This window comes from Lactuca sativa, chromosome 9, assembly GCF_002870075.4.
Source record: "Lactuca sativa cultivar Salinas chromosome 9, Lsat_Salinas_v11, whole genome shotgun sequence".
Taxonomy (NCBI): Eukaryota; Viridiplantae; Streptophyta; class Magnoliopsida; order Asterales; family Asteraceae; genus Lactuca; species Lactuca sativa.
Genome location: NC_056631.2, coordinates 219,811,312 through 219,883,400, shown reverse-complemented (window position 1 = coordinate 219,883,400; position 72,089 = coordinate 219,811,312). Strand labels below are relative to the sequence as shown.

At 39.4% G+C, this 72,089-nt stretch overlaps 2 protein-coding genes across 3 annotated transcripts; both read right to left on the bottom strand.

The window, feature by feature from the left end:
• Positions 1-20,274: 20,274 nt before the first annotated feature.
• On the bottom strand, positions 20,275-29,088 carry LOC111878985 (uncharacterized). Its single transcript, XM_023875446.2, has 20 exons — positions 28,934-29,088; positions 27,967-28,432; positions 27,811-27,888; positions 27,421-27,664; positions 26,780-26,941; positions 26,442-26,677; positions 26,135-26,338; positions 24,407-24,664; positions 24,103-24,318; positions 23,931-24,023; positions 23,738-23,854; positions 22,606-22,914; positions 22,449-22,527; positions 22,217-22,368; positions 21,767-22,137; positions 21,497-21,685; positions 21,292-21,399; positions 21,148-21,217; positions 20,974-21,072; positions 20,275-20,503 (listed from the first exon to the last, which is right to left on the bottom strand). The coding sequence occupies exons 2-20, from the start codon at positions 28,420-28,422 to the stop codon at positions 20,411-20,413; spliced, it is 3,534 nt and encodes a 1,177-aa protein (XP_023731214.1). The 5' UTR covers positions 28,423-28,432; positions 28,934-29,088; the 3' UTR covers positions 20,275-20,410.
• Positions 29,089-43,145: 14,057 nt separating this feature from the next.
• On the bottom strand, positions 43,146-47,355 carry LOC111878993 (uncharacterized). Of its 2 annotated transcripts, none has more exons than XM_023875458.3 (13): positions 47,224-47,355; positions 46,283-46,778; positions 46,128-46,205; positions 45,812-46,055; positions 45,537-45,725; positions 45,249-45,455; positions 44,910-45,154; positions 44,592-44,795; positions 44,410-44,502; positions 44,214-44,321; positions 43,810-44,130; positions 43,499-43,582; positions 43,146-43,400 (listed from the first exon to the last, which is right to left on the bottom strand). In XM_023875458.3, exons 2-13 carry the CDS (start codon positions 46,766-46,768, stop codon positions 43,374-43,376), a joined length of 2,286 nt encoding a protein of 761 aa, XP_023731226.1. In that variant the 5' UTR covers positions 46,769-46,778; positions 47,224-47,355; the 3' UTR covers positions 43,146-43,373. The 2 variants fall into 2 exon arrangements, with proteins under 2 accessions (XP_023731226.1, XP_023731227.1); XM_023875459.3 differs by having other exon boundaries at positions 45,537-45,722.
• Positions 47,356-72,089: the final 24,734 nt, after the last annotated feature.

Genomic DNA, 72,089 nt, shown 5'->3' with positions numbered 1-72,089 from the left:
AATACCAACGACTTTAAACTTCTGATCATGATCATCCAGCTTGTGCTGGAGACTGATGTGGTCGATCCTGCAAACGATATAATCTTGTCCTAGCTGCTCCTTCAAACTTTTCATTTCAGTTTGGTTTTCTGTAATCTTCGAACCACAATCACAGAAGATTGAGTGGAGAACATTGTAGTTGATGTCTTCACCAGAATTTATAGAGTTGGGTGAAGGTGGTGGAGCCGACATTGTTGCTTTTTAAGGGTTCTTCCACAAGATTGTTTGCCCGAAAATGGTAAACAAGTTTCAGATTTGTTTTACTTCAAACCCCACATGCGTATGTCCCCTTATAATTCGAGACTTGTGTCTGGGACTCAATCAAATCGACAGCGAAAGGTTGTTGGGGGTGTTGGTGGACATTAAAGGCGATAATTACTAATCTGTATGTGCCAACTTATGTGTCATCGAGTCAACTCGGTATTGACTCAGTGAGTTACCTCATACGTATACATGGCAAGTGACGAGGCAGGTTTACCTACTAAAATGGGTAAGGTGACTTTCTCAATCGGTCATCAACAAGTTTATGCCCTTAAACTGCAAAAAAAAGTCACGAGGGGCCATTTAAACCATTATACGTAACTTTGTTGGGCTAGAGTGACAATAACCCTTATTATTATGTTGCTCACAATTAATCATTACTCATGAGAAATAATTTATTCACCCTTAGTGAATACAAACAAAAAGTTCGATAGTATATATTGTTTTGTTAGTGTGGAATTTTTATAATGATAAATGATGCTATGTTTTTTTTTGTTAATAAGCATAATATTACGAATAAGTTATTTTTACAACGAATTTACTCAGGAGATAAATAACTTGTTCACCCTTGGTATTGTTTGTCATTATGGAATCTTTATAATGAAAAATGATGCTTTTTTTTTTTGTTAATAAGCATAATATTACAAATAAGTTATTTTTATGATGGTATATTGCATTATTGTGTACAAAAAAATAGATTAAATGGGAATAAAATCAACAGTTGTTGTAGCAACCTGATATTCCAAGTCAATGTAATGCTCAAAAAGTCAAATATTATAATCTATTTTGAAATCAATAAAAATAGCGTCAAAAGTGAAATGTTCAAAAGTCAATTGGGATACATCAAATGTTATATATCGTGTCAAGGTTTTCAAAAATATAAAGAACACTCAAATCCGAGTTATAACGAAGTAGTTATGACCGATCAAAGATCCGTGACAAAACCGGTAAAACACTGTTGAGCTTAAAAAGTGAAATTTCAATAAAAGACTTTTTAGCCTTAGGTATCTAAACGAAAGTCGTAGATAATAATAAACCGTGAGCGTACATAAAAAGAACGTCTAAATATGACTTCGTATGAGGAAGTTATGATTTTTATAAGTCTCAGAACAGCAGTAGACCGCTAAAAACTCGAAATAAAGATCGAACGATTTTTAGCCGACGTAACCTAAACGAGAATTGAAGATCTCGATAATAATAGTACAACAGTAAAAAGACAGACGAAAACGGACATCAGAAGTTATGAATTTTTAACGGATTTATCCTGTCCCGGCCTGTTAAAAATATATAATTAAAATCAAAATCAAAATTTGCCGATGAATTCTAAATGAAAGTTTTAGAGTATATTCTCACCTACGCGTGGATATAAAGAACGTTAAAAACGGAGCTCGTATGCGAAAGTTACGCATTTTAGAAGATTTGGGCACACACTTCGAGGCTTATCCGAAGGGTTATGCTCCGCGTACGAGGGTACGCCCAGGGTACGCAGATGAAGGGCCTCGGATCGACCACATCGCCCCTATGCGCTCTACCCCTGTCCCATCCGAAGACTAGCGACCGATAACGTCATCGCTGGCGTACGCCCCACGTACGAGGGTACACCCACATCTCCCCTATGCGCTCTACCCCCGTCCCGAAACTATCCCGACGCCCCGGTTCCATATCCAAGTTCCAACGAAGGTCTGAAGCTCCGAGATTCCCGAGAAAACTCACTTCCTTTCCGGTTGAAGTGTTGCGCGAGAAGAATCTCGTTTTCTTCAATCACCACACTTTCCAGGTGAGTTCATACCCCTACGTTTTCCAGTTTTCTTTATTTTTCAGGGGGGAATACAAGTTAAAACACCAAAACATATTTGAAAACGTAACTGGACAGCTTACAATAGAAAAGTTGTGACCTGTTCACGAACGGTTTTACCCGACTTAAACTTAATACTTTTCCAAAACTATTTATTATGCAAATAGTTCAGGTCATACCCTTAAAATGACTATTTGCACATCTCCATACGATTTTTCTAGAAATACTCTAAAACAGTGACAGTTAAGGGTAAAACTCTCAAACACAAGTTTAAGAGTTATTCACACCTTGTAACATGTTGAGCAAGGTGTGTAAGATTTACACTTAGTAGTTTCAATGTCCTTTTTCGTTGAAATACAAGGTCATGCATATCAAGTTTTCGTTAAAACATAACACACAACTGATAAACTATAATAGGTATAGTTCGAACACCTCATTTAACAAAGTCATAGTAATACTATCGATTTACAAAACGAGTGTGTCAATACAAACAATGTGAACTTGTTAATGAATAAATTTCTGAGACATTCACCTTCGGGGTATTCTTAATTAAGTGCCACAGAAAAGTCTTGTAGTTATAATCAAACTCTTTTGGAGGGAGAGTGTGATAGTTGTGTATATATCTATATTGGGTCTGACAAACCCGCACATAAGTTGCTTGCAACAGCTAGACTGGTAGGTCTGAGGTGACAAGTGTCATAACATTTCGACGTCTGAAGAACATCGAGTACGAGGTCTTCGCATTTTAGTATGGTTATAACATCTCATATGGGGAATTAACAAAACACACAGTTCACGGGGATTTAAGGATTTTTATTTAAATATAAAATCACACACACACACACACAAGTACGACGATTTACTTACACATACTAAGTCTTGGTTCAGTTAAGGCTACTACAAACCTCTAGAAAATATTGGATTTTCTGGAAACAAACTTGTAACAAACTTAAAGGAACATCATTCATTTTTCATTCATAAATTGCTCATGAACTCATCAGCTTTATGCTGATACTCTTTCAAAAACAACTTGTATTCTCAGGTATTTAGTAATACAGGTAATCCACAAGATTTTTAAAGGCAAAACGCTAAGGCGCAAATTTCTTTTGAACTATTTTGACATCATATGTAATTTATTTGGAAACATGTATTTTTTTTGCAATGATGTAACCTTTTAAATTATATTTATGATGGTTGTTTTTACTTTCTTCACTATGGTTATGATACTGAGCATGACGTCCTCCGCCCCTGAACGTTTCCGTCGTTCCGGTTTGGGGGTGTGACAGATTGGTATCAGAGTTTTGATTATAATGAACTAAGTATATCGAACCACGTAAGATATACAAACTATAAATACAACGGGACAAAAATTCTCTGACGTAGCTTTTCAAAAGTACTTTAAAGATAAAATTTTGTATTTTTATAAAAGTACACACACATTCGCACTCATTAATTCAATATCATAATGGCAATAACATAAAAGTATCAAAAACAAGTTGGACACCATGATTCAGCTTCGGGGTATGTAGTATGATCTTGGATGAATATAGCCGGATCAACTATATTTAGCCAAGGTAGGACCAATGTATGCCAAAGAAGGATCATGATGAGCAACAAGTCTTCAACTTACCAAAAACTTCGAACATCAAACATAAAAATACTATAGGAGTATTTTAACTCAAAAACCGTAATAACCACATTATAAATTGCGATAACTAACTTATTATTACCAAAAATTTCTCGCAATATCCTTCTTATCCCTATTCTCGTACAGGCGCAATGGCAGGATTTCACTTACCGGGTGATCCCTACTTCCCTAACCAAGGGAATGTCTGTTGGATTATGGAAGACCCAGAGAAGGATTCTGAAGAGGAACCCATGGAGGATGAGGAACCCATGGAGGATGAAGAACCCATGGAAGAGGAAGAATCTGTAGACGGTGAAGAGGAAGAAGACTCAGATGGAACCGACTCTGAACCCGAAGTCTACGATCCATACCCTACCCCCATCCCTCCGCAACGCTTCCAAAACCCAACGCCCCAATGGGCCGAAAACTATACATCGATGGAGCCGAGAACAAGGTCAACGACCTCCCTATGGCATGGAACGAAGTTTCTATGATCTCAACAGAGGATGGTCAGCCGACCGAGCCCTTCCCGTCATGGTTCACCATGCCACACACCACGAAGAGAAAACAAGAGTTAACACCCGCCACCTCATGGAAGTTGGTGCAACCAGCCAAGTCAACTCCGTTCTCATTCGCCGGTTGGATGATGACCACGATCGAACTCGAGATCGCACCTAGATGCTTCGACGGGAAATGGCCACAACCCGAGCTAAAGTGCAAGAACTCCGAGAACACCGAGCCACTCTAGAAGGATGTCTGGCAGACACATAACGCCAGGCGGCTGAATCCAGAGCTGAAATGAGGAACTTCGTGATCCTTAGAGCTTCAACCCCCACAAGTAGTGTTTGCACTGCTCGCTTCAGTCTAATCTAGTTTTGCGGATAAATACTACTATTATTTTCTAGTATTTTATGTACGATCTCGCGACGTAAGTGTTTACACTTCCGGGATCTGTTAGGCGGTCAAAATTTTGCCATACATTGATGTAGCATAGACCCCTTGTAGGGTCAAATTTTCCCCAATATTGTATACTAAGTTATATCAATGAAATTGACACGCTATTTGCTTTATTACATCAAGTTCATGACATGAATTGTTTTCAGACTAAATTTACTGGTGTCTGATTTATGATTGTTTGATGTATAAATCAAAGTTATGTATAATTAAGACCATGTCGGCCTAGAAATGGTGGTTTCACCTTGGATCATGTTCCTTGTTTGGTTGTGGGCCCAGGACGAACCCATTAGATAAAAACTTAATTATATATAAATATTATACATCGAACGATTGTTGGATGGGCCTGGTATGGGTACTATCACAGACGTTTCATGTGAACCAAATCTATCAGCATTCATAAAGTCTATATTTCATTATCTATATACCTCTAGTATGAATGGATTCATACGATATCCTTACAAGTCGGAATCATGATGCATATGAAGAACTAATAATGTTTAGTCTTAACTCTCAACTTGTGATCGCTATCAAAGACTTATTGTCTTTTCATTCTTAATATGGCAAAAGAATGCCACCTCGTAGAAATCCTAGACGTGGCGGCGTCGCAGGAGCTGTGATGTGTGTAAAATGCACTCATTTTATTCCTACTTTTTATTAATAAATTTAGCACACAAAGGCAGTGAACCTGTCTTTTAATGGTATAGTTGGATAAGTAGGGTGTCGATCTCAGGGAACGGGAAAATTAAACTAATGGCTAATTTTAACTAAGCAAATAATGAAAGTAAAAAGGTTTTTTCTCTAGTTTTGCAAGACTAGAAACTTAAACACACCACAAAAACACTTACTTAACTAAGTAACTAAAGCAAACAACTAATTCACCAAATTTGATAAAGATGTTTCTATTTTGGTTCAACCAATTCACTCCTATGGTTATTTTGAATTTATGATAGATTAATTGTTATTGGCTACCAACTATAGTGGTTAGGTTCATGTTCATTACTCCTAACCCTTAGACAATTAATTAATTCAAGCGGTGATCAAGTGTTTAAACTAATTAATTCCCTAGATTAATGATTTGGATTAAATAAGATTTGTAATGGTTAATCAAATTAGTGGTTCAATTAACCTCTTGTTTGTTGGTTTCTCAAACAAGCTCACACATTAATCTACCCATTATCTTGTTAATCTTAGTTTCATATTCATTATTTCTAAGCATATGATTAGGTGTTCACATAGACATATGAGGTTAACAACTAAGAGATGTTCATGCAGCTTAATTGTCTTTCAATTAACAGAAAATAGTTGTGATTAATGCATAAGGTTCTTTAACAAACTTAATTTAATAAATCACCAATAAACAATCAATCAAAAGCTAAGAATTAAACCATAGGAGTTACTTGGTATTCCCCAAACAGAAACAAAAACGTATTTAGCTCATAGTTGCAGTAAAAACAAACACAAAAACAGGTTTAACTAAGCTAAACATACTTAATTCCTAAAGCTAAGTGGAGTGATTAACCTAGTTGCCTTGATTCTTCAAGAGATTGAAGATTAGGGTTCCTTAGCTCCTCCAAGGGTTCTCAATCGCAGATGAATCTCCAAAAAATGCTAGAAAAGTATTCCCATCGGATAAAGGCTCAGTTTTTATAACTATCTCAAAACAGGGTGTACTCGGCGAGTAGCAGACCCAACTCGCCGAGTAGGTTCTTAGTTATCCGTCTCAATTCAGGAGTCGTGACTTATCTTCTGGAATATTCTAATGGACTCACCGAGTAGGAAAGCTTTTGTCCCTCAATCTTCATTCTTTGGTCTCTAATTGCTTCCCCTTGTTCCCTTTCACTCCCAAGCATGTCTTTTGGACTGAAAACAAAATTTAAACAGTATTAAGTACCTTTTGTCCACATTATACACATAATTAGTTAAAAATGAATAAAAATGTATTCTAAATAATTAACTAATTATGCACATATCAAGCTGCACCATCACCGCCACCCCCTCAATTCGACCCAGTAATGTTCCAGGCTGCCGTGATAGCCTCACTAGCAGCCGTAATGTCCCAAATCAACACCAATAATGCGGGTGGTGTGGGTAATGGTGCCACCAATTCTAACCAAGGGGATAGCCAGGGACACTCGAGAGAGTGTGCCTACAAAGACTTTACAAATGCCAAACCCAAACCTTCAATGGAAGTGGAGGTGTCATAGCATTGTTGCAATGGTTCGAGAAAACCGAATCCATCTTCGAAATATGCGCATTCCCTGAAGCAAGCAAGGTCAAATTTGCAGCATGCACATTCTCTAAAAGGGCCCTCACCTGGCGAAATGGCCACGTCAAGGCATTAACACTTCCAGTGGCTAACTCGATAACATGGGAAGACCTGAAAACCATGTTGATGAAGGAATATTGCCCAAGGGGCGAGATACAGAAGTTGGAAGAGGAACTTTGGGGTCTCAAAATGACAGGTTCTGACATCCTGTCTTATACCTCAAGGTTTAGCTATCTAGCCATGCTGTGTCCCGGGATGGTTCCTTCGGAAAGCAAAAAGGTGGAAAGATACATATGGGGACTATCTCCCAAAATTCAAGGAAACGTATTAGCCTCAAAGACAACTACTTTTGACAGTGCCAAGGAACTGACACAACAACTTATCGACCATAAAGCCAGCCATGGCACCGTGGCAACCACGACCGAACAAGCAAAAGGGGGGGGGGGGGCAACAAAAGAAAGTTTTGGAACAAGAAGAAGGGTCAACCTGGTCAAGACCCTGCCAAAAAGCCACAAGTGGTTGCGGTGCACGCTGCCACAACCACTGCCAACCCAACTCCGATAAGGCAATACGCCGGGAACCTACCCAAGTGCAATAAGTGCAGCTTTCACCACAACGGCGCGTGCTGTGAAATGCACTGCACCAACTGTAACAAAAAGGGGCACACCGCCTGATTTTGTAAAGCTCCAGTCCAACAAAACGCACAAGCTGCCAACGCCGGAGCCAGTCGAACCTGCTATGGATGTGGAGAAGCAGGACACTTCAAGCGTAACTGCCCAAAGGCAAGAAACCCCAACCCTGGTGAAGTGGGCAGAGTGCTGGCGATAGGTCATGAGGAAGCAGTTGCAGATCGAACTGTGGTCACCGATACGTTTCTCCTCAACAATACATACGCACGCATTCTTTTTGATAGTGGCACGGAGAAAAGCTTCGTGAGCCATCAATTTAAATGCTTGCTTAAACAAAAACCACAAACACTAAAAAACACATTCACCGTAGAAATGGCTAACGCAAAACAGAGAACACAAACGACATTTACACCAATTATACACTCACCTTAAACAATCACTCTTTCCAAATCGACCTTATGTCGGTCACCATAAAAAGTTTTGATGTCATCATTGGCATGGATTGGTTGTGCCTTCACCATGCTGAAATCCTATGTCACGAAAAGGCCGTTCGCCCTAATCTGCCAAATGGCGAAACTCTCATCGTTTATGGCGACAAACCTAGCTCAAACTTTCAAATCATCTCTTGTGTCAAGGCTCAAAAGTATCTCGACAAGGAGTACCACGCCTTCCTAGCCCACGTTGTAGACAAGAAACAAGAAGCGAAAAACATCAAGGACATTCTGGAGGTCTGTAATTTCCCTGACGTATTCCCGGAAGACCTTCCAGGAGTGGAAGTGGGAGCAGATCACGATGGACTTCATTACCTAGCTGCCGAGGATGGCAAAGGGTTTGATGCTATATGGGTCATCGTAGACCGACTAACCAAGAGTGCCCATTTCCTGGCCATACGGGAGAGTTCACCGGCCGAGAAGTTGGCCGACGTGTATGTCCGCGAGATCGTCGCTTGCCACGGGGTTCCGGTCTCTATTTTTTCCAACCGGGATGTTAGATTTACCTTCCGCTTCTGGCAGAAGTTCCACGAGGAACTGGGCACGCAGCTACACTTTAGCACAACATTTCATCCACAGACCGACGGTCATAGCGAGCGGACTATTCAGACCCTCGAGGATATGTTGAGGGCATGTGTCATTGACTTCGGTGGGATCTGGGATTCCCACCTACCCCTTGCAGAGTTCACCTACAACAATATCTATCATTCCAGCATTAGTGCCCCGCCTTTTGAGATGTTGTATGGGAGGAGATGTCGCACCCCAGTTTGTTGGGTTGAGATCGGTCACAGGGTGATGGGACGGACGGAGGTAGTCTTGCAGAGAAGATCCAGCAGATTAGACAGCGACAACAGACCGCTCAGAGTTGGCAGAAGAGTTACGCCGACAGACGCCGATTTTAGTTAAAGTTTCAGGTGGGTGATATGGTAATCCTGAAGGTCTCACCCTGGAAGGGTGTGATCCGCTTCAGGAAAAGAGGGAAATTGGGTCCCCGTTACATTGGGCCATCGGGATCATTGTCAGGGTAGGCAAGGTGGCATACAGGCTTGAGCTACTAGATGAGCTTAGTCGGATCCATAACACTTTCCATGTTTTGCAATTGCGAAAGTGCATTATGTATCAGGAAGCATGTAACAACGCAAATTTTCAAACAAATTTTTCATTTTAAAAAATAAAGTATTTCCATTCAAAACAAGGCATAAATAACTTAAGTGTCATGTCAAATACAAACTGTCTAAATCCCAAGATCATAAAAACATTCTTCAGTGTGTACAGATCACGCCGGAGCCTTCCCACGGTCCTCGCTAGTACCTGAAACACATACATAACAACTGTAAGCATAAATGCTTAGTGAGTTCCCCAATATACAACTTACGCACATACGCCTTTCCAGGCCCTGACCTTCCGGTCCTCAACACAACGCCTTCCGGCCCACATAACATATATAGCTCATATAACAAATAACTTACCACATATAGCATACATATCACATATCATATCTGACCTTCCGGTCACACAGTCAAACCCTTCCGGGTACAGTATAGTGAGAAGACTCACCTCGCGAATGCTGAAAGTTAGCAAATCCTGAAATCACTCGTGCACAATCCATCGAGCTACAACCTCCCTATAACATCACATATTTACCATTAACTCTTATATCTTCTAAGTGTGACTATCCCTAAGAAGTCAGACTTAGATCAACTCTGGTCAACGGTCAACGGTCAACGGTTAACGGTCAACGGTCAACTCGACCGGACTCGGCGAGTGCCATGGCGACTCGGCGAGTCTAGACGTCCTCCAACTCTCTGAGATTCCCTATCTACTCGTCGAGTATCCTCCTTGACCCGACGAGTTACTCCTAGAAGAATCGCGGGGCCACCCCGACTCAACCCGCCGAGTCTGAAGAACAACTCGACGAGTCCCAGTTAATCTTCAAGCTACTCGCCGAGTCTGTTCATCGAACTCGGCGAGTCCATGCCATGCAACCGCTCAAACTGCATCCTAAGGTCAGAACTGCTTCGACCATTCCTAGGTCTGGCCTTCCTAGGCTGATCCATCACGTAAAGTCCTCGTTTCAGTGCTCATGATACACCATATGATTCATAATTTACATTTTGACCTAAGGCATAAGGATTCCATTCCAAAACCTTCATCAATTCCCGAAATGCACAGACATGGGACATTCTGGACCTCCAAAGGTCTCAATACAGGGTTACAATCGACATGGGGGCTAGGGTAACATTCAATCTATTCACAAAAAGGGTTCCATAAACCCTAATTCCATAATCACATCAACAAAGCAGAGTATACTCGAATTCTTACCTGGATGATGTATCCTCTGTGTCCCCAATCCTCAGAATGTGACTCCCTTGCTGCTCCTTTAGCCAATCCCTTCTCTTCTTTGCACAACCACTCTTCTATAATCAACAATGGCCTATAATCCTTGCTCCAGATGCACACAATCGATTTAGGGTTCTTCTCAGAAAGCTAAAATGAACAATGACGGTCAATGAGTCCTTTTTATACGTCCCAAACCTGAACGGTTAAGGTTTTTGCTAAACAGCGTAGACTCACCGAATCCATATCTGGACTCTTCGAGTCCAGTCGCGAACCCGCGACCAAGTCTGCGATCCTACTCGGCGAATCTAGGCTCCAACTCGCCGATTCCCCTCTTAAATCACCCCAAAAACATAATTTAACAATACCTGAGATTCCGGGCTGTTACAACTCTCCCCCACTAGGATTAGACTTCGCCCTCGAAGTCTCACTCTGAAAATAGTTCCGGATGCTGCTCCCGCATCTCACGTTCCGGCTCCCAAGTCATTTCCGATCCCTTACGGTGTTGCCACTGAACCAACACCAGAGGTACCTCCTTGTTCCTCAGAACCTTGATCTTCCGATCCCTGATGGCCACTGGTCTCTCGGCATAATTCAGGCTCGCATCCACCTGAATGTCCTCTAATGGAACCACTGCCGACTCATCGGCTATGCACTTCCTCAATTGCGACACATGGAAGGTGTCGTGGATCTGTCTCAACTCCGCTGGCAACTCCAACCGATAGGCTACCCGACCTATCCTTGCAATCACACGAAATGGCCCAATATATCGGGGCCCCAACTTGCCCCTCTTCCTGAATCGAATCACTCCTTTCCAAGGAGAGACCTTCAGGAGAACGAAGTCGCCGACTTGAAACTCAAGCTCGGATCGGCGCCTATCTGCATAACTCTTCTGTCGGCTCTGGGCGGTCAACAACCTCTGTCTAACTTGCTGAATCTGCTCTGTCGTCTGAAGCACGATCTCTGTGCTACCCATCACTCTCTGTCCCACTTCTCCCCAGCAAATGGGGGTCCGACACCTCCTACCATACAACAGCTCAAAAGGTGGCATACCAATGCTCGAATGATGGCTGTTGTTGTAGGAAAACTCTGCTAAGGGTAAATATGCATCCCAGCTACCCCCGAAGTCCAACACACGCTCGAAGCATGTCCTCCAGCGTCTGAATCGTCCGCTCGCTCTGGCCGTCTGTCTGGGGATGATATGCGGTACTAAAATGCAATTTAGTACCCAGCTCCTCATGGAATTTCTTCCAGAACCTGGAAGTGAAACGTACATCACGGTCTGAAACAATCAAGATCGGCACTCCATGTCGAGATACCACTTCTCTCACATATATCTCCGCCAACTTCTCCGCTGAAGAACTCTCGCTGATGGCAAGGAAGTGTGCACTCTTCGTCAACCTATCCACAATCACCCAAATTGCATCAACTCCCCTGGCAGTCCTCGGCAATTTGGTGATGAAATCCATAGTGATCTGTTCCCACTTCCACTCGGGGATCTCCAATGGCTGTAACTTGCCATGCGGTCTCTGGTGCTCGGCCTTAACCCTACGGTAGGTCAAGCACCTCTCAACGAACCACGCAACGTCCCTCTTCATACAGGGCCACCAGTACTCTTTCCTCAAATCCAAATACATCTTCGTAGCACCGGGATGGATCGAGAATTTCGATCTATGAGCCTCTTCCATCAAAGTAATACGCGTACCGCCCACGAACGGTACCCAAATCCGACCCTGAAACGTCATAAGCCCTCGTCCATCCTTAACGAACTCTGAAATTAACCCAACCACCCGCTCTTTCTTCTGCATCTCTGGTTGTACAGCCTCGGCCTGTGCCCCACGAATAGCATCCAATACAGGAGTCATCACAGTCAGTCTCAAGCATACATCTCGCAATGGAGTACTCTCCGCCCTGCGGCTCAATGCATTGGCTACCACATTAGCCTTGCCTGGGTGGTACAGGATCTCACAATCATAATCCTTGACCACATCCAACCACCTCCTCTGACGCATATTTAGGTTGGGCTGATCCATTAAATACTTCAAGCTCTTATGGTCCATGTATATCGTACATCGAACCCCATACAGGTAGTGATGCCAAATCTTGAGAGCGAACACTACTGCCCCCAACTCTAAATCATGCGTGGGATATCTCGCCTCATGAGGCTTCAGCTGCCTCGACGCATAAGCTATCACATGACCCCTCTGCATCAACACTGCACCCAGTCCCGAAATCGATGCGTCGCAGTATACTACAAAATCCTCCATCCCGTCCGGGAGAGCTAGTACCGGGGCTTCGCACAACCTCTGGCGAAGTGTCTCAAAGGAGGTCTGCTGCTCGGGCCCCCATGAGAATGCAACACCCTTCCGGGTCAATCTGGTGAGAGGCACTGCAATCTTGGAGAAATCCTTAATGAATCTCTGATAATACCCTGCCAACCTAAGGAAGCTCCTGATCTCAGAGGGTGACTTCGGCACCTCCCAACTCATCACCGCCTCAACCTTGGCCGGATCGACCAATATCCCTTTCTGATTAACAACATGTCCTAGAAATTGGACCTCCCGCAACCAGAAGTCACATTTGGAGAACTTTGCATAAAGCTTCTCCGACCTCAATACCTCAAGGACCTCCCTCAAATGCTCCTCATGCTGCTCTCTAGATCTCGAATACACCAGAATGTCGTCGATAAATACAATCACTGACCGATCCAACATCTGCCTGCATACCCTGTTCATGAGATCCATGAACACAGCCGGGGCATTGGTGAGCCCGAAAGGCATCACCACAAATTCATAATGCCCATATCGCGTCCTAAACGCTGTCTTCTGGACATCCTCATCCCGCACTCTCACCTGATGGTACCCTGACCTCAGATCGACCTTGGAAAACCAAGACGCTCCTTGCAACTGATCGAATAAATCATCGATCCTCGGTAACGGGTAACGGTTCTTGACCGTCAACTTGTTCAACTCCCGGTAATCAATGCACATCCGGTGTGAACCATCCTTCTTCTTGACGAACAGAATAGGTGCTCCCCACGGCGAGCTGCTCGGCCGAATGAATCCCTTCCCCAGCAACTCCTGGAGCTGCGAGGACAACTCTTGCATCTCTGGAGGTGCAAGACGATAAGGCGCCTTAGCAATAGGCGCGGCCCCCGGAACCAGATCGATACCAAACTCTACTTGCCTCACAGGAGGTACTCCCGGCAGCTCCTCGGGGAAAACATCTGGAAACTCACGCACCACAGGGACCTCCTCAACTGACTTCGGTCTCTCGGAAACCTCCCGCGTATCCATCACATACGCCACAAAACCTTTACAGCCCTGCTGTAGACACTGCCTCGCCCTAGCGGCCGAACAAAAAGATGATCCTGAACGGGTACCCTCGCCGTACACCGAAAGGACTCCCCCACTATGGTCTCGTATAGTCACCAGCTGACGCTCACAGTCGATGACAGCGCCGAATCGGCTCAACCAGTCCATGCCCACAATGACACAGACATCACCCATCGCAATAGGAATCAGATCAATAGGGAACTCAACCCCGAAAATCTCTAGCACGCACCCCCGAAGGACCTCCATGGCACAAATCACTCTCTCGTCAGCTATAGAAACTCTCAAAGGTCGGCTCAACGACTCGCGACTAACGCTGATATGCTGACTAAAGGCTAAAGATACAAAGGACCTACTCGCACCCGAGTCAAATAACACTAGAGCAGGCACAGAGTTCACAAGGAAAGTACCTACGCATATAATAACATAAGCATAACATCTCGACATTAAAATAAATACATGAATTACAGCATACCTGCCACAACATCGGGCGCAGCGCGGACCTCCTCCGCAGTCAACTGAAAGGCTCTCCCACGAGCCCTCGGGGCCTCGACCTTCACCGGTTGAGTCTCAGTAGTCCTGGCAGTAGGTGCAGATCCCTGACGAAGCTGAGGGCACTCGGCCTTCCGGTGGCCGGTCTGGTTGCAATGAAAGCAAACCATAAACCCCTTGGGACACTCCCTAGCAATGTGCCCCTCCTTGCCGCACTTGTAGCAAGCACCAGCTCGACACGCCCCATCGTGACCCTTGCCGCACTTTCCGCAAGTGCGGCCCTTCGGACCTCCCATCCTCGAATCGGCAGACTTGGTCCGCTTGGCTGCCGGCTGAGACTGAGCCGGCCGCCGGTCCACCTGCTGAGACTCGGCCTCCTCCCTGGCCTGGGTCTCCAACTCGATCTCACGCTTCCTGGCATTCGCCTGAAGCTCAGTAAAAGTATGATAGGTGGAGTTCAACACAAACTCCCGGATATCTCTCCTCAAAACTCCCAAGTACCGGCTCATCCGAGCCTGCTCCGTGGACACCAGCTCGGGGCAGAACATCGCCCTCTCATGAAACTTCCGCGTGATTGCCGCAACCGAATCAGTACCCTGCTTGAGGGTTAAGAACTCATGAACCAATCGTTCCCTCTCCACCGGGGGAACGTACTCGTCCCTGAACATAGCAGTAAACCCCTCCCATGTCACTGCTGTAATCTCTGCCAAAGTGAGGTTCGCCGTCACGAACTTCCACCAGTCCTTCGCTCCCAGACGGAGCTGGTTCAAAGCGAACCGTACCCTCAGGTGCTCCGGGCATGAACAAGTGTAGAAGCACCCCTCTATATCCGCGATCCACCTCATCGCAGCAATCGGATCCTGCGTCCCATCGAACTCTGGTGGCTTCGTGTTGTTGAACTCTCGGAATAGCAACGAGTCACCTCCCTGTGGCCTAGCAGCGGCCACAGCTGCGGTAGCTGCAGCGGTTGCAGCCTCAGTCAATGCGGCGTACCGCTCATCAAACGTCTCCATCAGGGTGGTCTTAATAGACCCAAACATCTCCGGGATCTCAGCCCGGATCGCCGCAGCTACCTCCTCGTGAATCATCTGACGAATCTCCTCGTCACTCACACCGCTCGAACTCGCTCCGTGGCGTGGTCTAACCATGATGTCTCTGAAATACAACATAAAACTATCAGAGACTCCATCGAGTATAATCGCACTCGATAACGCAACCCTACTCAGTCCCCGATATCTAGGGATTCTTACTTGGGTCTCCCACTGACCCGGTGTCTTCGGTAGTACGGGCCCAATACTACCGACCACACCGCTTCAGCATTCATCCCAAATCTTCCTCCCCAAACCCCGGATAGTGAGTACTCTACTTCTGTTATGCACTATCTACTCGCACACTAGCAAAGCATCTCATATCGGCAAACTTTCCTAGACTAAGGCATCACAAATCAGGCCACTCTAGTCTTATCATGAATACCTAGTCTTCTAGCATGCATAACAATTCATATCATATAATATTGTAAGGTATTTTGGGGATCTTTACCGTTCGGGCGCTGACTGATCGTACACACTGCTTCTTTCTTGCTTACCACAAAACCATTTACAAAAGTTTATGCCTTTATTTAAAAAGTTTTCCTCAAATCCTCGGTTTGAGTTCAGTTACTCCCGAAGGTGCACCCGAATCCCTCAAACCAAGGCTCTGATACCAATTGTAACAACGCAAATTTTCAAACAAATTTTTCATTTTAAAAAATAAAGTATTTCCATTCAAAACAAGGCATAAATAACTTAAGTGTCATGTCAAATACAAACTGTCTAAATCCCAAGATCATAAAAACATTCTTCAGTGTGTACAGATCACGCCGACGCCTTCCCACGGTCCTCGCTAGTACCTGAAACACATACATAACAACTGTAAGCATAAATGCTTAGTGAGTTCCCCAATATACAACTTACGCACATACGCCTTTCCAGGCCCTGACCTTCCGGTCCTCAACACAACGCCTTCCGGCCCATAACATATTGCCTTCCGGCCCACATAACATATATAGCTCATATAACAAATAACTTACCACATATAGCATACATATCACATATCATATCTGACCTTCCGGTCACACAGTCAAACCCTTCCGGGTACAGTATAGTGAGAAGACTCACCTCGCGAATGCTGAAAGTTAGCAAATCCTGAAATCACTCGTGCACAATCCGTCGAGCTACAACCTCCCTATAACATCACATATTTCCCATTAACTCTTATATCTTCTAAGTGTGACTATCCCTAAGAAGTCAGACTTAGATCAACTCTGGTCAACGGTCAACGGTCAACGGTCAACTCGACCGGACTCGGCGAGTGCCATGGCGACTCGGCGAGTCTAGACGTCCTCCAACTCTCTGAGATTCTCTATCTACTCGTCGAGTATCCTCCTTGACCCGACGAGTTACTCCTGGAAGAATCGTGGGGCCACCCCGACTCAGCTCGCCGAGTCTGAAGAACAACTCGACGAGTCCCAGTTAATCTTCAAGCTACTCGCCGAGTCTGTTCATCGAACTCGGCGAGTCCATGCCATGCAACCGCTCAAACTGCATCCTAAGGTCAGAACTGCTTCGACCATTCCTAGGTCTGGCCTTCCTAGGCTGATCCATCACGTAAAGTCCTCATTTCAGTGCTCATGATACACCATATGATTCATAATTTACATTTTGACCTAAAACCTTCATCAATTCCCGAAATGCACAGACATGGGACATTCTGGACCTCCAAAGGTCTCAATACAGGGTTACAATCGACATGGGGGCTAGGGTAACATTCAATCTATTCACAAAAAGGGTTCCATAAACCCTAATTCCATAATCACATCAACAAAGCAGAGTATACTCGAATTCTTACCTGGATGATGTATCCTCTGTGTCCCCAATCCTCAGAATGTGACTCCCTTGCTGCTCCTTTAGCCAATCCCTTCTCTTCTTTGCACAACCACTCTTCTATAATCAACAATGGCCTATAATCCTTGCTCCAGATGCACACAATCGATTTAGGGTTCTTCTCAGAAAGCTAAAATGAACAATGACGGCCAATGAGTCCTTTTTATACGTCCCAAACCTGAACGGTTAGGGTTTTCGCTAAACAGCGTAGACTCGCCGAGTCCATATCTGGACTCGTCGAGTCCAGTCGCGAACCAGCAACCAAGTATGCGATCCTACTCGGCGAGTCTAGGCTCCAACTCGCCGAGTCCCCTCTTAAATCACCCTAAAAACATAATTTAACAATACCTGAGATTCCGGACTGTTACAAAGCAGTGGTGTCGTTGGATGATATTCAGGTCGATGAGCGTCTGAATTACATGGAGAGGCCTGTGGCAATACTGGAAAGGAAGATAAAAGTTCTACGGAACAAGGAGATACCTTTGGTGAAGGTATAATGGGAGCATCGGAGATGATCCGAGTGGACGTGAGATCCCGAGTCCGAGATGCGAGAGCATTACCCGAATCTATTTTCCGCAGCAGACTTCGAGGGTGAAGTCTAGGTCAAGTGGGGGAGAACTGTAACATCCCGAGATTTTGCAGATATTTTCGAACCCTCTTCTATCATTACTTTGTCAATTATAGCCCTTGGGATTGAGTAGGAAGAGCCAAGATAAGTTTAAGGGCCATGTTTGCAAATTTGGGCCAAAAAGGGAGTACGTTGCGCGTACATAAGAGTACGCTAAGCGTACTAAGGTCCGCCTTAGTACGCTGGACGTACACTTGTTTACGCTGGGCGTACTAACGTTAGGATGAAACCCTAATATTTAGGGTTTGGGGCCTATATAAGCAACTTAATGAGCACCAAAACCTCCCGTACCTTAGCCTCCACATATCAAACTCGTCTTTCCTAAACCCTAGCCTTTCCTTTGTGTGTTTAAGCTTATTTGGTGTGTTCTTGAGTGCTTAAGAGGAGAGTATTTCATCAAAGAGTTGGAGAAGAAGATCAAGCTCATGGATCTGAAGTTAGTTTGTGCCCAAGAAGCTCCAGAAGGTATAAAGCTCCAAACTTTATGCATATATGATTAGATCTCACCATTTTGCTTTAAAAGACCCATTTATTGTCCCAAAAACCACAAGGCGGTGCATATTGTGTTTTGGACGAATAGGATTATCCTTCTAGACTCTTAAAGGGACCTTGAGTGATAAAAATGAGGTCCCATTAGCTGGACGTGTCTCATGCATGGAAATATAAGGTCTTAATGGATTAAGACCAAGCATTAAGAACTTATGGACGTCCAAAGTGATAAAGTTCACGACTTTATGGATCCTAGGCATGTTAGGTCTCTGGATCTGAAGTTTGGGCTTAAGTGCTTAATCCATTAAGCACTTAATAAGGTTTTAGCAAACTGTCCAGTATACCCAGCGTAAATCCATGGTGGTCAACATTTGGATGAGTACGCCCCACGTACCAGAGGAGTACGCCCCGCGTACGTCCTCTGTTGGGCCTTTGGCAAATAGGCTTCGGGTTTTAGGCTGTTTATGGACTAAATGGAATTAGGCCTTTGTTGGACTTTGTAAATAAGACATTTTGGGCCAGGTGGTGATAGTGGATCATGGGGTTAGGCCCAATTAGGTGGTTGGGCCCAATTTAGTAAATTGGGCCAATAATGGGCTTTATATTTGGACCTTCAAGTTAAGGACTTGGTATTGGGCCTTGGCCCAATAATGAGAATCGACTTAATGAGTGGTGTGGACACTTAGTCAAGAAGGTTATTGTGAGTATTAACTTAGTATTGATTATGTGACAGTTCAGGATTTCCGGTGAGACAGCAGTCAGAGATTTATAGTATTCCAGCACTATTACGAGGTGAGTTGTCCTCACTATATCAACAGGGTCTAAGATACAAATGTCGGTCCTTATCGGATTTGCATCCGGGCTTATTGCATGATATGTTGTTGATTACATCCTGGTAGTTAGGATGGTTGCTATGTTAGAGATCGGTTAGATCAGTATCCTGGTTATAGGATGGTTGCTATGTTAGTGATTGGTTAGATCGGTATCCTGGGCATAGGATGGTTGCCATGATTAGTGATTTGTTAGATCTGTATGTTTAATTGCTTATATGTATGTGCACATGTTTATTGGTTTGATGGAAAGGGTTGAGGCAAGTCCTCATGTGTGCAGTAGGCCAAGATACCTTGGGCGGACCGGGTAGACTGCAGGCTCGGGCCAGGCAAAACCTAGTCAGGCTGAAGGCCTAGCAAGCGGTCCAGAAAGGCTGAAAGCCCAAAAAGAGGATGGTCCAGACGTATCGATGGCTTGGTGGTGATGAAGATACAACATACTGGATCATGAGCACATCTGAATCCATAATATCTCAAAGGTGATGAAGATACAACATAGTGGATCATGAGGTGAGGCGGAGGCGATTTGGATCGACAATGATTTCCATAGCGTTGTTCAAAAAGATAAGTAACATGGCGTCTAGTAAACTATGTAAATTGGATGAACGTGTGCTAAGAAAAACAAGGTTTATATATATATATATATATATATATATATATATATATATATATATATATATATATATATATATATATATATATATATATATTTCTGATTTTATTATTTAAAAAATTATAAAACTAATTCCCCTCCCTCGCCCCACCATCAGATTGTCGCCTGCCTCGACCTATTATACCCACCATCGCTACCCTCTCAACCATCAAAATCACCATCTTAACCCCACCTTCATCCACCTTAAACCTACCATAAGCAATAACCTACCATAAGCAATACAACGAACACCCCATCGCACCCCTATAAAACTGAAAAAAGTTCAAAAATTATACCTTTCCTTATTAGACTTGACAAAAAAAAAAACTAACAAAGTTAGAGTTAGGACCATTCTTTAAAAGTTTTGAAACCACAAAAACAAATGTTGATGACCTGAAAAGTTAAAGGATTAAGCTCAATTCTTTTTGGAAATCATAGGAACTATTTTTAAAGATTTGTCTATTTCAAATAATAATAATACAACACCGAAAATCATTAAATACAAATTGTGCTTACAAAAGTCAAATATTGACACACAAAATGTTTGTCATAAATATTTAGTCATCAAACAATAATCCATTGTACACAATAACATCATATGTCATACTAATTAAGAAACATTTCAAATTAAGTTATCAAAAATATTGTTTGTTGATACAAAATATCAGCGGAAAATAAAATTTGACACAAAATACGCCCATTCTTCGCGAAGTTCATCAATATCAGCATCCGTGTACATATCCTTGCCGCCCCCAACCTGTAAACAAATCAAATTTGTATCGCACTATAACGAGGGAATAGAATGCAAGACTATATATATACTATTTACACTTACTTTATTTTATTATGAATAACTCGTATATTTAACAAATAAGCATAAAATGATCATTTCAATTCCTTTCTTATTAGAGCATCGTAATTTCAAATAAATGAAAGTACATTGTTGTTTCTTGCATGTATCCTAGTGTTTAGTAAGAGTAGGATGCTATATTCAACAAATAAACATAAAATGATCATTTCGATGCCTTTCTTATTAAAACATTATACTTTCAAATAAATGAAAATACATTGTTGTTTCTTACATGTAACCTATTGTTTCAATTATAGCAGTGACACATTATGATGTTATAATTAACACATCATTATTTGCATTATAGCATATGTGTAAGTAGGATGCTATAATTAACAAATCAATAATTTACTAACGATAAAAAAAAGTTTACTTACATTTTTATTGACCAACACTTTAACTCCTTCCTCAACTATCTCTTTCATGAACTTTAACATATAGAAGCCACATTCGGTGCCTCCCGGCTGACGAGGACACTACATAATTACATAATAAATGATAAGTCAAAATGAGGTCAAACCTGCAATTTCAATAATGATGTAAGTACTCACCGTAACATTGATCCAGTTGAGTTTAACCTTTTTATTGGATCCACTTTGTGTAGCGTACAAGACCATTGCACTATAATAAATTAATGATGAAATATATCAAACAATATAATATAATATAATGTTTCAATAATTTATATTACTTACGCTTCAATAATGTTCTTCAACTGCGAATTGACATTGTTGGGCCTCAGGGAATCAAGATAATAGCAAGTAGTTGTTTTCATGTCAAGTACGGCCAACACCCAATGTCTTCTATACAAACCAAAAACCAAATTAAGTCAAAAACATGTTAGTTACTAAAATAGATTGGTAACTATTATTGTATTCATAATCAAATGGAAAACCAAACCCGGGATTGTAGGGCAATAGGATGAGGTCATTGTCCTTTCTTGTAGACAACCGATCTGCAACGCTTTTACTTGCATCAGCGATGTTTTTCGATTTGTCTTTACGTGCACGTGGCGAGATTGCAGTCGGGCTCACAAAACAAATTCCATGATCGCTTTTTGGCCCATTCTTGATTTGCTCAAACAAGTACCTGTTAACGTACAAAAACAAAATTGATTAAAGTAAACTGTGTTACACGAAAAGTTATTTTAAATAAAATTTAAGCACTTACATCATATAACAAGTAATAACTACACCAGTCAGCTCATCCAATGTAAAAACCACTTCAAAATCTTCATAAGATAAGTACGTGTAACTCTCGTACCCAAATAGATCGTCCTCACACTGCACTTTTATAGACTCTGCCTTTAAAACTTGTGCATCAACCATACGTGCAGTCATTTTCAAAACACGATTATTGTCAATTCTTATCCTTGTCCTCTTTTGTGCTCTCGTCCTTCTCCTTTGCGACATCTCCCTTCCTTTCTCTGTTTCTTTTCCTTTCTCTGTTTCCTCATCTGATTCTCTTTGTCGTTTTTCTTCTTTTTTACTCTTTAATTCTTCTTTTACAGGTTTTCCTATTGGTTTCGCCATCACCTTTTCCTATATAAAGTATAAATAAATGCTTTGATGTTAGACTTAGACCCGTATAAATGCTTTTAATGAATGAAAATAATATTACCAAATCGGAGCATCGAATGACTAGATATCTCGGCCAATTCAGTATGTGCCCAACTGCATCTTTGACCTTCACAATGAACTCCTCTTCCACTGGAACTGGTAGTAAAGCCTCTCCTTGTACAGACGTTTCCATCATAACTTCAATGTTTTCATCTATTATATGAAGGTAAAAATAAGAAAATAAAACTAATAAAGCAAATGTTTTTCGTAATGTAATGTAATGTAATACATACCCGAGACACTGTCCTTCGTTATGGTTCCTTTGGCAACTATATTTGTGGCAACATCAAGCGCAAGATAACAAGAATTATCCTACAAACATATAATATGTTAGTTGCAATTAAGTCTTACTTTTAAAATATAAAGCAAACAATTTAAAAAGAAACATACAAGTGGTTGGTCTTGTAAATCTGCATTGCCCCACATTTGGCGACTTGCAGCTTCAGAAACAGGATTGACACCTCTTTTGAGTTTCTCTATCTCACCTTCAAGCTTGCTGAAGCGTTGATCCAACTTCTTGTTCTCAAGGTCCAAGTATTGCTTAACAGTTTTGGGTAATAAAAAATATTGGTGTGGTGCTACATATTTACCCATCCCACGTACACGCCCACGGTTTTCTTGAGTACCTAGTGCTTGTGTAAGCACATCATTTGTTCCATATGTAATCTCTCCACAACTTTCCGAATTCTGCAGCTCTTCCTGTAATTGTAATGTCTATATCATACTTTACAGTTTAAAACACATTCTAAAAAGAAAATTGAAAGCAATCATACACTGTACTTTTTATATATATATTTTTTGTAATATATCGTTTCCTTGGAGAAGATGCTACAATCAGATCAAGTAAACAATTTTTTTTTAATAGGATGTAACATTACATAAAGATGAAAACTATACAGGGATCAAAAATGTATTTTGCAACATAAAATCCCATTGCTAACAGGTTGGAGGGTAGAGGCATACAAAGGTCAAGTATGTTGTTATTGCCTAAACTTTTAAATTTTAATGGGACAGATTATGAACTTTTGTTGCATGTTAATTTGCTATTGTTGATGATTCTGAGCTTTTAACAGAAAATGGATAGATATTGAGTTTTACCGGAAACTTAAGTACATAGTATGGTGCTTATAAGGCTCAAACTGTTGAGTGATTCTATTTTGGCATTTTATGTTGTATAGGGCATAAAAAAAACCTAGAAATAGGGACCAAAATATTCCATCTTGCACCTAAACCAAAGAAAATCACCAACCTGACCAAACTAACAAGGTTTTTTAAAAATATTTAAATATGTTGTGTTGTGTGTGTGATGCTTATAAGTAGGATGCTATAACTTTGATCTTTGCTGTGTGGACATGGATACAGTCCCTGTACACAACAAAAATAACAGAAATGGTCCAATTGTAGTTTTACAGTTTCCTAAAACACCCTTGTGATTTTTTTCACTGTCTGGAGTAGGTGTATAAACAAATAGCATGATATATGAAGGAATTTAAAAAAAAAAATCTAAATAGAATAAACTAACCATTTTATCAACAATCTTCTTGACATCAGGGTCGTAACCTCCTTCTTTCGTTTCTCTTGCTTTTTTCCACAGCATTGTTCTATCAATCTCCTCTTCTGTCTTCCCCGTTTGTTGCATCTAAATTATCAAGAATAACATATGTGAATTAACATAAACAGATACAAGTAAACTATTCGATTAATTTAATTCATACAATCTCAACAACGAGTCTGGCATATCCTTTTCTGCTCAAACGATGATTGTATTTATGATGAGCACGGACTTTTTTAGCATCATTACTTTTTTCCTGCATTAGAAACATTAAAATTGTTTTTAAAACTCAATGAACATTGAACAAATACACACACGCAAAAAGATTAACAAACCTCCCACTTGTCTGAAAGTCTTTGTTCTACAAAAAGTTTCCAGTCTTCTTTCTTCAAGAATGGATACTTATCGGGAGGATTGAGTAAATTCACCTCAGGGTCATTTTTATATCCCTTAATGTATTTATCATATAGATAATGTTTGAAGTTTCTCCACTTTTTCCCAAGTGATTGGAGAGTGTGCTTCCGACTCTTTGGGTCAAGTACAAAACTCATCTGAAACATAAAACTTAAAACAATATTATTTTCAACAAAAAAGAAGATAATTATTACAAGTCAAGATCAGATGTTAAGTTAGACTTACCAAAACACATTGCCATAACTCTTCCTTTTTTTCCTTACTAATATCCTTCCAAGAGGCATATGTTATGGGCACCATTGTTCTTGCTATAAAGCCCTCAAAAGTAGCGAGTTTTGCTGCTTCATCTCCAATTGGGACACCTTTTTTATTGTAGGTAATTACTATTTTCTCTTTAATAGCTTTTAATTTTATCATCAGAGCTCTTTGTTTGGAGTCTTCATCATGATCCGAAGAACCTGATTCCATGTCACGAAAAGCAACCTGTTTCAACATGTGTTGATTCAAATAGCATAGTTAGTTACAGTATACTCATGCTTTACTTAAGCATATGTTTAGTTTATTTCATACATCATACACCCTTGTTCATATTCTAAAGCTTGTATTTATGTATGAACACAAGGGAAAGCGAAATATAATTAGTCATAGTTACAAAGGAATGGTGGCATTACTTTTCCAATACTCAAATAAAGATGAAGATATAATTTTCTTTTCTCTCAACATTTCAAACGGATTGGATGTCAGATGTCAGATATATTGGCTTTCATGTTGTTAGTTATATTTTATCATGTTTGTGCTATTTGAGCATTTACACCCCCTTTAATTAGTTTACAAAAAAAGATTTTAGTTATACCATCATTTGTTAGCCTTTAGCAAAGACAAAACACCTTTTTATACAGCAGGTTTTAAGCAGAGCAAGTTTTAGAAGAAAGAGTAACTGACACACAAAAGTGTTTTCTGCATATATTCTAAAATAACGACAGCTACATAGCATAAAAACATAAGTGTAAAAGGGAAACTGCTGCTACCTAGAAAACAGGAAAAGGCTATGAAAACTAATTCAACAAAGCAATTACTGAAACTTAAAGAAAATAACTGAAGGATAAAAGGAGGCCTGCACGTGACTGGTTGACCAAGTTGATATTGTTCTCTTTTAACATCATTATCAAATACATATTTTAAAACGTTTTGAATTTTCATTTGCACTTTTTCAATGTAAGTACGTATAAGGTTTTAGCTATGTCACTTTTTCTATCTTACACTTTATAGTTTCAGTATGTTTACGTAATTTATCAAAAAAATATATAACAGAAAGCATGTCTTAATTTTATTTATATATATATTTTTACAAAGAACTCATCGATATCTAGAAAGAGCGATAATAAAATAAAAGACGACATACATAAGACAACATACATAGTTGATGAAGTGTACTCAGTGTTTTTCCTTTTTTTAATATGACACTAAAACACGACATACATTATTGTATGTCATAAAACTAGTGTGTGAAATAGTTTGTGTGTCATTAAAGGCCTATTTCCTGCTACTTGACTGAATTTTATCCTAGCACAAGTAGCTTTCAATTTGGTAGAAGTATTCTGGAAAATTGGAGATAAAGTATACATCACTGGCATACTTTTACTTTCATTTATTTGTTTATGATAGCATACTTGGCTTTCATTTCTTTCTATCACAACATTTTTCTGACAAAAAAAGAAAACTACCAAATTATAGCATTGTACTTTTTTCTTTTTAGGACATCATACTTTGAAAAATCCACATGTTGCTTTGTATTTGGATGGCATAGCTATAAGTACGTAGGTTGATTTCTGAGACTACAATGTTGTAATAAGAGTAAATAAAAGCGGGATGCTATAGAAACAAATCAATGAGAGTACATTGCTATTTCTTGCAATTAACCAGATCTTTAAATTCATGGAATATGACACAAACCTGCGATTTCTTGGAGCTCCACTGAGAAACAAGGGCCGACCACTGATCAGGTGGGACCCGCTCATCACGGTCTGCAAGGCGATCTTCATCATTCTCATGAACATCATAATGATTAGCCTTAAGGTGGGACTTGAAAGTCCTCCAATTCTTCTTAATGGACAACATCACCCATCTTCGACAATCGGAGTCAATATCGAACTTGCTCTATAACATATAATAATAATAATAATAATAATATATTATTTAAAAATCACCAAAAGAGATGAGAAAAAAAATGTGAAAAGGTTTCTTTAAGATTATACCCTACCAGAACTTCCTGCCACATGTTGTCTTTGTTCTCTTGTGGGATTTTCTTCCAATCATAATAAGTAAGGGGAGCAAAGTTCACATCACATGCAATGGCACCCAACAAACTGGTTAATTGGGCTGCCCCGGGACCCACGGGCTTCCCACGTTTATTGGTTCTGATTTTTATCCGTTTGACTAATTCAGGGGAAGGGGTAGGTCCTTGAAATCGGCGCTTCTTCTTAACAATTGTAGATTCTGATTTTCAGCCAATTATAGTTATTATAAGCAAGTTACACATATGCTTTATTTATTATAAAAGATAATGAATTTTGTAGATATGTAACAAGGATTAGGTACCAGGGTTAGGCTCATCTTCTTCTGTTGAAGATGAAGATTGTGGCTGGTTGGAGTTCTGTTGGGGTTGACCAGTCTCCTTTTGCTGCAAACGAGCAGAATTATTGGCAACTGAAGTTTGTGGCTTTTCTTTCTCTTCTTCTTTGTGCCTCAAGACAGAAGACTCTGCTCATCAAAAAGTGGAACCTTGATCAAAAATGGCATCTTGCAAGTGTTTATATCATCTCAAAAAACCAAAAAGCTTACAAATTTGTAATTGGTTATATAAGGTAAACATGGTTTTGAAGTTTTCATGGTCTACAAAACTAGTTTTACCAAAAGTAATAAAGAAAAAGAAAAAGAAGTCTTGTCAAACATGTTTCAGTTGTGTTGTGAAACAAAATGAAGAAAATGTCAATAGAAAAAAGTATTATCAAACAACGGTTACAAGATCCTATGTTTGGAATATATGATCTTTTTTTGCTAATGAAAGACACCCATAAATACATAGGAAGAAATATAAAGCTATAGACTTCACTATCATGAACATGGTAACTTCTGCATTCATAAAAATATATTTAAAAAAAAAAAAAAAAAAAGTAGACAAAATCAAGCAAAGTAATATAAATACATGGAATAAAGAAGGATAACAAAGTGGCCCTTACCAACAACAGGCTGTGATTTTTTGCTTTGTAATTTGGCTGATTTCCAGTACTTCATGAAGTATGTCTTCACCCTCTTCATGAGCTCCAATATAGCATCACCCTTCTTATTATACTTGACACAATTAGACCAAATATATTCTACATCCTTAAACACATCTCCTGAATTCATGTACTTTACACCATTCTCAAGGTTGTTGCATATCGTACCAAAATCCATTGGTGTGTCGATAACATCAAAGTAATCCTGGTTCAACCTCCACCCAAATCATTATATGATAAAAGAATGCACAACAAAAACAATGATTCTATAAATACAAAAGAAGAAAACATCACTAGACACTGTTAACAAAAGCATGTATTTACAGAAAGAATTTAAAGAGAAATGCTTACAGGAATTCCAAGTGCAATGGGATCTACAGGTTTGTTAAATGGTTCAGCTGCATTCAATTTCATGGTCCTTTTGATCACCTAGTGTAGAAAAATAACATCTATATGAGTTTGTACAAAATACAACTAATGTACACTATATGATATAACAAACCATACTCTTAATGCAGCATTCAATTCTTCCTGTTTATATTCTGGATTTTGATGATGTTGGCTTTGGTTTTCCTCATGATCCATGTCAGCATGAGGTTGCTTCATCTGTCCATTGCTGACTGAGTTACCAACCAAGCTCCTTGAAAGGTTAGCTAGGCCACCAGCATCTTTGGTAATCTCTTTAATAACACTTGCAATGATTTGACTCAATGCATTTGGATGGCTTAGCATCTCCCCATAACCAGTTTTTTCTATCTCTGAATCTTCTTGTGTGCCCCTCTTGATGGTAGTACTAGTACTTGGATTTACAGTTTCCATTCGCAGTGGTGTAGCATCTTCAGGTTCTTCTGATTCAACATTCATCACATGATTTTCTGCCACTAGAGCAACAGTATTTTGGAGTGGCTTCTTTGCCACTGGCATTTTAAGTTTGTCCTTCTTAGCTGCACGTTTCCGCTTCATTGTTATGTGCCTATAAGCAAAGTTGAATAAGCAGAAATTAAATTTAATGACATTACAATAAATATGATTAGCTAAGCTACCAGACGAAGATACAAGACTAGATTTATGAGAAAACTGAAACCAATGAACACAGAGAAGATATCATGAAAAAATTCCAACTCCTTGCTGCCAATTGCCAAGAACATTACAAGAATCGAGCTCATTAGACAGATCAGCCCTACTGAGCTTCAACACACCGACTAACCCAATCTTAGGGTTTGGGGGTATTCACAACGATATAACTTCGTGTCAAAGCAATTCCCTAACATACATTCCCACTTAAAGGTAGAAAAAGGTACATGCAATTAACATTAAGCTACTGAATGTTATCTCGTATGAGAAACTAAACAAAACAAAACTTAGCAATTTGATGAAAAGGAGGCATAAACGATCGATAATGGTACAAATTGAGTAGGGGTGATGATAACCCTAGTAGATTGTAAGCTTAAGAAGTAGACAATGAAGTGTTTACCTGTTCTAGGGTTTTCTACTTGTATCGGCGACCTGGAGAGAATGTCAAGAAATGAGGAAAGTATGCAGAAACGCTGCTAAAATTATTAGCGCACTTCTTACACCTCAATTTTTGTCGAAATTAAATAATATCTACAATGAAAAACTATACAGCATTTAATATGACATACGCTTTATTAAAAGGCACATAAATGATCATATGACATTTGTCTATCACAAATTTACAACATATACATATAATTACGACTAATATTTATGACAGACATTTTGTAAGGGTCTAATTTTTTTTTTTCTTGACAAAATTGCAAATATATCTATGTGGTATATATTTTTCTGAGGCTTAGTCTAAACTTCAATTTTTTTTGTTGTTGGTCCTTTTGAGTTAGTTTATTTGCAGTTTTAGTTTTTATCCAAACTAAAAAGACTATTATATCCTTAATAAATTTAGTTTTTATTTTTCTTTCACTTTTTAAAATTATTATTATTATTAAATATAAAACTAAGCTCACGTATCCACCTTCTCTGTGTGTAAACGAACTCTTCCTTCCCCAACCTCCATCTAGCATGCCTTATCACCCCCATTTGTTAGAGAAGTCAACAATCCCAAATCAAACAATCAAGAAAACAATAAACAAAAATACCCACTTCAAAAAACCCACTAATGGATTTTCCTAGTTCAATAGATCACCACCACACCAGTAAAACCAAGCATTTAGGAGGATCTTCAATCATGCTTCCCCAACAACCATCATACATGTTAATGTAAAAGTAAGATTATGTTATTATGGTTGTAATATTTGTAGAGATTATGAAATCGGTATTTTTGATACCGATTAATATTTGTATTTTTTTTGTCAATAATTTTCAGTTACGACATGTTATTTGTTTTCAAAAGTAAATTAATTGACACGATATAGAGTCAAAACGATATATTTTGTGAAAATTAATTTTCAAAGAGCATAAATGTTCAGGTTTTGTGTTTATTATTGCGGATATTAACCGGCCCAAAGGTAGGTTGATATTTGGCCGGATAAATGCATATATGATAATAAACATGAAATAATTTTTTTAAGTTACATGTCATTAATAAGTCAATCCAAAGAGGGGTCTTTAATCGACATGATTTATTGTCAATGTTTATTGTTAAATTTTATGGTAATGTGTTTGTTAATGTGGATATTAATCGACCCAAAGGTAGGTTAATATTTGATCGAATAAACACATGTTTGATGATAAATATACGGCAATTTTTAGGTTGCATGTCATTAATAAGTCATTCCAAAGAGAGGCTTATTAATCGACATGATATATTGTCAATTTTTATTATCAAAATTTAAAATTTATGTGTTTATTAATGCGAGTATTAGCCGACCCAAAGGTAGTGCGGATTCTTTATCAAGACAAATACTTCACATAATTGACCTTAGTTGGTCTTTGTTTTATCCAAAACATCACAACTTACCAATTTCAAATGTACAAGAGTAGGACACTTTTACCCTTAGATTTAACAAATGTTATAAACCTTTCTTTAAGATATGTCACTCAAGAAAAAGGAGTTGAAATTGATGAGTGCTAGATACTTGGAGGAGTGGAGCTGAAACTAGGAGAAGAAGGATGAAGAAAACATGCAAAATGAGGAGAACATAACTGAAAAAGATACAAAAAGGATGTTGTTGGACAACTTCACCCCTTGTTAGTATTTTGGTCATATTTCATGACTCGTAATTCCGATCGATAGAAATCAAAATGTTCCGAAAACTAGACAAAATTTCAAACAACTTTCGTTTTTGTGCCAAACATAAATTTTCAGTGCTCACGTCGTGACAAGGGTATTGTCACGACGTGAAGAATAAAAAATCATCCAAAACTTCCCATGTCGGTCTACGAGTTTGTGTGCGACAGGGAATCCCACCAGTATGACGTGGCACATGTTTCCCACGTCATGGCAACTAGAATTTGGAAATAATATATATTGTAATCATTAGGTCGAAAGGGAGAGTTCTGGGGCAGAAAGGTGCGATTGAAGAGCAAAAAATAACCTTCTAAGACCCCTTGGCGGGCATAAGAAGATTGGAGATCAAGACATTGGAGCAAGGAATTCACATCATTAATTTGGTTTGCCTAGATTTTATCATGTCTAGCTTATTTTTCCATGTGTTTATGTGTTTCTTTTCTCCAATTATGAGCTAAATCATTAGACTTTCGTTTAGTAATGATGAACCATGATATTATGTGTTAGTTTCTCACTTTCTTTTTTCATGGATTTTATGAAGTTGGTTTAGCTTGTGTTTGATATATCAAAGCCTAGTATGTTAATAGTTTCAATCTTTGTTACTTAAATTCCAAGTTTAGTGTAGTTGAATGATCACTTTAATTGCATAAACTTGCTTATCTAGTTGTTTATGAATCTTAAATTGCTAGAGCTAGAGATTGGCCAAATCCTAGATCATGTAATAAAAAATGTTGTCTTAACTGTGCTAGAGAACATAATTAGATCATAATTTGTTTTGGTTATTTGTCTACATTATAGATAATTAATCTTAGAATTATCATTCATAGCCCAACAATATTAATAATCAATTTAGTGTCTACTTGTGTAAGACTATTGCATAGTAGTTCATGAATTGACGAAAAACATTAGGAGATCGGACCAAGACTTCTAATTACATTTATATTGGTAACCAACTGAATTAATCCATGTGTAGAAACTACCCGTAGGAAAAAGGGTGATTCAAAGCTAAATGGAAGTGTCTTATTATCTTGATTTAGAGTCATCTTTAATTGTTTGCTTTGTTTCTAGTAATTGAATTAAGTTAATTTGAACTTGCAAAATCAGATAGAAACCCCATATTTTAGTTATTTTTTCTTAGTTTTACTTTTAGTAGTTATTTTAGCTAAAAACCGTTCCTTGAGTTCGACACCCGACTTACCTTAACTATTCTATAATTTGACTAGGTACACTGCCTAAGTGCGATTTAGATAGTTAAGTTCGTTAGTAGGTATATCTTTGCACATCAATATATATACTAGACGAATTCTCGCGCGTTGTGCAAAGAAGATTAAAAATATATTGTTAAAATATTGAAAAATATATGTTTAATATGGTTATTTTATTGACATTAACTTTGAGATAATATTTTTACACTAATTTATATATATATATATATATATATATATATATATATAATCTATATTATTTTGAACAATAATATTCATTGACATCAACCCACATTCCTCATTAATATAATTAAATATAATTATTTATTTAGTATTATTTTTAACAATTATTATTATTGATTAATTATATTTTTACTTATGCGATCATTTTCTAATTTCAATAATTATGTTCATTTAAAATACAATTTATTTATAGTTAAATATAATTTATAATTTGATGTTATTATGATTTAAAAATGTTATTCACTAGTTTTAAACCACTTATTATTAATACTAAGTTAAAGAAGACTTTTAAGAAACACTTAATATTATTATTAAAATGTGAAACATACACTAAATAATAAAGTGATAAGATAGACAATTTGCATTTCAAAGGAAACTTGCATGGATAATATGACATATCCATGTAATTTGATTTTATTAATTGTAATTATTGCTTATTAATTTTAAAACCACTTGTTATTATTAATAAGTGAAAGAAACTTTTAAAAAACACTTATTATTATAATTAAAATGTTAAACATATACTAAAATATAAAGTGATAAGATAGACAATTTGCATTTTAAAAAAGGCTTACATGGATAATATTGGATAATATAACATATTCATGATTTTTAATTAATTATTGTTTTGAAGCAATATGAACGTACCAACATGTATACAATAGTTAATTAAATATTATATATATCACCTTCCATAACATATAATCGATAATATGAATCTAATATAATTTATATTAAAATTTCAACCACAACATACAATGATATTCTTAAAAGAATACTTAAATAAAAAAAATACAAAAAAAATTAGTATATAACAAACTTACAAATTAAAAACTTCAACATAATAACATGGCTCGAAAAATTGTTCAAAGCCCTCAAACCAACACAAAAAACTTTAAACTTGTTTTCTTTGTAAAGTTTGTATGTGAATTATATTTGTGTGTCTACTCAAAAAGATTGACATTTTTATAGTATAATATTCATTAGTTGTTTATTAAATATATTATATAAGCTATAAAACCTTTGATTGTTAATCATTATTAAGAAACTTTTGAGTGGTATTCATTCATTAAAATAGAAGGTTTCAAATGCATGAGGTGTTTGCAAATTTTTATGGGGTTTCAAATGCATGAGGTTCAAGGAAAAATGCTAGTTATATATATATATATATATATATATATATATATATATATATATATATATATATATATATATATATATATATATATATATATATATATATATATATATATATATATATATATATATATATATATATATGTAACATCCCAAAATTTAAGGCCAAAAAATTCATTTTAATTAAGTTAATATAAAAACCGATAGTATAAAAACATCCATAGCGTTATCCCATGTCAAAACCAATATGTCAATAATCAAAACATATCATAATGAAACATTATTAGAGTATAATCCTAAAGATATCATATGCGAAAAAAATAGTGTGATGCGTTGGTATCATGTCAACTCCTTTTCCTTTTAAAGAAGAAGTACATGAAACCAAAACTGAAAACCGTAAGCACGAACCTTAGTGAGTTCCCCCATCATACCACATACCATACAATAAACATATTGCCAGACATATATAGGTGCCCGGCCTACCCCGCTGAGCATATATGGGTGCTCAACCTATAAATGTTAGGCATATCGGGGTGCCCGCCCTATCCCTGTCAGGCATATCTGGGTGTCCGACCTACCATGTCATGCATATCTGGGAGCTCGACCTACCCTGCCAAACATATCTGGGTGTCCGACCTACCCTCCAGTTTATTTCAACCGGCTACGGGGACTATTTCACCCCTACCACTACCACATAATAACATAGCATAACATACTGTCAGACATATTTGGGTGCCCGACCTACCCCCCGGTTTATCTCAAGCGGCTACGGGGTCTAACCTACCTATCCTACCACTCACATAATACCATAGCATACTAGCACATAAAGCATAACAGATAGTGGCATACCAGAAAATTATCACGAAGACAATCATCTCAACTATAATCAACTACTAGTGGGCCGACATTGGTGCCTTCGACCCACTTCTACTGGAAGGTAACTCACCTCACACTGTTGAAGTCCCGCAGACAAAACTCTAGCTGTTGGATGACAGATTCCCAAACTGTCAACATCAAAATAACACCTAATTAATAATTGGGTTCCAGTTCATAACCATAGAATCTTGCTTGGGGGTAAAAAGACTACTTTACCCCAACTTACTTTGATTCAAGCCCAAGGCCCAAGCTCACACTCCAAAGGACAAAAAGTCAAACAATGGATCAAAGCCTAACATATGGCCCAATTTTACAAATTGGGCCCAAACCTTTACATGGTCTTACCCTAAGGCCCAACCATTTATTCTAGTACTAACACTTGGCATTTCGATGGTCCAATGTCTCATAATCATCAAGGCCTAGTTATGGCCCAATTTTCCAAATTGGGCCCAAACCCCTCACATGGGTCTTACCCTAAAGCCCATCCAAATATTCTAGTCCATATACTTGTTCTTGGATGGCCCATCAATAACCCAATCACCAAATCCCAACAGAAAGGCCCAACTCAAGGCCCAAACAAAATTAGGGTTTTCACATAAAATGACGATTAGGGTTAAGTGTTCTCGCTTAACTCATTAAGAACTTAATCCATTAAGTTCATCACTCTACTAGGTCAACCATACAAGGTGGTCGGGATTAATCCATAATTCCAATCCAATGGTCCAAACATGCGGGTGCCGACAGTTCCAAATTAACATATCCAAAATTAGGGTTTTCTAAACCCTAAATAGGGTTTCCAACCCAATCGCTTGCCAATTAGTCCATTGGTTATGTTTTTAAGTTTATTAATGTTAATTATGTCGGGCACCACCCACTACCACCTCGGGTAGTGGTGGTCAACGACAGATCACGGCGGTGGTGGTTATAATTTTAGACTAAATATGTCCAAGCATCTAAACTAACAATTCGATCACACAGTGCACACCGCCACCCAACATGACGGTTGGTAGCGGCAGAAGGCGGCAGCCACCACCTCACGGTGTTGGTGGTGGGTTTCTTCAGATTTTACGCCCATTCAGTACATTATACAAACATAATATCCCAAATAACACATACAATATAACACACACACGCTCATCCCCCTTGTGGCGGCAGGCGGTGGTCGGAGGTGCTAGCCACCACCTCACGGTGGTGGTGGTGGTGGCTTCTCTTGATGTTGTTCGGCCAAGCAAAACACACACAACATGTGAATTGGTAGCAGAATCACACACCCACACGTCTTTGCTCGGAAATCTAAATGCAACCAACCACTTTGTGGTGCATGGTCACGACAGTGGTACAAAATTGCGGGCAACAGTGGTGCTTACGGCGACAGTGGGACAGCTGGGGCAGTGAATCAAGTAGTAGTCGGAGGAATCGATGTCGTTGACGGCTGCATGGGCGGCGACAGACGTCGGCTAAAGCAGCGGCCATGTTCTCCGATTTCCAAACTAGTCTTGAGTCTCCCTTGATCTTACCGGAATAAGGCCAACAACAACAAGAACAGAGCGGGGTCTTGTTCGATGTGGGCTTCGTCTTCAGCGGTTGAGGCACAACGGCGACAACAATGCAACCATAGTTACATAAATTTCCAAAGTAGCCATGATCCTCGCTCCAGATCATGCGAACTGGATCGGGGTACGTTTTTGTACCGATCGCATGTGGAACACGAACCAAATCGGAAAAAGTATCGATTGCAAAATTGTATTCACCATACCTCAATTCGTGATTCTGGAAGACAAGAACGACGATTTGGAACGTTGATTTGGGGTTTGGGAACGCTGATTTTGGGTTTGGAATCGATCGGCCGGTGAAATTGAATATTTTTTATCTTTTATGCAATTGATTTTGTATATCCCCTTCATATAAATCATAAATTCACTAGATATGTTCCATATACACCATTAATTTAATTTCATTGATTTAAGTGGGTCCAAATTTGTTTACAAATTAAGTGATTTCATAGTGTATAGACGATTTCATATCAATAATAGATTACAAACAGCTCGTTTCACTAGGTAATCAACACTATATATACATGGACGATTTTTTTTTATTTACCACATATTAAACAGAAACAAAAGCAATTAGAGGCACATTACTTACCAGTTACCACATAAAAATGGTATCTGGCAAACAAATATCTGATCACATAGTACATATTGAATTAAATGAAGATGAAGATATCACACAAGAAAACACATTTGTAGAGGAGACTCAAGAAGTTCAAGGTAAAGAAGTGAACGATGACAAGCCCGTGTTGCAAGAAGTAACCATTCTTTCTGATGCAAATAGCAAGAATCCATCAGGTTCAAAGAAATGGGTTTGTAAACATTGCAAACAACAATTTACAAGTTCATACACAAGGATACATGTACACTTTTTTGGTGCTATGTCGGGAAAAAAACCATAAATTAAAAGGTGTACAGTTGTACTTAATGATCGCAAGAAGTATGAAAGGCTGATGAACAAAGTAAGAGATGTTGTAAAAGTGGGAGTGTCTCGTGCTTTAAAGAAATATATATTCACTAAAAAACAATCTTCCTCTTCTTCTAAGAAACCAATTGAAGATGCATTTGCTGTGATAAAGAGAAGCACAGTTGACTTGAAGATCATGAAAGGGCTTTGTGCAAATGGAATTCCATTTAATGTGCTACGTAATCCCCAATTTCTAGAGATGGTTAGTGTTATCAACAAAGCACCTACGGGTTATAAGCCTCCTTCCAGTGATAAAGAAAGGACGGCTCTACTTGATGAATGCCATAGAGATGTAGAAAATATTTAAATCCTATAAAAGATACATGGTATACGCAAGGTGTTTCAATTGTTTATGATGGGTGGACAAACGTAAAGCATAAGCCACTCATTAATGTCTTAGTTGTTAACAATCGTGGGGCGATGTTCATGTATGCAGAAGACTTTTCTGGTGTGGAGAAAACTGGAGTTGCAATAGCAAATTATTTTCTTGGAGCCATCGAAACAGTAGGACCAAGAAATGTCCTACAAGTTGTTACAGACAATGTTGCGAATTGCAAGGCTGTCGGGAAGGAAATAGAAAAGGTACACAAACACATTTTCTGGTCTCCTTGTTGTGTGCATACATTGAATTTGATTTTCAAAGATCTTGAAAATTCGTTCTATTGGTTGATGACAACATATAAAAGAGGGAAAGTGGTTGTAAATATCATAATCATGCTTTGACCATGTTTAGAGATAACTCAACACTTGAGTTATTAAAGGTGGCAAAGACGAGATTTGCATCTCATTATGTATTATTGAGAAGGTTAATGGACTGTAGAGAAGCTTTGTTTACAACCATCGCCCTTAATTCTTGGAGAGATTGGGTGAAGCATGGGGGTGAAAATACTAGGATTACAGGATCAAAGGTTGTTGAAACTATTAGAAGTGAAGAGTTTTGGGAAGATATGGAGAGCATTTTATCCATCACAAAACCTATTTTTTTTGCTGATAAAATTTTGTGATGGCGAGGGAGCAAAAATGGGAGAAATATACGAAAAAAATGGACAACATGTTAGGTGAAATTAAAGATGTGATGTCAAATAACAAATATGTTTCCTACTATGATGAAGTTGAGAAAATATTGCTTGCTCGGTTGGAGAAGATGACGATTTCGTTACATTGTTTGGGATTTGCTTTATGTCCACGATTCTATGATACAAGCTATCTTTCAATGTTAGCACATGGTGGAATAGCTAGAAAAGCACCCAACTTAGATAAAGAAGTGGTACTTGGAGTCATGGAAGCGTTTAAAAGAATATAAGAAAGTTATGAAGAATACCAGATGTTGCGAAAGCAATTTGCAACATTTCATATGAAAAAAGGACTTTATTCGATGGCATCATCACATATGGATGCGGTAACCATGGACGCAATTGATTAGTGGTCAAGTTATGGTTCAGAAACTCCACAATTGGCTGATGTTGCCAAAAGAGTTCTCTCACAGCCCATTAGCAGCTCATCAGCAGAACGAAACTGGAGTACATACTCTTATATTCACAATGTGAAAAGAAATCGTTTAAATTGTAAAATGGCAGACAAGTTGGTGTTTATCCACTCAAACATTCGACTCTAGTCACATTTTTTTTGAAAATTACAAAGCAGGTCCAACTAAAAAATGGGATATGAATCCAGAAAATACAAATTTGGAAGGGCCAAGTACAAGATATGAAGATTTGCAATGGGAGAACTTGGAAGGAGATGATGCTAATGCATATAGAAATGGAAAAAGGCAAAGGATGGATTAGTTTGAAGTTTTTTTAGATGTGTTAATCAGTTAATGTTCTTGTTTTTTGTTTTTTTTTTCAAATTGTTACTGTTACTGTTTTTTTGATTCCTGGTATTTACTTTCAATTTCCATGTTTTGAATTTTGAAGTGTTATCTGCTGGAATATTACATCCTATTTGAAGTGTTTATGTTATAATATAAGTTAACTGTTTTTGGAATTATGTTTTAAACATGGTACATTGTATTCGATAATATGGTACACCATACCAGATACTATGATACACCGTACCGGGTCGTACCCGACGTACCGAAATGAACCTACCCCCTCGTACCGGATACACCCATGCTAGCAATCCACGTTCCCGATCCATGTTCCCGTACCGGTTCATACCACGATCCATGTGACTATGAATGCACCAGTGGGAGGAAGGTGGTGCGTCTTCAACCGAGAATAGCGGCAGCTACACCACGGGTTCGTTTCTCTGGAAGTAGGATGGTCGCGGTGGTGGCTTTAATGGTTTGCAACCTCAACAGCGATGGTGGTGTGGCACTGGAAGTCGTAGAAATGAAGGCGGCGCCCGAAGGTGAAGGGAGATATAAGGTGGCTGCTGGAAAAAAAAACTTCCTAGGGTTAGGGTTATGGGAAAGTTGCGGGTTTATATGCTCCCATCCATTTTCAAACTTTAACCCATATTAACATTTTCAGTCCCTCCTCCTCTCATTCTTTTCAAATAAAGACCATATATTACCATTCAACATCTTAGCCTCCAAAATCTATTCAATATAAGTCCAAATGATACCAAACACCCCCTGACTTATGAAAATCTTTACAAAATAAATCCCGAAATTACACTGTTAACCCCCGAAAATCCAAATTATATTATTTGGCTCCCCAAAACCAACACCGCCGCTAAATATTGTGGATTTTAGGACTACTATTCATTTATTAGTTTTATCTATTTGTTTATTTAATCAACGAGATGTTACAATATATATATATATATATATATATATATATATATATATATATATATATATATATATATATATATAAACTAAAAGTTAGTTTTATAAAATATATAAGACAACATGTGGGAAATAGAATGAGTGTAAGACACTCTTCGCTCTCTTTGATACCACCTTAGGCCATCACCATCACTCCCACCACTCTAAGGGTGATGAGTGTTTTTCCTCCAATGCTTTGACTAGTGTTTTTTTTTAAATCTTGAGAATGTATTGTGTAAGAGAGATTACATATGTACAAGAGTTGCATCTTTTTTTACGCATCAAAAATGTGGTTATACACTTTATCAAACTATACTTTTGTTTGGAAACTTAATAAACCATAAGATTTACTTTTAAATATAATGAAATCATTAACTTCCTTTAGAACCATATATGAAGTTGTTACCATTCCATGAAATACTTTTATGGGTTAATGATCTATAAAGGTAGGAAGTTTAGCATTTGTCCACATATAGGTAATCATGTTTTTTTCGTACATATTTGACCATTAAACTTGTTTGACCTGTTCAAAATAAGGTAATATGATTTGTAATTAGCGGTAATATTACCTTATTATGAACAATGAACAAGCCAAACAAGTTTACTGGCCATGTGTACAAAAAAAACATGGTTACCTAAATATGGACAAAAACCAAAGTTTCTTACCCGTTTTGGTAATATTGGGTTATTTATGCTAAATGCAATATGTGACATAAAACCAGGCTACCAGGTCTTTGTGTATGAGTAAATGGCCAAGTTTTGGGCCAACCCAGTTTAGGCCTAACTAGTTAAGGGCTAGGTTGTATACACTTAAGGGGCTAAGTTGTGTACACTTTAGAGACATGGCAGTACAACCTAGCCCATGACTAGAAGGGTTTGAACTAGGTTGGCCTAAGTCTAACCTAATTGTCCATTGACTTGGATTTATAAATAGAACACCTCCTCCATAAGGAGGATATCTCATTCTCAAACATAAGCCTCCACTTTAAACATACACTCTTCCCACCAAGATGGTTCTCCGTACAGGAGAAACTATCTCCTCATACACATCGATCTAATTTAACTGTCGGAGCTTGATCCTATGGCACAGTCCCTGAAATAATTCTAACAGTTTTGTTGTATGATGACACCTAAGAATCAAGTCAGGAACTTGCTAATGACACCTACTCTAGATCTTACACAAAGACCCAATAGGCCGATTCCATGTCAAATCAGTGGGTATTATGATTACTTGCACGTAGCATAAAGAACTCAATATTACCAAAATGGGTAAGGAACTTTGGTTTTTGTCCATATTTATATAACCATGTTTTTTTTGTACACATTTAACTAGTAAACTTGTTTGACTTGTTTATAATAGGGTAATATCACTGTAATTACCAGTCATATTACCATATTTTGAACAAGTCAAACAAGTTCGATGGTCAAATGTGAACAAAAAAAACAAAGTTACCTAAATGGGGACAAAAACTAAAGTTTGTTACCTTTCTAGGTCATTAACCCTGCCTACTTTTTAAGATATGTTATACTATCTTTCATGAAGCATGGCAATAGACCTTCTTTACACATGACATGAATATATATATATATCATGAACATGAGCTCTTTTATCTTGAAAACATGTTTCGACTTGCAACCTTGTTTTCACAAAAAAAAAAAAAAAACACTACTCACCTTAATGGTCTGGGCCAAAGTTACTAGTTTCCTTGAACTTAATTACAACCATAAGGTGACACCGCAAATTTTATCCAATCTAAACTTTAGACATACTTGTTTTAATATATATGTTTTAAAATTGTCACCATGACAAAGGCCTAATTGTTGATATGTAAAATTTCATAAAAGATGTTCAAGGTTCAAATCTTACACGCCTATAATCAGTGTTATGTGATTTTATCCCAGGAGATGGTTCTACATGGGCTGCCGAAAGAGGGCGGACTACCAATTTTTTATGTTTTAAAACAATAGACAAAGTTTCGGCTCTTGATATATTTTTAAACCAATGTTGTTTGTGAAGAAAACGAGTTCCTTACCCATATTTACCACTAACCCTAATATATATATATATATATATATATATATATATATATATATATATATATATATATATATATATGAGGGTTCAATTGAGAAAAAAAAGGAATCATTCGTAGTCAATCATTTATTTTTGCCGCAAAAGCCTCCAACGTACCAACAAAAATGGAAAAGGAATGCATATGTGTTTTCCAACAAAACATGTTTCCTTAAACTATGCTAAGCATTGCCTTAATATATACAAAAACATAGTTTTTCGTTTTTTTATAATTTTTAAGAAGCTATTTTTATCGAAAAATGATTTTAAATATACCAAAATTCATGATTTTTTATTCTCTACAAATAGACATCCATATTGATATAGTTTTAAGATAAAATAATTTTTTTTTATATTTTAAGCTATCGTTGTTCATAAGTGAATAAAAATGAATCCGGTTTTTATTATAGTACATACGTTATTCACTTATGAATAAAAACTATGATTAATTTTTTTAATAATTTAAGTATCATTCATATATGAATATAACATATATTAAACATAGTATATTCATATTTAAATATTAGACGATGCATTCACTTGTGAATATTAGATACTATTTTCACTTGTGAATGTTAGATGGTATATTCACTTATGAATATTAGATGACATTTTCATATGTGAATATTATATAGTATTATATGGTATATCACATGAGAATAGTACATAGTATATTCACTTGTGAATATTAGATCGTATATTCACTTATGAATAATAGTTGGTATATTCATATGTGAATATTGCACAGTATATTCATATATGAATATTACAAGGTGTTTTCAGAAATATATATAATTTTTATATGTTATTCACATATAAATAACATACAAATTTGCATATTTGTTTTGTGTTTTAATAATCACATATTGATTCAGGTGAGAAAAAACATATTCATATGTGAATATAACGTGGTAATTTAGTTTATGCATTTCATCAAACAGTTGGAATGTATATAAGGTAACTTTTTTAAAAATGTGCTAAATATGATACTTTGACTATTTACATCTTACAAAATAGTAGATTGGTAGAAAAATATATGAAAATTTTCAAACAAAAAATTATTTGATCTTTTTCTAACCTTAATTTTGATGTTTTATTTGATGAACGATGTTGAATGAATGATACGAATTGATTTTTTTGTTGATTATCGATGATGTTCTAATGATGCTGGGAGTATAATTAATCGTAGATATGTTCGTATTCAGGCAAAATTGAAGGTTGGATTGAAAGAGCAAAAAACGAATGAATTTCAACTCTTATCTAATTCTCTACATTTATATATTTGTGATTGAAGGCTATCATATCATATTTACAAGTTTGTCACCGTGTCCTTTATGTTTAGATGCGATGCTAATTAAATGAGTGGCTGAGAATAATTCCCCCATTCTCAACCTTTTTTATTTTCTCAATTGAACAATATATATATATATATATATATATATATATATATATATATATATATATATATATATATATATATATATATATATATATATGCTAATTAAATGAGTGGCTGAGAATGATTTCCCCATTCTCAACTTTTTTTATTTTTTCAATTGAACAATATATATATATATATATATATATATATATATATATATATATATATATAAAAGAAAGAATGTAGCTACCGTACTATTAACTTGGTTTGCAAACAAATTCAGAAGAAAAAAACTACACATTAGTGTATCCTTATCCAAACTTTTTGTAATAAGATGCCGAAATAGTCATTTGTGAGCAACATTTTAACTTTAAAAATCCTACTACTGGGTGCATCACAAATATGTTTCGTTAACAAGTTAATCTAAGACATCTTTTTTTAACGAGATATCAAGTCTTACCAATAGCTAAAAAACATATTACACATGGAGATTATCTTTTCCTTTCCTACCTTCTCTTTTTCCTTCCGCGAGTCTGCAACACAAATCCAGTCATAAATATGTAATTATGTGAAGAAAAAAAAATATCAAACTTTTCAGATCTAAAAATAAGAATATTAGACAGAAAGCCACCTGTTTCACAGGAACCTCATGAATAGATGTAGAAGTGGGTTCTGATTGATTGGGTGTACCCACCGGAATCAAAGTGCCATCAACCTAATGGATGCATGTAATCGAAATTAATTAAAACTAAAAACAGAGCATCTTTAGTCCCCGCTTATTATGCAGGACATGTCAGAACAGAACAACTTGTATTGTGTTTGACATGCATTGGACTGGACTTTGACTCTGACTCATGTGAATGGTACAAAAATTGCCCAGTCCAGTCTAATGCACGTCAAACACAGTACAAGTACAACCCAGACAACGGATGGTAAACTTACGGTATTGGGGATGTTCTGAGGAGGGGTAGCCTTGTGCAAGGTAGACATCATTGAGAGCATTTGAGACATCTGAGCAGACATCTGTGAACATGTTTGTTCGAGTGATGCAAGTTTGTCCTTCATTTGAAGAACTTCGGCATTCTTTTCCGCAACCATATTCAACGCCTCAACTCGCGTAGAAACTTCAGGGCCGGGACGAGAAGGGGTAGTAGCATTTAATCCGTATAAGGAGACACCGCCTTTTCTATCCACTCCCATTACCCGCTCATACACATCATCTTTTACTTCATTCTTGTTACCATCTGTCTCTCGTAGTTGTGACTGAAATCAACAATCCATTTAATTAACACATAAAATATATTTTTAAAAATAAAAAGTACATATTAGCGTAACATGATTATTACAATCACAGCAGCTGTCGCCTCATTCACCGGCTGACCGTTTTTCCGTGTACGGGTCAAGATAAATAGTTCTGCCCGTGATGGTTCCTGCCCGTCCGTCCTTTTTGCCCTCTGTCATAATTGAAAAGGGTATATCAGTCATTATGAAGGTATTATCTATATTCTATAAAATAAAGAGAATTACAATGTTGTTAGTTACCTCCTCTTCACGTATTCTAGCAAAGCTTTTTTTGCCCGAGGTGTGACTAAACTTATGCCTAGCACGATTGGCCTTATTTTTGGCACTGATACGCTGAAACATTGTAGAAATTTATAAAAATTAATTTCTTTTTTCAGTTTAACAAATGAAATCTATAAAAATGTGAGAGACAGAACACAAACCTGCCATTTTTCAGAGCTCCATTGAGAAACAAGAACTGCCCACTGATCAGGAAGGACCCTGTCATCACAATCTGCAAGGCGTTCTTCATCGGTTGAATGTGTGTCATAATGAGTAGTCTTGAGAAGCGACTTAAAGTTTCTCCATTTAGTTCCAAGTGACATCAGCACCCAACTTCTACTACTAGGGTCAATATCAAATTTCATCTGTAACATATACATGAAATATATTATTGGACACGACCAAAAGAATATAAAAAAGCTGGTCACATGTTTTCTTTATTCTATGACATTAATGATTCAAAAAATAAAAATCCATACCAAAACTTTCTGCCACATGTTCTCCTTATTCTCTTCTGGTACTTTGCTCCAACTAGGATAAATCAAGGGAGCCAAGTTTCCATCACGTGCTGTTAGACCTAAAAAGCTGGTCAACTGTGATGCCTCTGACCCCACGGGCTGCCCGAGTTCATTGGTCAGGACTTTTATCCGCCCGACTGTATTCAACAATCTAACGCAACGTGTGGGCCCACGACCTTGGCGTTTCTTTTGAATACTTCTAGAATCTTTTTTCAGACAATTATGGTTAGTATTAGTAAAGTTCATTTTTTTTGGTAAAAGATTATAATAGTAGATTGTTAAAAAAAAAAAAGGAGTTACCAATGTTAGGCTCATCTTGTTCAGGGGAGGATTGTGGGAGGTTGTTAGAGCTCTGTTGAGGTAGAACAGGGTGCTGCATGTTGATTGGCTCGGGTTGATTTTGTACTATTTGGTTAGAACCAGAGGCGTTTTGGTTGGACAAATTGTTGGTGAGTGGGACAAGTGGGAAGTCTTTTCCTTGTTTCTTGTGCCTTGAGATAGAAGACTCTGTAAAGGAAAGGACAAAACGGTCAAAATATGATCACCCTTACCAGCAATAGGAATAACAGAATTTGCATATAGCCATACCTGCAACACCAGAATTTGCATTTGTGAATCCTGGGACATGATATTGCACATTAGAGCTCAATCCAGGCCTATTCTCTTTGGATGAGGGTGGAATGGATTGTACTTGGGTTGACCTTTTATCAGCAATAGGAGTAACAGGACTCACTGAATGTCCCTCGTTATGCATATTTTGTTGCACTGCAGGTTCTACTAAAAATTTGCTCTTTATTAAATATATACATCATAAAAAGATACTAAAACTAATTACAGCACATATGGCCATATGGGGTGCTTACTAACAAAAGTTGGTGATTGTTCACAGTGTAGTCCAGCTGCTATCCAGTACTTTGTAAAGAATGTCTTCACCCGCTTCATGAGCTCCAAAATATGATCACCCTTCTTATTATATTTGACACAATTATACCAAATATATTCTACATCTTTAAACACGTCTCCTGAATTCATGTACTTGAGACCATTCTCAAGGTTGTTGCATATTGTACCAAAATCCATTGGTGTATCGATAACATCAAAGTAATCCTGGTTCAACAAAAGCACATGTTTTTAGAATGTATAAAAAAATGCTAAATTACACACCAGCAAGAAGCTTACAGGTATTTCAAGTGCAACAGGATCTACAGGTCTGTTAAATGGATCAGCTGCATCCAACTTCATTGTCTTTTTGATAACCTAAGATAGAAAAAAGGCAATCTATAAGTGTAAAGCAAGGATGTAGAATTACAAAAGATGGTCAATGTAAATTATACTGATAGGGCAGTATCCAATTCTTGCTGCTTGTATTCTGGATTTTGATGTAGTTTGCTGTTGTTTTCATCAAGATCCATGTCAGCATGAGGTTGCTCCATTTGTTCATTGCTGATTGAGTTCTCAGCCAAGGTTTTTGTCAGGTTAGCTAGTCCACCAGCTTCCTTAGACATGTCTTTGATAATGGATGCAATCATTTTGCGCAATTCATTTGGATGATTCTGCATTCTCCCATAAACAGCTTTTTCTATCTCTAAATCTGCTTGTCTGCTACCATTTCTTGGAGTTTCAGTTTCCATATGCACAGAGGTGAGATTTTTCTCTGTTTTCTCATCAGATACAGATTTTCCAACAGGTTGAAAATTCATGCTGGTTTCAGGTACTTCTGGTTCATCATTTTCTGCTACTAGAGTAGCATCAATTTGCACTGTCTTCTTCGCCAATGGAGTTTTAGCTTTGCGCTGCCCATATGCACGTTTCCGCTTCATTGTTATGTGCCTGGCGATGAAACCAACAAAAGCGACAAAAAACTGATCAGATAGTTTGCAACATGCTAATCAACGAATCAACACAGGTAACAAGCTACAGAACTACTATTACAAACTCTTAATATTTGGTTAATTCGTTGATCTTAGTCATCCACTCCAAACTCCATGTCTATGTCTAGTACCCGAAATGCTCGATTTTCTAGGATTTAAAACTTTGTAGATCAACTTGGAATAACATGTACATATAGAAATGTAGCTGACTATCAAAATCATACAAATTTGTTCCAAATTTTGCGACGTCTACTGATTGTTATCTTGTGTTGGAAAGTAAGCACAAAAAACTTAACAAATGGATGGAACAGAGATATAAACAATCGATAAAGCTATAATTGAGTGTAGATAATCATAAACCTTAGTCGATTGAAAGCGTTAGAAGTAGATGATGAAGTGTTTACCTGTTGCTAGGGTTTTCTCGGCGACTTGGAGAAGATGTCAAGAAATGAAATAATGAGTTGGATTTTGGCTCGAGCCCCCTTTGGTGACGCCTTACAAACTACTCCCCTCCCGTCCCATATACCGATTATTGTTTTATGTATTTTCATGTAATCAGCAAAATAGAACAAGTATTATTTTCGAATGTTATACGGATATTTTGTTTTTTCTTTTTTATCAATATAATTTTTTCTAAAGTGTGTATCGAGTATTTTATTATTACGGGTGGTTGTACCGTCACAAAAATAGTAACTTAAAATTTTTATTTTTAGATTAATAAATCCTCAGGACATATCATTCACATAAACCAGGTAATCAAGGTTTATCAAAACATTATCAAATCAGAGTAAATCAAATAATGCGCGTATGTGTTTTGCAATCATCTCAAACTCTTCCGTTTGAAAATCGAAATACCTGAAACATAAACTGAAAACCGTAAGCATAAAGCTTAGTGGGTTCCCCCACCATACAACATACTAAAACAACATACTGCCACGAATATTTGGATGTGCAGCCTACCCTTTCGGTCTATTTCAACCGGATGGTGTCGAGCATATCTGAGTTGCCCTTTCGGTCTCTTCCAACCGGATACTGTCAGGCATATCTGGGTGCCTGACCTACCCCTGCCAGGCATCTCTGGGTGTGTCTGACCTACCCATTCGATCTATTTTAACCGGATATCAGGTCTATTTCACCACCTACCACTTCGGTCTATTTTAACCGGATATCAGGTTTATTTCACCACCTACCACCAGTGGCGGATACAATTCAACAGGAGTGGGGTGCATGGCCCCCACTTAAATTTTTTTCCCTCTAGTAATATGTTGAGAAAATAATTTATGTCGTTTTTATTTTAAACTATGGACCCCACTTCACAAACATTGGTCCCCACTCATTTAGATTTCTCTCTCGTTCATTTTTCTCTTCTCGTCTATTCTTCTCTCCCGTTCTTTGACCTAGCCTACCAAGTACCAACAAGTGGAAACCATGGCCCATAGCACAAACAAATGAAAATCGTTGGGAATTAGCACTCCACAACCACCGCCCACCGTCGCCAAAACTTCCCATTATCCAGGCACACATCACCGCTGCCTGACGTAGTGACGTCATTGCCTGAAGTCGCTCACCACCGGCTGACCGACACCATTTGCCGCCGCACCACGACCCACCACCGTATGACGCCGCACAACACCGCCGCCAAAAAGTTTGTAAGTTTGTTGCACTGATTTCTTTTGATTTTGTGTTCAATTTCACAAATTTGGTTTAATGCTCTCAAATCAGATTTTGTGTTCCATTTTTAAACTGAATGGATTTATCTTGCTTAGTGGTTTTGTGTGAACTGATTTTAGTGATTATTGATTTCTGATTTTTGCTTTGATACTTTGAACTGGATTTAGATTTAAATTGAATTTTGCTTTGATTTAATACTCTCGGTTGAGTAATTTGGATCAAATGGGTTTGATACTTTGGTTAATTTGGATTAATAGTTATGTGGGACAATGGAAATATATATAACCGATTAAAAAGGGTATACAAAGTTCAGATTTTTATTTAGTCAGTTCAAAACTATTCGCTTTGCCTTTGTTCTATGTTGAATGGTTTTGTTTAATGATTTTTATTGTTTAATGGTTTTTTATTGTTTAACCAAATCGATTTCAAATGAAAATTTAAATTATTGTGTAATTTGCACAATTGAAACATAAAATTTTCCAAGGTTAGGAATGAAAATAACATCAATCGATTTTTTACTTATGTGTCCTAGATTTCAATTGTAAAATGACATTTAAGGTTATAATGTGATTCTACTTCTTGTTATTTTAATTTTTTCGTATTAATTTATATGGTCAACAGTCAACGGTGCACCCCACTTGACTTCCGGGCTGGATCCGCCACTGCCTACCACTACCACATGATATCATAAGCAAATAATCACATAAACATCAAAAAACACTGACAATTATCACAAAAAACAATCATCTTACTATAAACATCAACTAGTGGGCCGACATTGGTGCATTCGACCCACAAATACAGTGAAGGTAACTCACCTCGATCCATTGCTAATTAGATAACATTTGGCTGCCGAACCGGAAATCTCACACTAACAACAAATAAATTCCAATTAATAATTATGTCATAATCCAATAACCGTGGTCTCAAATCATAAGCCACGACTCTTAGGGTAAAAGACCATTTTACCCTTTCCTTAATGGGCCCAACCCAAACTTGGCCCAAGGCCTACTAATGGCCTAATGACACAACTCGAGGCCCAAACCAATCTAAGCCAACTCAAGGTCTTGAGGCCCAACCAGAGCCCAAACAGATAATTCATAACCCAAAGAAACAGCCCATCCCAACCGACACCCAAATTACCGAACCCAAACCCCAAATGGATACTTCTTGTTTTACACACTCGAGGGTAAAATACCATTTTAAGTTCAAACTCTTACCACTTCATTTTAATATATAAATTCTTGGCATATGATAAAACGTTGTGTCATATAAATTATTGCTTGAAGATAAATTTCATCTCTAATAAAATTATACGTCACACCATTTGCAAGACTCAATAAATGTATTTAAATTGATTTTAATAAAATTATACTCACTGTCTAATTAAAAATGGGTACCAATCTTGAACCAATAAACTTTAGCCCAAGATAGAAAATAGCCCACACTAGTTAACCCAATAATATCATACCATTTAATTTAGCCCAAATACCATATGTAAGCCCACCGCATCAAGCCCTAACTCTAAATGAAGACCATCAAAGTCAAAATTAGTCAAAGGTCTTATAACTTTCTTGTCGTTTCTAGAAATCAGAAATAGCCACAGGACTTCCAAAATGAGGCGTTTCAAGAGTCCTAATGATGACCTCCTTCAACGATGAAGTTCGTCTTCTTAGCCATTCTCCTTCTCGCATAAAACATCCCATCGAATGCCTCCTTACTCTCCGTTAAAATCGCAAGCAAAACAGGAACAAAAAAGCACATAACTTTGGTCTTTGTTTGAAATCTCCTCCTATCATTTTATGCCACTGTCCGGAGACCATCCACAGTGGGTCGTCCATCCCCTCAGTCGACTACGTTCGCTCGCGCATCCCTCTATCTCTTTGCTCACGCCGTTAAGGCATTAACCGATGTCATCAGAAACCATCGAGAATCTCATCGAAAAACTTGAGGGGATCGGAGTTCACACACACACACACAAACACTCGACATGTCCTTACGATTCTCTTTCTCACTCTCCCCAAATCCCTAATGCCTTTAGATGCTAGCATTTAAATGGGTAAATATGGCAGAGATCAAATGCCTTTTAAAATGATCGGGTAATGCAAGCTATAAAACGGAAAAAGGCTTCACAGATTGTGTCGATGTAGAGGGGAAGAGGACAAACAAGATTTTGGAAATTGGTAGTTTTGATCCTCGACCTTTGGCGTATTGACAGGAATCACCCCCACTCTTGATTCTCTTAACATACATAGTTTCATGAATAATAATACAGACCCTGGACTTATAGAATCAAATTATTATTTATTAACCTTAATAATGTGCTTAATCAATCTTTTAATTTAGTAAGTCTCATTTTAATTAATCTAATTTATCTCCTTCCATCTATAAATGTCTTTTACTCATTGACTCTACTTATTTTACCACACAAGTTATCCTTAAATGAAATCATTATTCGAATTATTTAGGAACCCTATTTCGAAATAGCTAGACACAAAAACGAGGTGTTACAACTTTCCCCCACTTAAATTAGATCTTGACCTCGAAATTGTAAAATCCCAAAAATACAAGACAAAAATTTCGTTTGAAAATATTACTAAAACCATAATATTCAACATCATGTAGAAAAACCATAAGTCATGTATCTCAAGATATTATAAATATGTCTCATATCACATCAGATGTCAAATCATGTCAAATATCAGAGTCTAACTCCTAGGCTAAAACTGTGGTGGGTGCCATGTCATCATCCTGAGCCCTTTCCCTTGTTAGCTGAAGTACCTGAAACCAAAACTGAAACTGTAAGCACGAAGCTTAGTGAGCTCCCCCAAACTACCACATACCATACAAGAACATATAAAGCACATACTGGGCTGTGCCCACTACATCGGACCGAAGCCCGAAACTGATTAGGGCCTCGCCTTCTGCATCGGACCGAAGTCCGGAACTGACTAGGGCCTTGCCCTCTACATCGGACCGAAGTCCGGAACTGACTAGGGTCTCACCCTCTGCATCAGACCGAAGTTCAGAACTTACTAGGGCCTCACCCTCTGCATCGGACCGAAGTCTGGAACTGACTGAACATAGCATAACATAATCATAAACATATAACAATAACACATATACTGCATACTGCATCGGACCGCAGTCCGGAACACATAACACATAGACATGCATGAATCACAAAGACATCAAGCAAACTGAACAACTTCTCGGGACCACCCCGACATACGACCGCAGTCCAGAACTACTGCTATCTAAACAGGCCGGCATTGTGTCTGTAGACCCGTTCCTACTAGAAGGAAACTCACCTCGAAGAACTGACCGCTGAAAATCCGAGTGAAGGATCCCTGGCTGCTCTCCTGCTATCATAACCAGTAAAACACTTAATCAAAACGAGGATCCATCTATGGGTGAAATGACTATTTTATCCCCGCTATGGTGTGGGTCATAACCAAGGCCTAAACCCTTTACTTATTTCTTAGTCCACTACTGGCCCACCAGAGGCCCACTAATGGCCTGATTTTCTAAATTGAGCCTAACACCTCAAATGGCCCTACTTAATCCCAAAAATACCTTTGGCCCATGCTCTGACTCCTGCTGGCCCACTAAGGCCCAAAGTCCAAATACAACCCACACCGAGGCCTAAATACCCAAGGTCCAAATTGACTGAGTTACGCGAGGCGTACTCTAAAGTACGCTTAGCGTAACTGTTCGATGGCGAGTACGCTGGGCGTACTCCCATTTACGCTCAGCGTAATGCCCTGTTAAATCCTTTCTCTATTAAGTGCTTAATATTCCGAGTCAGAAGCTACAAACTTAGATCCAAGTCTTATTCCATGCCTTAAACCATAAAGTTTCTTACCTGATGGCTTACATGACTCACATAAGCTCAAACTCTAAAAACAATAATCTATTTCCATGGAAATGGCTAGATCTCATGCATGGCTTCATGAAAGCCTTAAAGATTGAAACTTTATTGCTAAGAAAGTGTTTTGAGCCTCAAGGATGGCAACCCTAAGCTCAAAAACGAATTCACAAGATCAAGGTCCAACCTTTGGACCTAAAGAGGTCCAAAACTCCCATAACCCTAGATCTAGAATATGAGGAAGAAAGTTAAGTGCTTTATACCTTCTTTTGTGACAAAAAGGTGAGATTAGTCCAGATCCTTGAGCTCAAGCTTCTTCTCCAACCTGTCCTTTCCTTCTTCACAACTTTCTTCCACTAAAAACACTCACAAAACCAACTTCACACAATGAAAAAGGGTAAGAACGAGTTAGGGTTTCCTTATGGGTGAGGAGGCTGATAAGAAACCAGGGGGAGGCTATAATGGGGTTTATATAGCTCTTAAACCTTTAAATTAGGGTTTTTCTTATCTATTCACATACGATGCGTGTGCACTTTGGTACACTATGCATACGTGTGCGCGCCCCCGATTCTAAACGCAGCCCATTACGCCCAGCGTAAGTCTTCTGGGCGGCCCAAGTCTTTGTCCAAGTGCATAAGTCCAATCCAATACTCGTATTATCCATACTTGGCCCAATTATAATTTAAGAAAATTAAATAATTAATACCTCGAAAGACGATCGTTACAAATCACCCCCACTAGAATCAGACTTCGTCCTCAAATTCTGCTGCTACTGATTCTGAAAACAACTCCGGATAATGCTCTCTCATCTCCTCCTCGGACTCCTACATCCACTATGAACCCTTCCGGTGCTGCCGCTGCACCTTTACCAGCTGAACTACCTTGTTCCTCAAAGTCTTCGTCTTCCGATCCAAGATCGCAACAGGTATCTCGATGTAATTCAGGCTGCTATCAACCTGAATATCCTCCAATGGTACAGTTGCTGACTCGTCCACCAAACACTTCCGTAACTGAGATACATGGAACGTGTTATGGATCTGACCGAGCTCTGCTGGAAGGTCCAAACGGTAAGCAAACCGACCCACCCGGGCCAAAACCTTGAACGGACCTATGAATCTGGGGCCCAGTTTGCCCTGATTCCGGAATCTGATGACACCCTTCCAGGGTGACACCTTCAGGAGGACCATATCACCCACCTAGAACTCCAAGTTCGAACGCCTCCGGTCGGCATAACTCTTCTGCCGACTCTGAGCAGTTTGGATCCTGCTACGAACCTGCTGTATCAACTCTGTGGTCTTGAGCACTACCTCCATACTTCCCATGACTCTCTAACCGACCTCACCCCAACAGATTGTGTAACGTCCCAAAATTCAAGACTAAAAATTTCTTTTAATAAAACATTACTTTAAGCAAATTCATCATTCCAAAACATAAACAGAGTATTAGTTTCCAAAATACATGTTCGTTATCAGAGTAAACATTCCTAGGCTGTCTAAGCTATGGTGTGTGCCATGCGATCACCCCGAGCTCTTCCCTCCGCTACCGGAACTACCTGAAACCAAAACTGAAAACCATAAGCACGAAGCTTAGTGAGTTCCCCACCCTACTACATACCATACAATCACATATCAAACACACTGCCGGGCAATTCTGGGGTGCCCGACCTACCCAGTACAGCCATTCTGGGGTGTCGACCTACCCATGTCAAGCCGTTCTGGGGTGCTGACTACCCATCGGTCTTAACAACCGATCCTCGGGGACTATTTCACCCCTACTGCTACTATCACATATATCATAACATAACATATTATCAGACATATATGGGGTGTCCGATCTACCCTTCGGTCCTAACGACCGAACTTGGGGACTATTCCCCTCCTACTACCACTATCACATATAACATAACTTGCCAGCATATAAACATATCATCACATACTGTCAGACATTTCTGGGGTGTCTGACTACACTCCGGTCCTAACAACCGAACTCTACTGATGAGTCATGGAACCCCATCCATGCTCCTACTGATAGTAAGATACAGGCCCAGCCCACCCTCACTCCTTCCCTAACTTGGGCCTCGCCCCTGCTCCGCTGCTATTGAGATGTGGAACACCATCCACACTCTGCTATGGGTGAGATACGAGACCTCGCCCACACTCACCTCCCTACCAGGCACATACAAGTATCACACAGACAACAAGTATAAACTATCACATAAACCATCCCTGGGCACCTGCCCTCTATCATTGGACCTCGTCCCAGATATCATACTAGCATACTATGCCTAGGGCTAACCCCCGGGTCTTCTACTCATAACTACATGGGTCGGCATTGTGGCCGTAGACCCATTCATACAAAGGGAAACTCACCTGCACTGGCCGAACTCGCTGATGATCCCACTAGCTGTTGCCCGGCAACTCTCTGAACTCCTGCTCCACTCGCTCCCCGAGCTACCAATATCAATGCAACACTGAGTCTAACTGATCCCCGAAAGACAACCACGTCACCTCTGGTCCAAGTCAAAGTCCTGGTCAAATTCAACCTCCCAGGTCAACCCTACTCGCCGAGTCACCCTATTGACTCACCGAGTTCATAAGTTCAGAGTCCTTTTATTCGCGACTCGACTCGCCGAGTCAGTCCATGACTCGCTGAGTCTATCGATTTCCGAGTCCTGACCTGTCCAACTCACCGAGTCTCTATTCTACTCATTGATTCGAGTCTCAACACGAAGGGTTTGGGGTTCCACGACCTGACTCGCCTAGTCCAAGAACAGACTCGCCGAGTCCAGGACAACCTTCAGCAGACTCGCCGAGTTGTTCTTCCAACTCGCCGAGTTCCTGCCCAACTTCATCTGACTCGACGAGCTGTTCATCCTACTCGTCGAGTTCCTCCAAATCTTCATGCTACTCGCCGAGTCCACTCAAAGGACTCGCCGAGTCCATTCAAAGCTCCTTATATGCAGAGGACTTTTGAGTCATGCATGGACTCCAAACGTATAGAGAAGGAGATCTAGGCAAAATACACCACAAACTAGGGTTTAAGGCAAGGAGGCTCCATAATCAACTCAAGGGCTGCTACTTTATGCTTCTCAAGACCATAATATGCTTAGATCTGAAGTAGTAACTTCAGATCTGGCTTCTAACTCAAAATAATAACATTATGGCTAAAAAGCCCCAACAACCACACATAAATCTAGGTGCAAAAAGGGTCTAGGAACTAGTTTATTACCTCCAAATGCTCAGAATGAACTCACAATCCCAGATCTATAGTCCCTTCTTGCTCCTCCAAGTTCCTTCTTCCTTCTCCAAGCTTTAATGCACCTTCCAAGGCAATAAATGGCTCAAATAGAGGATATGGCGGCTAGGGTTTAATGTTCTGGGTGAAAGAGGCAGTAAAGGAACCCTAGGGGAGAGAATGAGGCGCTTAAATAGGCTCCAAGTCCCAAATTTAGGGTTTTCCTCGCACAAACGAGACTCGCCGAGTCCACTTGGCCGACTCGCCGAGTTGGTCACTTACACCTCGACCCGGATCCCGCTTGGACTCACCGAGTTCCTCCTTGGACTCGCCGAGTCGTCCCCTAAACTTAGGGTTTCCTTTCCTTTCTTGGCCTTTCTGACTTTGGGTGTTACAAATCTCCCCCACTTAAACTAACCTTCATCCTCGAAGTTCGCTATGGGCAACCGCCTGTGATCTGCTTCCCATACTCTACAAATTATCCAAACACCAGCTGCCTACCTTCGCTGGTCTTCCACCTGGTCATTTTGACTAACATAATCCTCACGGATAAAACCTCGGGTCAAACCCGACCCTGAACAACTTAGAAACACAACTTACTCAACCGAAAATCCTTCTGGTACTCTCCGAGTACTGCACTTGGACTCATAGGGGTTGACCCCTTCTTTCCTTACGCGATTCCCTTGCCTTCCTAAGGAGATGCTCCATATCCAACTATTTCTTCTGTCACTATGAAGGCCCTATCCTTCACCAACTCCATAACCCCCGCTAATCCCAGTATGGGTCATCACCTTCAGTAACCACTGACACTCCTCTCTGCCAAAACTTGGTGCCGAGCACCCCTCGATTCCACTAACTGAATCCCACCATACACTGCTTACCCGTAGTACTACTGACTGAAAATTCCGTTATTCCTTGTCTGCCTTCCGGATGAACTGAGACCACCCTGGTCCCTACCAACCTCTCAATGCCTGGATTACCGGCTCCCACCGGTAGCTAGTCCCAACACCACCACTAGTCGCTCCCAGCCTTCCGAAGAAACTTCGACCACCCATAATTGCTCAATCTATTCTGCTATTCAGGCACTACAAACCTGGGATCCCCGATCCCCTAACTTGACACTAAGGTCCCTACCAGGTCCCACCTGTACTGCTAAAACTCATGGGCCTCACCCACGGGTCCCACCCGCCTCTATCCTTCTAGTCCCACTAGTCTAATCACTCTCGCTCGGGCCTCGCCCACGGGTCTCACCCAACCATACTACTGAGCAACCCTGCTCCCAGGTCTCATCTACACTGCTAATCTCATACGGGCTTCGCCCACGGGTCTCACCCAACTATATCCTGGAGCGGCCTCTCCCAAGGTCTCACCTCTCTAGGGCTATACAGGCAACTCCCTATCATTCTCATCCACTACCCATTCCTGATCCCTATCTGATCACTAGGAGATAAGGGCCTCGCCCCAACTCCGCTAACGAAGCTACTAAGGAATGTTACGACTTACCCATAGTCTTACATCACCATCCATTGCTGACTGCTAGTGAATGCTACGGCTGCCTCGTAGTCTTACAACACTTCCACCACTGACTGCTAACACGAAGGCACCCATGTGCCATTAGCTTTCAAGATCCTCATTCCGACTCCTTCGAGTCCTATGGGCGATTCACAACCTGAATTCCCAACTACGCACTAACCATTACCATCACACGCACTAACTGATGGGGAGTTTCTCAAACTCCCAACCCTGAAATCCTCAATCCATCAAACGTTGAACTACTTCCTTTCCTTCTCGGAGGTCGCACACTCATCCTGGGTCTGCGTGCTCCTACCTTTGCACACTCGGAGGATTTTCCCCCACTTCGATCCTGCTTACCCCTTGTTACTCAATACTCAAAAAGAAATCCTAATCCTTGCTACCATTCCATAATCAATATGCCGAGGAACCCAAGCTTACCATAGCTAGGGATCTAACCAATCCATCTCTAACACTATACAACTCCGATCTAGCGAGACATACCAAGGCTCTCCCAATCATGCTACAGTTACTGCATCCTATGTAACCTTCTCCAATAGGACACATCCCCTCACTACCCTTCGAATATCCAAGGTATGCAGATGGAATATAACTCGATCACAATCAACCGCTCAAGAAATAAAATACTCATACCGATAATGATGCAAAACCATAACAATATAATCATGCACAAATAAAAGAACTAAAAACGGAAATCGCATACCCGCAACGTCCGGTGCTGATCGCGCCTTGAAGGTAGTCATCTGAAGAGCTCTGCCTCCTACCGCAGGCGCCTCTGCACGGCCCTGACGGCTGTCTGTGATCCTCAAAGTTGCAGGGGAAGGTGCCATCACCCGTCTTGCTGAAAACAAACTGGGGCACTGGGCCTTCTTGTGGCCCCGCTGGTTGCAGTGAAAACATAACAGGTCTGATCCCTGTGAGGTGGTAACAGTATAATCCCTGCTGAAATGACCAGTCCGACCACACTTGAAACAGCTAGACTCACCACCGCTACCACTCCTGCACGCGCCCCCGTGCGCCCTACCACACTCCCCGCACCGGCTGCGGTCCTGATAATCCCTCGACCTCGAATCCGATCCCTTGGGCCTTTTGCCTGAACCTGTAGCTACTTGAACCTCATCCAACTTCCTCTTCCGGATCTGCTCCAAATCAATTTCCCTCTCCTTGGCCTGAGAAATCATATCTTCCAGCGTCTTACAGCTGGATCTGCTCACGAACTCCCTGATGTCATCCTTCAACATCTCATGGTATCGGGTCTTCTTCATCTCCTCATCCGCGACATACTGCGGTACAAGAAGAGCTCTCTCCCTGAGCTTGGCGGTGATCTCCGCCACAGTCTCAGTGGTCTGCACCAAATCCTGAAACTCCCGTGCCAACTGCTGCACCTCAATAATCGGCGAAAACTCCGCCCTGAACCTGGCCGAGAAATCGCTCCAAGTCATCGCGTCCAACGCGACATCATCACCCAAAGCATGACCAATCTCCTCCCACTAATCCCTCGCTCTGTCCTTCAGAAGACAGGAAGCGAGTCTGACCTTGTCCCCCTCAGGGCACCAGCTCGTACGGAATGTGTTGGCAACATCAGCCAACCATCTGCTGCTAGCGATGGGGTCCCTAGCCCCATGATAATCTGGTGCCCCGCAAGCCCTGAACTCCCAAAATGTCAAGGTACGCGCTCCCATCAAAGCCATCATCTCAGTACGGAAGGCTCCCAGCCTCTCATCCAAAATCTCCAATATACCCTCCTTGACCGTGCCAAAGATCACAGGAGTCTGGTTCAAAATACTACACGTAACCTCGGCGGATATCAACTCCCTCATTCGCTCCTCGAGCTGCTCGGCCCCTGAACCCGAGCCTGATCCCTCTCTGGCGCCTGATCCGCCCGCTAGTCTCTCTCGCAACGTCACCATGCTGAAAATATACCACAACCCCTATCAGAATATTGATCACTGATGCGAGACCAAAACACACCCTACCAGGTTCCCGGTCTTGTCTCGACCTTTCCCGAATCGAGTACGGATCCTCCGCTTTCAGTAGTACGGGCCCATACTACCTTCCACATCTATCCGTACTTTCCTCAGGAATTGCTTCGACTCCACCAGGTCCCTTATCCACTACTACTGCACCCAACACTATCTCATCCTAGGCTTACCCTAGGGAAACCTCTGACTCAACTCAACCAGTCCTCAGCTGCTGAAGGGCTCCTTGTGATGCCAATTAGCCATTACCTGGATACCATCACATGTGACGAGGCTCAGATAATCCTTCGAGTAAAAGACTCGTCCCTACAACGGTTAGACTCAAACGAGAGCTGCGTAATAGGACCAAACCCATCACTCTGAGATTATTCAACCCTGATCACATGTGACGTGACGTATTCACCTAATAGCTAACTCCCATCACTCAGAATCCCACAATGCACAAAGCAAACATCATTCAGACAAGGGAAAATCTAACCACAACATACTCAAGCAATCATGTCCACATAGCAAGAAACCAAACTAGCGTGCAACACAAACTCATAGACTCACACAAACTCATAAACTCAGGCATAACCTAAACAGGCTATCCTACTACTGTCTAATCAGCATTATCATGCAGCTCAAAGCACATATAATAGGCACATAAGGCATCATCCCTACATCCTTAGTCCTTATCTAGCATGTTGTTCTACTAACTGATAATCATAACATAAACTTGTATAGGTATTTTGGGGTACTTACTTGAGCTCGGTTGATTGCATGCACCACGCCCTTTTTCTCTTTTCAAAGTTCTTTCCTTTCTAAATTATTTTTGCTTTTCTAAAACTGTTTTCTTTCCCAAAACTCTCTTTTTACAAATCTGTCTTTTCATTTTGAAAACTTCTATACCAATTCCTCAGTTTGAGTTCAGACACACTCGAGAGCATGTCTGAATCCCTCAAACCAAGGCTCTGATACCAACTTGTAACGTCCCAAAATTCAAGACTAAAAATTTCTTTTAATAAAACATTACTTTAAGCAAATTCATCATTCCAAAACATAAACAGAGTATTAGTTTCCGAAATACATGTTCGTTATCAGAGTAAACATTCCTAGGCTGTCTAAGCTATGGTGTGTGCCATGCGATCACCCCGAGCTCTTCCCTCCGCTATCGGAACTACCTGAAACCAAAACTGAAAACCATAAGCACGAAGCTTAGTGAGTTCCCCACCCTACCACATACCATACAATCACATATCAAACACACTGTCGGGCAATTCTGGGGTGCCCGACCTACCCGGTACGGCCATTCTGGGGTGTCGACCTACCCGTGTCAAGCCGTTCCGGGGTGCTGACTACCCATGTTGTTCAGCAGACTTGCCGAGTTGTTCTTCCAACTCGTCGAGTTCCTGCCCAACTTCATCTGACTCGACGAGCTGTTCATCCCACTCGTCGAGTTCCTCCAAATCTTCATGCTACTCGCCGAGTCCACTCAAAGGACTTGCCGAGTCCATTCATATCTCCTTACATGCAGAGGACTTTTGAGTCATGCATGGACTCCAAACTGTAGATCTACCCTTCCCAAGCCCATTCCTCACGTAAAGTTGCAAACTTTACGTATAGAGAAGGAGATCTAGGCAAAATACACCACAAACTAGGGTTTAAGGCAAGGAGGCTCCATAATAAACTCAAGGGCTGCTACTTTATTCTTCTCAAGACCATAATATGCTTAGATCTGAAGTAGCAACTTCAGATCTGGCTTCTAACTCAAAATAATAACATTATGGCTAAAAAGCCCCAACAACCACACATAAATCTAGGTGCAAAAAGGGTCCAGGAACTAGTTTATTACCTCCAAATGCTCAAAATGAACTCACAATCCCAGATCTATAGTCCCTTCTTGCTCCTCCAAGTTCCTTTTTCCTTCTCCAAGCTTTAATGCACCTTCCAAGGCAACAAATGGCTCAAATAGAGGATATGGCGGCTAGGGTTTAATGTTCTGGGTGAAAGAGGAAGTAAAGGAACCCTAGGGGAGAGAATGAGGTGCTTAAATAGGCTCCAAGTCCTGAATTTAGGGTTTTCCTCGCACAGACCAGACTCGCCGAGTCCACTTGGCCGACTCGCCGAGTTGGTCACTTACACCTCGACCCGGATCCCGCTTGGACTCGCCGAGTTCCTCCTTGGACTCGCCGAGTCGTCCCCTAAACTTAGGGTTTCCTTTCCTTTCTTGGCCTTTCTGACTTTGGGTGTTACAACTCTCCCCCACTTAAACTAAACTTCGTCCTCGAAGTTCACTATGGCCAACCGCCTGCGATCTGCTTCCCATACTCTGATCGGGGCCGCTACCGCCTTGCGGCTCAGGGCGTCCGCCACTACGTTGGCCTTGCTCGGATGGTAAAGGATCTCACAATCATAATCCTTTACCACGTCTAACCACCGACACTGCCGCATGTTCAGATTCGGCTGATCCATGAGGTACCTCAAACTCTTGTGATCCGTGTAGATGGTACAATGGACCCCATAGAGGTAATGCCGCCAAATCTTGAGGGCGAACACCACTACCCCCAACTCTAAATCATGTGTCGGATAGTTAGCCTCGTAAGTCTTCAACTGTCTCGAGGCATAAGCTATCACATGCCCTCACTGCATCAACACTGCTCCCAAACCTATAATCGAAGTGTCACAGTAGACTACTGTTGGATAAGGTGTCTAAGTCCATAACTATTTCTGGTTAGTACTTGACCCGACCCGGCATGGTCCATTTGGGTTGCATGGCACCATGCAATTGGATAGACTAAATGAGAGGAATAACACTTGGAGATTATTAATATATTATAAGTTCTAATATATTAATAATATTATTTGATTAGTTTGATCAAAGAATTAATTTGGAATTAATTAAGTGATCAAAAGATAACTAATTAAATATATGGGTTGATTATGTAAATCATTCATATCTTGTATAGTGGGCTAAGAGGCTCCATGGATTATCAAGTTGGGTTCTACCCATAGGATGCTACATGGATGCTCCATGGGAGTTACAAACCCATGGGTCATGGAAATGAAGAGTCATGGCACATTAGGGTTTACATGGTGTAACCCTAGATGTGTCAACACTATATAAGGATCCCATTCTCCACCAAAATCGGACACACATAAGAAACAAGAGGGCTAGGACGATTTCAAGAAGTGTGTATTCTCTCAAAAGTCTTTCCAAGAGCATTTGGTGTTGTCTGAAGCATTTGAGGCATCACACTTGGGGTGCTAGGCTCACAAGGTTTCAAGGAACATAAGCAACAACAAGGTAAGTTATTCTATCTTTTATTCAAGTTAGAAATTGTTCCCCATGTATGCTAGATAGGAATATAACCTTGGAATTCAACTTTGCATGATAATTAGACAAACATAGATCCAAGGTTATTAGGGTTGCATGTACACTTAGGAAGTGTTAGAATGCTCAAAATCCTTCAGTGGTATCAGAGCCTAGGATTGTTTGTTTGTTATTTGTGCTTAAAAGTTGAAAAAAGTCGAAAAACTTGTTGTCTGCCTGATGAACTCGCCGAGTTCACTTGTATCTTCAACCTACTCGCCGAGTAGGTTCATGCACTCGACGAGTAGGAGCCACAGAGTGTAGATTTTCGACTCTAGTTGCTGGAAATGGACTAGAAACATTACCCTAAACTGTTTTGGTACTTGAAAACTTGTTTTGGATGGTGTAATGTCTTTGCTAATCCATTTACAACAACTAGTTATCAAAATTACAAAGTTTTAAGTGTAGTTTTGATTCATGAAAGTGTTCATGTTCATGTTCTTGATCTTATGACGTTTAGATGATCATAGGAATTATTTGTAACCTATGTGGTAGTTTAATTCTTGATCATAATGTGTTTTAATGGAGTCCATAACTTGTCCTCAAGTTATGGAAAACCAAAAGTCACTTGAGTTAAAACCATTAAAAGAACACAAGAGTTAGAAAAATGAAGAGTCTTCATTTTATTACTCTATTAAACTCGTAAGTTACAAGAAATGAAAAGTTTTGAAAGTTTACAATGTTAGGTTTTATACAAACAATCCTATGTGTGCATGCAACCCTAGTTGGATCTATGTTTTCACTATAAGACATACAACTTTATGAACACAAAATAAACCCTGGCATGCTTCTATAATTTTCGAAAATTACATAGAAGTGTAGTAGACATACCTTTGTTGTTATATAGCAATAACAACTAGTTTCCTTGATCTCTTGAACTCTCTTGAACTCTTGAAAGCAAGCACCACAATTGTAGTGCCTCTAATGGCTCACAAACACCTTGAAGCAAGAAGGCAACTAAGAGAGAGAAGGAATGATGCTAATTTCGGCCCTAGGGTTTCCTTGGAATCAAGTGGCCTTAAATTGAAGCATAGGGCATGTATTTATACTATGGGGTGCTAGGGTTTCAGTCAAAACCCTAATGGACAGCTTAGCCACCAAGCAGCCCAAGGAGCCTTATGGAATGAGGCCTTTGGACGAAAATATGATGATCCTTCATCATAATTTCGTTCCCCCTTAGTCCATTTAGGTTTCCTAGCCCAAAACTCAACTATCACACATTTGACAGTTTATACCCTTTTATTTAATTAATCTCTTTTAGTCACCAAATTAATTCCTAATTAATTTATGACTAATACTAATTAAATAAATATGATTTCTCTTTTAATATATTATTCTTATAATATATTAATAAATCATAATATCTCCTCTCTCATATCAAATTACCTTGTCAAGTTGCTTTGGTGAAGGCAACCCAAAAGGACCATGCACACTCGGGTCAAGTATATACCAAATATGGTTACTGACTTAGACACTAATCCAACAGTCTCCCACTTGGATAAGTCTAGTAACTATATCTCACGTATAACTTCCGTACCCGATAGCAATCGTAGCTTTCAATAGCCGCTGTCAACTCTGACCAATAATCTGTCCTTTAGATAAGGGATCGTATAATCCTCTGTTCTAGATATCATGCTAACAATACTTATTGTCTAGCATTCTATTTCTTGATTTCTGATTTGTTCGACATAGAACTCAGTTGAACACATCAACTTTATCCTGACCGGGCCCGGCACATAAGTCAAACCAAATCATCAAGTGGCCGAGATATCGCTTTTATCCTCATAGAATAAAAGGAACAAAAAACGTTGACTAATATGCCTTTATCATTTACTAGTTAAACCACACACAATAATACGTTTTATAACATCAAGTTACTGATGCGTTTTCGTATTATCAATGTATAATCAACTAGTAAACAATAACCATATCTCTAGGTTTAAAGATTATATGATATTATCATCTTGCGATCACTTGTGATAACATTCATGAAGTAATACCAGCAAGTGTGGGTCTATTTCAATGCTCAATACAAATTTCATAAGCACTCATAAACTTTGCAGCAAACCTTTGCTATGTCTAAAACTTTTCAGACAATCTACAAACAAATTTATGACAATCTTCCTTCATATCTACTTCCAACATATGAGCGATTGTGAACTGTTCGAATAATCTTATTATTCAGGAAGTCAAAACATGCAAAATCGACACAATAGATAAATAATCAACACAAGATAGAAACTTTCTTATAAATAACACACCTTTATTTAATCATCATTTGTTGAATATGACATTATCTATTACAAGTTTTCTATCTATCTAATCTAAACTAATATCGTCCTTCAGCCCTACGCTCCTAGCGTGCTGCAAATGCTTGACCCTACTCAGTCCCTTTGTAAGGGGATCTGCTGGGTTATCTTCTGACGATACCCTCTTCACAACGAGGAGTCCCTCTTCTACCCGATGTCTAATAAAGTGATATTTCCTGTCGATATGTCGAGATCTGCCATGATCCCTTGGTTCCTTGGTTAAGGCAACCGCTCCTTCATTATCACAGAAAATTTCCACGGGCTCTTTTATGGATGGCACAACTCCAAGGTCTCCAATGAAGTTCTTCAACCATATAGCCTCCTTTGACGCTTCGCTCGCCGCAATATACTCTGATTCGCATGTTGAATCAGCTACGGTCTCTTGCTTGGAACTTTTCCAAGTCACTGCTCCTCCATTTAGGGTAAAGACCCAGCCTGACTGCGATCGGAAGTTATCCCGATCCGTCTGAAAACTAGCATCACTGTACCCTCGTACCCTTAAGTCATCACTCCCACCGAGGACTAGAAACCATCCCTTGGTCCTCCGAAGGTACTTAAGAATATTCTTAACCGCAATCCAATGTGCCCTACCAGGATTCCCTTGATATCTGCTGACCATGCTTAAAGCGAAGGCCACATCAGGGCGAGTACAAGTCATAGCGTACATGATAGAGCCTACTGCGGAAGCGTAAGGTACTCGGCTCATATCAGCTATCTCTGTCTCTGTACTCGGGCTCTGAGTCTTACTCAGCTTGGTATTGCTTTGGATTGGCAACTCCCCTTTCTTGGAATTTTCCATACTAAAACGCTTTAGTACCTTTTCCAAGTATGTATCCTGACTGAGTCCTATCAGTCTCTTTTCCCTGTTTCTTACTATTCTTATTCCCAGAATATAAGCGGCTTCTCCGAGGTCCTTCATAGCGAAGCATTTCCCAAGCCAGGACTTGACTTCCTGCAAGGTTGGGACATCGTTTCCTATGAGTAGTATGTCGTCGACATACAATACGAGGAAGCTTACTATACTCCCACTGGCTTTGACATACACACAAGATTCATCTTCGCTTCGCAGAAAGCCAAACTCTTTAACCTTCTCGTCAAAACAAAGATTCCATCTGCGAGATGCTTGTTTCAATCCATAAATAGATTTTTCAAGCTTGCATACTCTATTTGGATGCTTCACATCGACAAAACCCTCTGGCTGATTCATGTAGACATCCTCAGCCAACTTTCCATTGAGGAAAGCGGTTTTTACGTCCATCTGCCATATTTCATAATCATGAAACGCAGCTATGGCAAGCATCACCCTAATAGACTTTATCTTCGCAACTGGTGAGAAGGTCTCATCATAGTCAACTCCGGGAGTTTGAGTAAAGCCCTTCGCAACCAATCGCGCTTTATAAGTATGCACTTTCCCATCCATGTCCGTCTTCTTCTTGAAGATCCACTTGCACCCGACTGTCTTACGACCCGGTACATTATCAACCAAATTCCAAACTTGGTTGTCGTACATGGACTGAATCTCGCTGTCCATAGCCTCTTTCCATTTTGCAGACTCTGGGCCTACCATGGCTTCCTTATAGCTGCTAGGTTCATCCAAATTTACTAGTGTACTATCACTAATAAATGTATCCCCTTCAGTAGTAATATGAAAACCATAAAACTGGGGTGGAACACTAGCCCTAGTGGAACGTCGAAGAGGTAGGGACTCGTCAATAGGTTCAACAGGAGTTTCCTCCTCAAGTTGAGTGCCAGTGTCTGAGGTTCCTTCATCGCTTTGATCTTGAATCTCTTCAAGTTCAATTTGCCTCCCACTGTCTTCTTGGCTTATTAATTCCCTTTCTCGGAAAACCCCTCTTCTAGCAACGAAGACAACATTGTCACTCGGTCTATAGAAAAGGTAGCCAAAAGACTTCTGCGGATAGCCGATGAAATAACACTTCTCACTGCGAGGTTCTAGTTTGTCGTGAGTCTCTCGTCTTACGAAAGCCTCACAACCCCAAACCTTGATATGTGCCAACGAGGGAGCCTTCCCTGTCCACATCTCGTGAGGAGTCTTGGAAACCTTCTTAGTGGGAACTAAGTTAAGTATATGGGCGGCAGTCTCTAAGGCATACCCCCAGAAAGCTATTGGTAGCGAAGTCCGACTCATCATAGAACGAACCATGTCCAACAAGGTCCGATTACGTCTCTCAGCCACACCATTCAATTGTGGCGTTCTCGGAGGCGTCAATTGCGAAACGATTCCACATTCTCTTAGATAGTCGTGAAACTCAAGACTTAGGTACTCTCCTCCTCGGTCTGACCGAAGCATCTTGATTTTCCTGCCCAGCTGATTCTCCACTTCATTCTTAAACTCTTTGAACTTTTCAAAGGTTTCCGACTTTTGCTTGATCAAGTAGATATATCCATATCTGCTATAATCATCTGTAAAAGTCACGTAGAAGCGGCAAGCATCCCTTGTGGTGGATCTAAAGGGCCCACACACATCGGTGTGTATGAGATCCAATAAACCCTCACCCCTTTCACAAGTGCCAGTAAAGGGTGACTTGGTCATCTTCCCAAGTAAACAAGACTCACACGTGTCATCGTCCCTAAGGTCGAATGACTCCAACACTCCATCCTTTTGGAGTTGGGCTATGCGTTTCTTGTTGACATGGCCAAGACGACAATGCCACAAGCATGCTTTGTCTAGACTAGTAGACGAATCAATATTCAAAACATTATTTCCAAAATTATCAACAATCATCACTGATTCATAAATCCCATTACAAGGTAATGCATTGAAATAAAAGACACCATTCAAATAAACATTAATAGAACCATTACTATTATCAAAAGAATATCTGAAACCTTGTCTAAACAACCCATGAAAAGAAATAATGTTTCTTGCCATATCTGGCGAATAACAGCAATTCTCTAAATCTATTCCTAACCCATTACTTAACACTAAAGAATAAACACCGACTTTGGTCACAGGCGACGATCTTCTGTTTCCCATAATCAGGTTCATCTTCCCATGCTCCATCTCCCTACTTCTTTTTAGGCCCTGCAAATCAGAACAAATGTGGTAACCACATCCTGTATCAAGAACCCATGAAGTAGCAAATGATGAGTTATTAGATTTAATAGAATACATACCTGCAAATGTGGGCTTGATCTTCCCATCTCTTATGTCTTGCAGATATTGTGGGCAGCTTCGCTTCCAGTGGCCCTTTTGGTGGCAATAGAAGCACTCTGCTTCTTTAGGATCGGAAGAGGGTTTAATGGGGCCTGCTTTGGTCCCACTTGATGACGAACCATCACGGGGTTTCCCCTTATGGTGGCTTTTACATGGAGCCTTCCTCTTTTTACCCTTTCCTTGACCTATCGCCATCACGGGAGCGGCCACAGCAGGTGACGGTGCAACGGATTTGTCTTTGAGGTTGCTCTCAGCAGTCCTCAAGAGTCCTTGGAGCTTGCTCAAGGAGACCTCCTCTTTGTTCATATGGTAGGTCATCCTAAACTGATTGTAGCAGGAGGGCAAGGAGTGGAGGATTATGTCAATAGCCAAATCCTCATCAAACTTAACATTAAGTTTGAGAAGACGATCAACATACCTCTGCATTTTCTGCAAATGAGAGGTTAGGGATTCTCCACTCCCCATCTTAGCGGTGATCATGCTAGTAATGATCTCATAGCGCTCTTGCCTCGCGCTCTGGTGATACCTGTCCAGCAAATCCTGATGCATTTCATATGGATACATGTCCTCATAGGACTTTTGGAGTTCGAGGTTCATGGTGGCCAGCATGATGCAGTGAACTTTCGTGGCATCACGCTCGTGGGCCTCAAAGGCGGCCAGTTCCTCAGGAGTAGCAACATCTGGGATGATCTTCTCAAGCTTTTCATCGAGGACATATTCTTTGTCCTCGTAGCGTGTGATCATGCGAATGTATCTCATCCACTCGTTGAAGTTTGAACCATCAAATGTCACTTTCTGACACAAGTTCATCAACGAGAATGACCCAGAAGCGTTGTTGTTGTTGTTGTTAGCAGACATCTGAAAAAGAAAGGGACAAAGCTTGATTAGAAATGAATCCCTAATTAAACACCCAAATGAGAAATTAGGGCTAGGATCCAACAACATTATTTACAACTTAGAAAGGGATGCCGTACTCTAAAAGTAAATAACTTGAAGGTAAGTGAATGACGATTCACTAATTCTCACCATGAAAAACGAAAAAGCAATTTAGGTTTTAAATGTATTGAAAACTCCTAGATCTTTGAGATTCATTGAACTTTTCAATGGCATGTTTAAATCTCGATATGCATTTCACATTTGCGACTGGGATGCCGAGGATCGCAAACAAATTTGTGAATAACCATGCGAATTAACGTGGTGCACTCAAAGTCACTATCACCTAATCAATGTGCCGGTAAACCACACACGCTCCATTGATCTATGACAAACATCGAGTCACCCTTCGCTACCTATGTCATCCCCAAATTGATGTGCCGGTTAACCACACGCGCTCCATCAACGTTTGACAAGGGTACGAAGTGTAATTCCATGGATTAGCATCATTTTCACATTTTACCCTAAAGTAACTAAGAGTGGGAATTTGTAAAACAATGTAGTTACTTTAATATTTCCATTATACTTTTAATGAGGAATTAAGTGCCCTATCCTATCCGTTCGGCTAACGACCCTCCACCAGTCAAGCAAGCGGTAGATGTGAGTGTACATCCATTAAGCGCCATTTTATAGGCAGCAACCTTATACCCACCTTATAGACCGGCTTCGTGAATGAGGCCTACTAGCGATAAGACTAGCTTATTCTTATACATATATAATAATTAATCTTATAATATCATAATTGTATAAGGGTGTATTTTAAAGCATTTCAAAATACTAGTATCTTAATGTGAATTTAAAATTTTCGAATATTAAGGCTATTTAATTTAAAAAATTTTAAACACCAAGAAAACTTTGATTTAATAATTATCAAAATTAAACAATTAATTTGAACTATTAAATCTTTAAGGTTTATCATAAAATTAAATTATTAATTTAATTAATCCTTTTATCCCCTAGATTTTTAAATATATGGAAAGGATAATACAAGATCTTCAATTATCTAGTTTAAACAATTAAATGGATAATCATAAAGATAGCAATATCCAAATCCCTAAAATCTTGGGATCTTATCTTGGGGGGCAAGGGAATTTCGAAATCCCTAGGGTTTCTTAACCCTAATTTCGAAATTTGGAGGCTAGGCAAAAAGAGTTTAAGAACCCTATCAAAAAAAATCGCCAACTAGGGTTTTGCAACCCTAATTTGCGAAAATCACCAAGCCTTAGGGTTTACTTGCCATAAACCCTAATTTGTCAAATTCATAATATGCATCAAATCCAATTGAAAACAAAAAACCAATGGCTCTGATACCACTGTTAGGTTTTATACAAACAATCCTATGTGTGCATGCAACCCTAGTTGGATCTATGTTTTCACTATAAGACATACAACTTTATGAACACAAAATAAACCCTGGCATGCTTCTATAATTTTCGAAAATTACATAGAAGTGTAGTAGACATACCTTTGTTGTTATATAGCAATAACAACTAGTTTCCTTGATCTCTTGAACTCTCTTGAACTCTTGAAAGCAAGCACCACAATTGTAGTGCCTCTAATGGCTCACAAACACCTTGAAGCAAGAAGGCAACTAAGAGAGAGAAGGAATGATGCTAATTTCGGCCCTAGGGTTTCCTTGGAATCAAGTGGCCTTAAATTGAAGCATAGGGCATGTATTTATACTATGGGGTGCTAGGGTTTCAGTCAAAACCCTAATGGACAGCTTAGCCACCAAGCAGCCCAAGGAGCCTTATGGAATGAGGCCTTTGGACGAAAATATGATGATCCTTCATCATAATTTCGTTCCCCCTTAGTCCATTTAGGTTTCCTAGCCCAAAACTCAACTATCACACATTTGACAGTTTATACCCTTTTATTTAATTAATCTCTTTTAGTCACCAAATTAATTCCTAATTAATTTATGACTAATACTAATTAAATAAATATGATTTCTCTTTTAATATATTATTCTTATAATATATTAATAAATCATAATATCTCCTCTCTCATATCAAATTACCTTGTCAAGTTGCTTTGGTGAAGGCAACCCAAAAGGACCATGCACACTCGGGTCAAGTATATACCAAATATGGTTACTGACTTAGACACTAATCCAACATACAAGACTTGCCCTCAAGTTTTGGAACAAGTAAAGTCATGTTAAAAACTTTAGTTCCAACCCTTAGAATTGTAAAAGTTAAAATTCAACCCTTATACTTATATTATTATGATTTAATAATTATATATATATATATATATATATATATATATATATATGTGTATAAGAACAAAGTCGTCTTACCGCTAGTACCCCTCATTCACGAAGCCGGTCTATAAGGTGGGTATAAGGTTGTTGCCTATAAAATGGCAACTTAATGGGTGTCCACTCTCACCCACCGCTTGCTTGACCGGTGGAGGGTCGTTAGCCGAACGGGTAAGACAAGGACTTATAAATTCTCATTAAAAGTATGATGAATATTATAAAGTAACTAAATGTTTTACTAAATTCCCAATCTTAGTTACTTTAGGAAAAATGTGAATAAGGTGCTAATCCATGAAATTACACTTTACACTTTGTTTAAGTCGTTGGTGGAGCGTGTGTGGTTAACCGGCACACTAACTTGGACTTAACAAGGTAGGTAAAGGGCGACTTAAGGTTTATTATAGTATCGGTGGAGTGTGTGTGGTTTACTGGCACATCGATTGAGTGATAAACTTTAAGAGTACCAAGTGATTTGCATGGTTACTTCACACCTCGTTTTGTGATCCTCGGTATCCCAGTTACAAAACTTGGAGGGCACACTCGAGATTGAAACATGCCTTTGAAAAGTTCATTGAATCTCAAAGAATCTAGGAATTTCTAAGAACCAATCAAAAACCTAATATTTAATATTTCGGGTTTCGTGGTGGAAATTGGTGAATCGTCATTCACTTACCTTTCAAATATGTTATAGCTTGGATTACGGCATACCTCTTCTAAGTTATAATATATTGTAATTGGGTCCTAGCCTTAATATTACATTTGGGTGTTTTATTAAGGACTCTCTTAATTATTAAACTAATCTTGTCCTTTTCTTTCAGATGTCTTCAAACAATGCTGCTTCTGGCTCTAACCCTAATGGCTCCTTTGCCCTTATGAATTTGTGTGGGAAAGTCACCTTTGATGGATCCAACTTCAATGAGTGGATCAGAAACATCAGGATGATTACTCGC

What these genes read in the sequence shown, in the direction of transcription:
- LOC111878993 (XM_023875458.3), bottom strand. Translation starts at nt 46,768, where the DNA reads ATGAAGCGGAAACGTGCATATGGGCAGCGCAAAGCTAAAACTCCATTG. An exon ending in ACAATCACCAACTTTTGTTA is followed by an intron (nt 45,726 to 45,811) that starts GTAAGCACCCCA and finishes GCAAATTTTTAG; the next exon opens with TAGAACCTGCAGTGCAACAA. An exon ending in ACATGTGGCAGAAAGTTTTG is followed by an intron (nt 44,796 to 44,909) that starts GTATGGATTTTT and finishes TATATGTTACAG; the next exon opens with ATGAAATTTGATATTGACCC.
- LOC111878985 (XM_023875446.2), bottom strand. Translation starts at nt 28,422, where the DNA reads ATGAAGCGGAAACGTGCAGCTAAGAAGGACAAACTTAAAATGCCAGTG. An exon ending in CCATTGCACTTGGAATTCCT is followed by an intron (nt 27,665 to 27,810) that starts GTAAGCATTTCT and finishes AGGTTGAACCAG; the next exon opens with GATTACTTTGATGTTATCGA. An exon ending in TTGAAGAACATTATTGAAGC is followed by an intron (nt 21,218 to 21,291) that starts GTAAGTAATATA and finishes AATTTATTATAG; the next exon opens with TGCAATGGTCTTGTACGCTA.